At 38.6% G+C, this 72,089-nt stretch overlaps 2 long non-coding RNA genes across 2 annotated transcripts; one reads left to right on the forward strand and one right to left on the reverse strand.

Moving 5' to 3' along the window:
* Positions 1 to 18,253: 18,253 nt before the first annotated feature.
* On the reverse strand, positions 18,254 to 33,665 carry LOC310897353. The gene is made up of 5 exons (XR_014582241.1): positions 33,558 to 33,665; positions 33,338 to 33,448; positions 24,035 to 24,087; positions 22,394 to 23,925; positions 18,254 to 19,564 (listed from the first exon to the last, which is right to left on the reverse strand). It is a non-coding gene; the product is annotated as an uncharacterized lncRNA (long non-coding RNA).
* Positions 33,666 to 33,809: 144 nt separating this feature from the next.
* On the forward strand, positions 33,810 to 37,420 carry LOC310897352. The gene is made up of 3 exons (XR_014582240.1): positions 33,810 to 33,948; positions 34,310 to 35,477; positions 36,370 to 37,420. It is a non-coding gene; the product is annotated as an uncharacterized lncRNA (long non-coding RNA).
* Positions 37,421 to 72,089: the final 34,669 nt, after the last annotated feature.

Genomic DNA, 72,089 nt, shown 5'->3' on the forward strand with positions numbered 1-72,089 from the left:
CTTGAAATAGCCATATTCATTCCCCAGAGGAAAATGTATCAAAAAGAGTTGATCTGTGTGTAGTAACATCATGTTCTCAGAGCCAGGCTTTGTCAATTGTCAATCCTCCAGCAGCCCATTGCACAAAGGGATTGTGAAAGCACACTAGTGTTGAGAGCAGAAAATCCTGATCCCTCACGTGTCTCCAGGTCTTTTTTAGATTTCTCCCTTGTCCCCAGAGTGTTCTAAAAGGACTGGTAACATTTTCACTAGCACATTCACTGTGTCTGGACTGCATATACAGGTTTACAACAATGACCGATAAGGTCAGACAGACTATACGAGATGGTACACAGCACGGGTAGAGTGGAAGGAACAGACCATGTGCTTTAGAAAAATCTAAAGGAGGAGCTGAGTGAGAGGCCGAGGCCTGGCCGCGGGAGGCAGCACCCAGCCCTGCAGCCCCTCCACGATTGCCCCGAAGCTCCCCAGGGCCGTACCTCAAGCTCCCCACACTGCCCAGCCTCGGCAGGGGGCCCGCTCCCGAGGCAAAGCCCCAGTCCCCAGCACAGCAGCAACACCTGCAGGCCAAGTGCCACGCTATGTCACCCACCCCCATCCTCACCTCCTCATGCCCCACACAGAGAAACAAAACAAGCCCCAAGCCTGCCCTTAAATACTTACTGGGCCCACCTGGCCCCTCCCAACAGCCCGCAGCTGGGCTAATTTAAAGGTGTAATTGCTAACTAAGCAGCGGTGGCTGCTGCAGCTGGGCTGCCCCCAGGCTGGCTGTGGGGTGCGCTGCCTGAACGACGACAGGCCTGATGGGTTTCAGGAGGGGGTGTCTGCACGCCGCCTCCTTTGGGATTGGCTTGAAGCATTTGGACAAGCTCTCAGACATAGGGTCTGGTTTTTGTGTGACCCTGTGTGAAGATAGGAGTTGGACTTGATGATCCTTGTGGGTCCTTTCCAGCTCAGGATATTCTATGATTCTTTCTTGGAAGGAATGAAAACAAGATGGTCTGCCATTTGGAGATCTCTTAGAAAAATCTGTAATGTATACAAGAAAGAGAATAGTTAATTTCCACAGCAATTACAACATGAATTTCACTAAACAGACCACTCAACAAATTATCTTTTCAGGGAACCAGAAAACTGATACAGAGGAAAAAAAGCCTGGTTAAAATAACAGAAATCTACTGTCAGAACTTCACTGCTGAAAATGAAGTGAAACTAGAACAGCAAATCGTCAATAACCATTGATATAATTGGAAGAATTTTCATGTAAGTCATAGCAATTGCACTGCTCACACCAAATCTCATCTTCTTCAAATGTTTTTCAGAGCTGACATGTTATTAATTATTCACTTTCCAGTAGTGCACCTGGAAGTCTCAGTGTTTATCATTACACCAGGTACTAGAGAAACCCAGGGAAAACTGATTGTCTTCAACATTCAGTGTTGCAAGTAGTCATTAATCAATTCGCTTAAATATTAATTCCAAAAAATGTCCATGTTCGATTTCATCAATGGAATATCATCTCTGTCCACAAATAGTATGATAGTAATGTCATCAGTATTATGTAAAACCCATCTATTATTCTCTTAACATTTCCTTTCCAAAGTGTATCAGAAATGCCACGATTCACAAAAACTGAAAAGATATTCCTGGCGAACATCATGGAAAACTAGTCAACTTTCAGTGTCCCCAACCCACATATAGTTATACCACTAGTCTGGCTTTGGATTGGACCAGGTCCCCTCCAACCTCAACCATTCTGTGATAAGCACACAATAAACATGAAAGAGATTTCTAACACAATAACTACTTTATATACTGTTACAGTAATTCTTCTCAAAATACTTGACATTTAAATTCCAATGATGCAATGCTATATACTCTTGATATCTCACATAGAAAAAAATTCTTTTTTGTTTTATGTAGAAAAAATATATCCCCAGCCACTATCCTCATGGGTAACACCTGTGTCTATTGATGCAAGTGTAACAGCAATTAAGGTGATCTTCGAATGACAGTCCATCTTTGTATAGTGATTGGTATTCCTCATCAGGGTGGGGGAAAACTCAAATATCTGTATATATCCAAGCTTCATTTGCAGTATTTAGTATTATTATTTTGCTTGCCTTTATTTTTTAACTTTGAGATTTCACAATCAAGGCAAGTAGATCAGAAATTTTCTAGAAAGCTCTTCAGACTTTTACAGATCAGGTTAATTTTTCTAAAGAACTGTTACTGGAATGCTTTTTGATTTCATTAATCTTCTAATCTTTAAGCACTGACTGATCATCAGAACAGGGAAAAAATGTCATGAATAATATATGTGAGCAATCTTAATCCTCTTTCTACTTAAAAATGTCTATAGCCCAGATTGAGTCCAACATTTATTTAAACAACACCTTTTTCTCATTAATAAGAAGTTTGATATATCCAAAATTGCAAAAGACTGCCTCAGTAGCTTTCCTCAGCTACTTATATAACTTAAAGAATTTTGATGGTAAATGTTCACAATTCTATGAAGTATATGCCAATTCACATACATTTAAATTAAGTTTCTGTCATATTTACAATAACAATTCATTTCAATCTGTCTTGTAGAAAATGTACATAAAGGGAAATTCGCTACAGTCAAAACAAAAGTAGCAACTGTACAAACAGAAATTTCTTGCAGTATTTGACCAGATGTATTAACTAATAATTGTTATTCTTCCCATATGGGCAATATACCTGCATTTCACAGAAGTCTGCTCTCTTGTTAGTAAAGGCACTTCTTAGAAATATATTCAAAATTGTAAATTGTTTTTCTGCAGACTTTATTTTAGTTTTGAGATGCTTTTTTTTTGGGGGGGAGAGGGGGGAATTCAAGCTAGTTAGTTATTGATAATGGCATAAGAAAAAAAATCCACACAAAATTTATTTTAGTAACAAAAAGTACAATGATGATTTTCAAAGCCAAATGCAAGAAAATTAATAACTGAGATCTAGAAGCAATTAGGAAATAAATAAATAATGATTTTTAAAAAAGAATGGAAAAGAGAGTAAGAAGAATAAATAAAATGAAAACTAGAGCTATACCGACGTACACTGTGGTAAAGCTAACACCTGTCTAACTGGTCATAAATTCCTCAAGTATGTTTTTAGGCCTTTTAACACCTATGTCTGCTTGACTTTCTCTGACAGAGGACAATATGATTTCTAGGCAGACCATCTTGTTTTCATTCCTTCCAAGAAAGGATCATAGAATATCCTGAGCTGGAAAGGACCCACAAGGATCATCAAGTCCAACTCCTATCTTCACACAGGGTCACACAAAAACCAGACCCTATGTCTGAGAGCTTGTCCAAATGCTTCAAGCCAATCCCAAAGGAGGCGGCGTGCAGACACCCCCTCCTGAAACCCATCAGGCCTGTCGTCGTTCAGGCAGCGCACCCCACAGCCAGCCTGGGGGCAGCCCAGCTGCAGCAGCCACCGCTGCTTAGTTAGCAATTACACCTTTAAATTAGCCCAGCTGCGGGCCGTTGGGAGGGGCCAGGTGGGCCCAGTAAGTATTTAAGGGCAGGCTTGGGGCTTGTTTTGTTTCTCTGTGTGGGGCATGAGGAGGTGAGGATGGGGGTGGGTGACATAGCCTGGCACTTGGCCTGCAGGTGCTGCTCCTGTGCTGGGGACTGGGGCTTTGCCTCGGGAGCGGGCCCCCTGCCGAGGCTGGGCAGTGTGGGGAGCTTGAGGTACGGCCCTGGGGAGCTTAGGGGCAATCGTGGAGAGGCTGCAGGGCCAGGCACTGCCTGCCTCGGCCTCTCACTCAGCTCCTCGTTTAGATTTTTCTAAAGCATGCTGTACGTTGTTTTCATCCTTCCAAAAGTGTATATAGATAAAGAAACTTAAAGATCTCCATTTTTTAGGGCCACTACTACCAGTTGTTGCTGGTGTTAATTAGAACGTGCTGTTACTGGCCAGTATTTTTGATCAACCAAAAAGAGCTAACAGCAAGATCAGCACATGTAACAGAAGCTCTGTGAAAAGTGTGCAGTTACATAAAGAAAACAACTAGTATCTGTGTTTCTGAAATGCAATTTGTGGAAAAAGACTGATAGATGTCTGGTTCCTTTTGATTCCCTGAAAATCCTGTATAATCTTGTTGGTAATAGAAGATGAAATATACATTTATCCAATGAATATTGCTTAATATGTTACATTTGTGATGTACTGTACTTGTGCTGCATTTGGAAAATACAAAATACATGTGCAAAGATAGCATGAGAGAATGCATAGATTCATGATGAGGAGTAAGGAGGACTAAAAGAATGCCAAATTTGCAAGACATCTAGATAACAGGGGCCCCTTGGACCCCGGGAACCGGGTCGGAACTGGGTCAAACCAACCTTACAGTTTGGACTGAGACCAAGAGCTCAGAGAGCATGCACAAGAAGAAAAGGTAAAAAGTTCAACTCTGGTGAAGACATCTTCGTCCGGATGACCACCAGAGAGTACTACGCAAGTGCAGAAGGACTGATAAGATAATTAGCATATGAAGCAGGGCTAGGCGGAGCTAAGAAATGGATATGCATAGATGTGTTGTAAAACTTAATGCATATGTAATATTTTAGGAGATAAAAGAGAACATGAGTGAACAAATCAGACTAAGTTAGATTTGGGCAGGCATGCCCCTAGCTTCCAGTGCCTAATAAAAGCATCCTCATATAATCACTTTGTGGATTATGTGTCTTTGTGAATGCTAACAATCTCAAGAAAATGATTTCGAGAAGTGAGAAAGGGCAATTTGATTGCTTTCCTAGAGCAAATGACATGCTGAATTCAATAGTGGATTAGGAAGGACTAAATGCTAAGGAATATACTGTTGTTAATACCATCACACTATTAAGAAGATGGCTTAAATAGTATATTGAGTCTTTTCTTTGTCCAGCTTCTAGAGTTCAGTCTATTTTTTTCCAATTTTCCATGAAACTTTTAAGAATGCAACACAAATGTATTCCTGTCCCAAAGAGAAAGGGCAGTCTTATAACCATAAAGGCTATGAAAACTTACATGTAGTGATCAGGGGAGTATAAGGATGCAGATGAGACTTCCAGCACCATCATGCCTTCTGCGGAGTGACAGTGTGGGACAGAATATGCAGTTCATCTCTGGTTGTTTTCCATCTGAACATCAAGAAACACTTTTCTATTGTGGAGGTAACTAAACACAGGTGCATGTTGCCCACAGAGGTTGTGAAGTCTTCCTCCTTGGAGATGTTCAAAAGCTGTCTGGATATGGTCCTAGGCAATTGGCTCTAAGTGGACCTGCTTGAGAAGGAGAGTTGGACCAGACAATCTCCAGAGGTCCTTTCCCACCTCAGCCACTCTGGGTCTCTGTGAAACCATATCCTGAGCTGCATCAAAAGAAGCATGACCAGTAGGTTGAGGATGGTGACTCTCCCCTTCTACTTTGCTCTTGTGAGACCCCACCTGGAATACTGCATTCAGTTCTAGGGTCCCTAGTACGAGAAGGACATGGACATACTAGAATGAGTCCAGAGGAGGGCCATGAGAATTATGAAGTGGCTGGAGCACTTCTTCTATGAATAGAGGCTGAGGGGGTTGGGGTTGTCCAGCCTGGAGAAGAGAAGGCTCCAGGGAGACCTTATAGTGGCCTTTTAGTACCTAAAAGGGGGCCCACAGGAAAGCTGGGGAGGGACTCTTTGTCAGGAAGTGTAGTGATAGGACTAGGGAGAATGGCTTTAAACTAAAAGAGGGTAGATTTAACTTAGATATTCGGAATAAATCTTTTCTCGGAGGGTGGTGTGGCACTGGAACAGGTTGCTCAGAGAAGCTGTGGATGCCCCATCCCTGGAGGTGTTGAAGGCCAGGCTGGATGAGGCTTTGAGTAACATGGTCTAGTGGAAGGTGTACCTATCCATGACAGAGGGGAATTAGATGATCTCTAAGGCCCCTTCCAATCCATCCATTCTATAATTCCATTGTCCACATGATTGTGTGACACTTGTATTCAGCTGACACTGTACAAGGAATAGGTGTAGCCTTATATCTACTAAAGCCACTTTTCCTCCACCCAAAAATAACAATTATATCAGGAAAACATTTCCGAGTGTCACTTTCTATATGACTTTTATATATTCACCTACTGTATTTAATGTCATTTTAAATAGATAAACATGCCATGAATATTTCACAACATAAATGTAATAGGAGCCCCACTTCAGTACTGCAGCAAAGCTCCCTAGTGTTCACCTGTTTCCTGCCCCACTAAGCTCAGACACTTCCATGTGAGTTAGAGGCTGTCACATCCCTCCTACCTAAATCTTGCTTCATAGAAGCACATCAGAAGAAACTTCTGGAACCTCAAATATATAATGTTATATCAATGTGACAGTTTTTCATGTTTTCAAACTGCCAAAGAAAATATTTACCTCCATGAATAATTTCATAACAGTCTACAGTGTTTAAAGACCTGCAACAGCCGTTTACTTGTAGTATCAAAACTCTCCTAGCAGGTTTAGTCAATTATTATTCTGCCCACTGATATATCACCAGAAATACAATCTGATAGTATTTTTATAAAATGGTATTTAACAATAATAGCATGCACATGAAATCAGACTTTATTTTTATGCACATATAAATTCTACTGCACAAAAACCCTGCAGTTAACTGTTATTATGATACCTGTTAGATATCTTTTTCCTTTTATTGATGTGCACTAAGCACTTCTCAGTGATGTTTCATGGTTTGCAGAACATATCTGAACTTAGCTGAGAAATGATTTCAAAAGTAGACTTCCACTGGGAATGTCAATGAGGTAAGGACATTTTTGACATATTATCTGCATTACTGAGCTTTATTTGATTTGCAAGATTAAAAGAGATTGAGTTGAAAGAAGCAGTGAGCTGCACCTTAATGGAACAATAACCTGACATCAAAGATGTGTGTGATTTGAAAGACTGAGTGGCAGCTGCTACAAGGAGATTATAAAATCAGAATCCAGGCTTCAGTAGTGTTTTGGTGTTGAACACAAACCTGTAGTTCAGTTCAGGAATAATTTTAGCACATCAAACGTAATCTATGCTGACTACTTTTTTGCTTCCATCTTTTTCCCTAATTAGATAATCAACAGCTTACATTACTGTCTGAAATACCCAGAGAGAATTATGTTACTTTTCTACTTGTGACAGCTATATTTTTAGCCAAAGCTTAAACACAGTCTTCATCATCTAGGGGATGACTCAGTGGGGTGAGGTCAAAAAATGGCAAACTGGACACGTACTTTCACTTCCTAGAAAAGGAAAGTAGAGAAAAATCACTCGTGTCAATCCCTCATTCCTATCCAGAATTTGAGCCTACAGCTCTCTGGTTCCTGGGTAATCTATCAGCTGGGAGATTCTTTTCAAGGTAAGCATATTCTTCCTTTTCATGCCTTTTTTTTTAATACGTCTGACTAGATTTTAATGCTCAGCTGTAGAATGTGTTTGGCAGTTGTGAGTTTCTCTGACAATGAGTTACACTCCAAAACGCTTGCATGGTTGGGCTAAGGCCATGCCTTAGCACTTCAGCATTTTCTAGTAACTAGTTAACATTTGCTATCAACTGCCAGTTTCATTCTTAGGCACTTGAGTCTCCTTATATTATGTATGGATAGCCCTGGCACTGAACTTGGGCTTCTGAATTCAGCTTTGTGGCAAAATGCCTGAAAGAAATTGAAATGTTCTTTCAGACACTGAGTTCTGTCTTTTACCTTAGTGATAATGTAAGAGATAATCTGAGGATAAAAGACTGACGAAGGTTGTAAAAGCATTCTGAAGGACAAATCAGGATGCTTTCACATTTGGGCTGTGTTGTTTTTGGCAAGATAAGAGGCTTGAGGGAAGGGACTTGGCTACAGACACTCACATTCACCTTCTCTGGCTGGTAGCTTATCCAGAGGGCTGTTTCCTTTTATAAATATGTCAACTCATGTTAAGAAAAAAATACATAATACAGAAGAAGAAAAATAACCATATACGTGTCAGGATGGAGAACTGGCACTTATGCTTCAGTTGGAGCATTGGATCATCCCAAGGATATTGTCATGCAGGAACACAGGAAAACTGAAACTGCTAATTCTGTCTGTAAGAGTTATTTGCACTCTCCTTCCCTCCCCATTGTATGCCTAATTCAAGCAAGGTTTTTTAGGAGGTCTGGAACTGTGAAAGGATAATATCAATAAAACTAAAATACTTATAAATGCCATTTTTATAGAATGCTTTTCTACATCTTTAAAAATGTACGCCATCTATGCCTTTAAAAATGTGGCTGTCCAGGCCCAGAACTGGTTTTGAAAAATGGAGGTAGGTTTAGAGTGATCAGGTCAGAGGGTAACAAGGTAAAAAACTTCAAAGCTTCTGAAATACTGTCTTCAGTACAAAAAAACTGTGTACTAGTCCTATTCTCATTTCATTTTTTATTACAATTCAAATCTGTTCTATGACATCCACATAGTGAGCTGAGTCTGTCTGTGAAGATAAATTGTTTCTAAATCCAAAACCTTTTGTCTTCATCCACATTGCTGGGACACGTGTAGGTCTGTATGATCAAACGGATGTCACAAGTGACACACTGTAATAAAGATGCCAGACAAAATCGGATGTAGGTGTCATCCCATTATAACTGTTCTGTACACACATCGGGGTTTCTGAAGATGCTAACAGCACTGAATAAAGAAAATTTCTTTTTTCTTCTTCTTGTAAAGAACAATTCTAATCACCGAGCTTTGTGTAACAGCCAATTTATTAGCAGTAACAACAACAAAAAAAATCTTGTCTTATAAACAAACAAAAGAGTCCTTGAAAATATTAAAAACCCAGAAAATAAACTGTGAAGGCAATGCAATAGGAAAATGTAAATGCAATTTTAGGGAAAAAAAATAAATTTTCACTTAACTTCCATGCAAATTTTCTTCCCTGTGGCCTAGCCTAAGTATATTCCTAGATCTAGGTGGGAGCATCACACAGAGCTTAACTAATCAAACTGAGAATAGTTAATCTTGTTGACATTAATAGCTTAAAGTTACTCATTTCACTGTGAATTTGTATATCAAATGCTTCTCAGAGGAAACATCCTATAGATGAGATGATAATCACTTCCTGAGCTAAATAGGATACATCATTACAAAGGTTTGTTGCAGATTTTTGTTGTTGTTGTTTTTTAATGTGTATTATTTCTACAAATATTATGTGATCACAGTAATTAAAGACTGACAAAAGTAGACTCACCCACCATTTGGAAAATATAGTAATCACACTGTGCTTATAATGAACCGTGGCGTGTAAAATCCCAGTAGATCTGGTCAAAATGTTACATTTTTATAAAACTGAACATTCCAAAATGTATTTTAAGCCCACACCATGGACAATAGAATCGAACTTCTGTTTTACATGAAGATCCTGATTAATTGTTTCATAATGCAGCAATTGTTTAATAAACAAAATAGAATCATAGAATCATTTAGGTTGGAAAAGACCTCTAAGATCATCAAGTCCAAGTATTAACTTAGTACTGCCAAGTCTACCACTAAACCATGCCACTAAGCACCACATCTTTTCAATACCTCCAGGGATGGTGACTCAGCCAGTTCCCTGGGCAGCCTGTTCCAATGCTTCATAGCCCTTTCACTGAAGAAATTTTTCTTAATATCCAACCTAAATCTCCCCTGAAAATGAGGCTACTTCCTCTTGTTCTATCACTTGTTGCTTGGGAGAAGAGACTAACCCTCTCCTTATTGAAACCTCCTTTGAGGTAGTTATAGAGAGTGATAAGGCCTCCTTTTCTGTAGGCTAAATAACCATAGCTCCTTCATCCACTTCTCATAAGGCTTGTTCTCTAGACCCTTCACCAGCTTTGTTGACCTTCTTTGGACATGCTCTGGAACCTCGATGTCCTTCTTGTAGGGAAGAGCCCAAATCTGAACACAGTATTCGAGGTGCAGTCTCATCAGAGCTGAGTACAGGTGGACAATCACTTCCCTAGTCCTGCTGGCCACACTGTTTCTCATATCAGACAGGATGCTGTTGGCCTTCTTGGCCACCTGAGCACACTGCTGGCTCATATTCGGCTGATACCCCCACATCCCTTTCTGCCAGACAGCTTTCGAGCCACTCTTCCCCAAGCCTGTAGCACTGCATGGGGTTGTTGTGATCCAAGTATAGGACCTGGCACTTAGCCTTTGTTGAACCTCATGCAGTTGGCCTCATCCCGTCAATCTAGCCTATCCAGATCCCTCTGTAGAGCCTTCAAGAAGATCAGCACTCCCACCTAACTTGGTGTAGTCTGCAAACTTACCAAGGGTGCACTTGCTCCCCTTGTCCAGAACATTGACAAAGATATTAAAGAGAACTGGCACCAATACTGAGCCCTGGGGGACACCACTTCTGACTGGCCACCAAATGGATTTAACTCCATTTACCACAACGCTTCTGGCCCAGCCACCCAGTCAGTACTTTACCCAGGGAATTGTACTCCCATCCAAGTCTTGAGCAGCCAGTTTCTCCAGAAGAAAGCTGTGGGAAACAGTGTCAAAAGTTTTACTGAAGTCTACGCAGACAACATCCGCAGCCTTTCCCTCATCCACTAGGCAGGTCACCTTGTCATAGAAGTAAATGAAGTTACTCAAGCAGGACTGGCCTCTCAAAAAAACATGCTGACTGGGCCTGATCACCTGGTCGTCCTGTATGTGCTCTGTGACAGCATTCAAGATGATCTACTCCGCAACCTTCCCCCGCACTGAGGTCAGACTGACAGGCCTGTAGTTCCCCAGATCATCCTTCCAGCCCTTCTTGGACGTGAGCATCACATCTGCTAGCCTCCTGTCAACTGGGATCTCCCCATTTAGCCAGGGCTGCTGATGAATGATTGAAAGCACCTTGGTGAGCACGTCTGCCAGCTCCCTAAGTACCCTCGCATGGATCCCATCTGACCCCACAGACTTGTGTGCATTTCCTCTTGGATTACGGGCGTTTCATTCTGCTCCCTGTCCCTCTCTACCAGCTCAGAGGACTGGGTACCCTGAGAACAACTGGTCTTGACACTAAAGACTGAGGCAAAGAAGGCATTAAGTACCTCAGCCTTTTCCTCATCTCTTGTCACTGTGTTTCCTCCCACATCCAACATAGGACAGGGATTCTCCTTAGTCCTCTTATTTTTTTTAACTAATGTGTTTATAGAAGCATTTTCTTGAACAGCATTGTCTTGAACAGCAATTGCCAGATGAAGCTTCAGTTAGGCTTTGGCCCTTCCAATTTTCTCCTTGCATAGCCTTGTCTTTGTAATTCTCCTGTTCAGCCAGGCCAGTGTTCTTCCCTGCCAGCTCAATTTTTGGCACAAAGGGATAGCCTGCTCCTGCACCTTTAAGATTCCCTTCCTGAAGAGTGTCCAGCCTTCCTGGACTCCTTTGCTCTTCACGACTGAGTCCCAAGGGACTCTGCCAAACAGTCTCCTAAACAGGCCACAGTCTGCCCTCTGGAAGTCTAAGGTGGCAGTTCTGTTAAACCCTCTCCTTACTTTTCCAAGAATTGACAAGGCTATTATTTTGTAGATGACATCAAACATTCACATCACCCACAAATCCATCTCTCTTTGCAAGCAGTTGTGTAGTATCAAAATAAATATTTCAGTTTGAGTCAAGAACAATATTACTTTGAAGATTTCTCTTTTTGAAAAATATCTGCCTACATAAATAAATAAAGTAAATTTTGAAATCCAATAAATTTCTCTATTTGTTTTTTACAAAATCATATTTTTATAACAAAAAAATGCAGTGAAATATTTCAGTCAAAATTACAAATGGGATAGGAGCCTTACATGTTGCAATTACTGCATATGTAGTACCTAATGAAGCTGTAAAAAAGGATAGTGAATCCTACAACTGTTATTGCTGACCTAACATTTTCACTACCAAGACTCCTGACCTTGCTCCAAATGTTCAACATGTTCCATCTGGTACACACAGAGATAATATCACTGTCATCTCAAGCATTAGATCAATTGTTGTTCCCACATGGCTGTGATCTACAGAGTCTCGTATTTTATCATTACAAGCAATATTATACAGAATATTATCAGCTGCCTAACAGAACATTTTTTATATTATATAATACATCATCAAACCTCTCCACCTATGCCTTGATTTAATACATCTTCACTGACATAGTTTATCTTCACACTAACCATTATTTAAAACAGTTTTCTAAAGCAGTTATTAAAGTAGTTAAAGCAGTATTGCTGTGCTACATTACCAGTTCCCTGAGTCACTTAACATTGCATCCATTCCCTCAGATTTCTGTTACCTGTGAATTTCAAAGTCTTTCAGATAAATATAAATTCATGATAAATTCATCTAACTCTCATAACTCATTTTTTTAGAATTCAAATAACTCTCTGCTCACCTATGATGTTATAATGCTACCTCAAACATTCAAATCTATGTCAGAAGTAAACTTTTTAACATGAGGAGCAGAATGGTCATGGTCTTCTTTTACTCCCTGTTAGCAAAAATTGCTAGTTTTGACTAAGTAGAATGGATACATCCTTATGACTAAAGCCATAATATGCTTCTCTTTCCCAAACCCAAAAGTGGTTATTGGGTTATATATTGTCTGCTAAGTACTAGCAGAACATTGCAGTTTGGCCATGAGAGCTTGCTTTGTTTGTCTGGGAAGGATTGGACACATTTTCAGGTCTAGAGGTTTGGGTTTGACAACAATTCACTTACAATGATGTAGATAAATAGAAAACATTTTATAAATTGCACATAGTTTATCCACATGCTTATGCAAATAAAGATAAGTTTGAAAAAAATGTTTTGCTCTTCTAACCTTGAAAAGTCTCAATCACATATCAATATAACTAGACCTGAAAATAATTCAGAGACACATTCTACTCTAGGAAGAAAAGGATATGCAGAAATGCATGCAGATGCACTCTGTATTACTATGTAAGACAAAACTATATGTATGATTAAACAGGATTTCAGATATTTTTGCATAATTTATGTTATTAAAAATAACTTTGTTATTTATGTATAGATATGCATAAATCAACTTGCATTAAAAAAATGTGTTTTAATCTAGAGTTAATGCTGTAACAATTTAAATATTATAACACTGCACCAATTAATTTAACAGGCAATGGATTTCAAATTAATATAACTTTCTTGTATTTCTTTTATTCTGTTAATATTTAAGTAACTGCATAACCATATTAAAACTAGGCTGATATGAATAAACTAAAACAGACCAAGGAGTAAAACTGAAACTGGCATGGAATGGACAAACAAATAGAAAGAATAAATTCTTCCATAAATTTCTTCTTAAATGAAACAATTTAACTAGATAAATAATAGGCTTCCATCTTATAAATAGATACACACATTTAATCAAAAATCCAAAACAGAACACCATACCAGGTTCTATGAAGAAAATAAATTCTATCCCAGCCTAAACCATGACAATAGTAAAAATAAACATATTACTTCTGAGAATACCAAGGCTTGGTATACAGATTTTGATACCACCATCTCACAAATTCTATCCAAACCTGCTCTCTTTTCCTGTCATCTCAGATCTACTTGCCATGATATATATCTGGAATCATACATGTAAGTTTCTTTAATCAGCTTGAGTTTTCACAGCTGTATATTATACTTGTTTTCTTACAAATGAAGGTGAAAGGCAATTACCATATTAATTTCTCTGGTTAACATACTGTAGCGGGTTTACGTGGCAAAGCTTTGGTAGTAGGGGGGCCATAAGGGTGGCTTCTGTGAGAAGAATCCAGAAGTTGCTCCATGTTAGATAAAAGGCCCGCCAGTGGCCAGAGCCAGGCCAATAAGCAATGCTGTTTGTGCCTCTGTGAGAGCATATTTAACAGAGAAAAAAGAAAAAAAGAAAAAAAAAAAACTGTAGCACAACAGCAGCTGAGAGAGAGGAGTGAGAAAATGTGAGAGAAGCAGCTCTGCAGACCCCAAGGTCAGTGCAGCAGGAGGGCAGGAGGTGCTCCAGGCAGGCAGCAGCAGTTCCCCTGCGGCCTGTGGAGAGGCCCCTGGTGGAGCAGGCTGTCCCCCTGCAGCCCACGGGTCCCACACGGAGCAGATCTCCACGCTGCAGCCCGTGGAGGAGCCCCCGGTGGAGCAGGTGGATGTGGCCTGGAGGAGGCTGCGGCCCATGGAGAGCCCCCGCAGGAGCAGGCCCCGGGCCGGAGCTGCAGCCCGTGGAGAGGAGCCCACGCAGGAGCAGGGGGTCTGGGGGGAGCTGCCGCCCGTGGGGGACCCGTGCTGGAGCAGTTTGCTCCTGGGGGATGGATGGACCCCGTGGTACAGAGGCATGTGGGAGCAGTTCTTGAGGAGCTCCTTGGGGATCCCACGTGGAGCAGGGGCAGAGAGTGACCGTGAAGGAGCGGTGGAGACAAAGTGTTAGGGACTGACTGCAGCCCCCATTCCCTTGTGCCACTCAGGGGGAGGAGGTGGAAGAGTGGATGGGGGGAAGGTGTTTTTGGTTTCTTTCCTTTGTTTCTCACTTCTCTAGCTTGTTAGTAATAGGCAATAAATTTTACAAATCCCCCTACTCTGAGTCTGTTTTGCCCATCATGATAATTGTTGAGTGATCTCCCTGTCCTTATCTCAACCCTTGAGCCTTTTGCCTTGTATTTTCTCCCTCTTTCCCTTTGAGGAGGGGGAATGAAAGAGCAGGAGTGGTGGAGCTCAGCTGCTCACCCAAGTAAAAGCACCACACATAACTCAAGAAACATCACCACTAAACAAAGAGGTTGTGTAAAGAGAAACATAGTGACTGAAGAAGTAGGAAAAATGGAAAAACTGGGATAATTTTCCTCTAGAAGAGACAAGCAGAAATATGACAGAATGAAAGCAAATGCAATGAATAGTTCAGTGATATTATATGGGCTTTTGCTAAGTACCTTTTTTTCATGACAGAAGAACACAAGGGAATTGTATAAAAATGAAAGGCTGAAAAATCAATCTGGTAACAGAAAAACCTTTTCACCCAAGAGCAATTAAATTATGGAGCCTCCTGCTGCAAGTTATTGCTGTTACTAATAGAACAGTCAGGTTCCAGAAATGGATCAAACCCGTAAAAATATAATAATGATGTGGGCTATAGTAGAACAAAAGTATAACCGGAAATTTTGCTAGAGACGTTCTCGTACACCAAAGCACAAAGTGTTTTCCATCAAAATGATCCAACTTTCTGTAGCTATAGTTACAAGTTAAATTTCAGGTGTAGAATCTTCTCAAAGATCACAGGTTCCTTCTCAACTTTTAACCCCCATATTTGAACATTCCACTATCATCAGCATAGAGTGTCAACAGCTCAACCTTTTTAAACCAGAATGTTTGTGGGGATAGAAGGAAGCATTAGACTACTAGGAAATAATATATTCTTTTCAATAAAAAACACTGTCTTCTTCTGTTTTCCTTCATCTTTTCTTTAAACAGGTGGAACAGGATAATAGACCTCCATTCTGCATCTGTCTGGCAAATCCTGTGTCTGCAGCTCTCAGTGTCTGGCAAACGTTCTGCTTCCTCTGTCTGGATATAAATACAGACAAAAGTTTCTGTAAGGATCCTGGGGTTTTCCTACGTTTTTAAACAGTTGTAAAGCTGCATTTTTGCAACATATCCACTGTGCTGATATACCTGATCCAGTTAATGCCAAAAACCACAGTGTGAAAACACAGTAAAAGCCCTGTCATATCAATGCATAAAACTTAATGTCCTGTTTCTATTTGTGGTTTAAATACTATTCATGTTTTGTGATTGAAAGGAAGTGTGCAGTGAAAGAAATTCACAAGAAAATGAAAACCCTTACCTAGAAGAGGAAGAACTTAATAATGGTGTAAAATCCTTTCTGTACATAGGATTTATTAATATTTTGCTGCTGGTGGCATTCATCTCTCTTCTTTAGACAGCTCATTAAACAGCTGCTAAAGTGTTTAATAAATTAATTTATGATAATAAATTAACAGCTTACCCAAGATCAGAACCATTTTGACCATGCAATTATCTACAGTTCCCCAGGGCTCCCATAGTACCGTAACCTTATAGCTGGTAAACCAGGCAATACATAAAGGATTTTTACTGATAATTACATTAGGTATATTGCATTTTTTTCCTCTTTAAATATGATGCTACAAGGTTATGGACTTCACAGAATGGTTTCTAGAACAATATTGACTTAACTGTAAGTCATTAATAATATAATTAGTATGATCTCTAAAGGATGCCAACCTGAAGTTATCCTATGTTTTCAGACTGCAAACATGAATTAAATATATGGCAAACCAACCTTACTGAGAAAATTCCAGATATAATAGCAAGTTTAAGAGAAACTACTCTGAAATCTGCACAACTAGAAGAAAATATAAAATGTCAGTATGCATTTAAGAAGACAAAAACATCTTAGACAATCTTATAAATGTCTAAAGATATGTTCCACTCAAGTTTGCAAGGTGGCTCAAAAACCAAAAATGCCTGGAGTCCTTTGAGCAGCCACTTTGCATACACCTGCAATTCGTCCTGTTGCACTACAGACAAGCCCTAACTAAGACCCAGAAAATTTATTTTCATCTCTTTCATATTTGAACACAACCTTTATCCAAAATGTATTTTGGGAAGAAAGATCCTCTGGGCTATATTTTGTATATATTATTTTGTATTGGGTTCTTATTGGATCTTCCCAATGTCAGTTAGGTGTTGTGAGTTGGTTGTACATAACTTCAGCAGTTTAACAACTCCAATTTGGCCTGTGACTAACTTTTCCAGAAGCAGCAGAGGAATTCCTGTAAATTATCCCTCTAGAGAGTTTGACTGAAGGAAAACCTACATACTCTTGTAACTGCACGGAGCAGTTGTGAATGAGGCGAGGTGTGGATGTCATTTACTTTGTAGCAAGACACTGTCTCCCATACTATTCACACGTCCATGTTAACACAGTCTGGATGGATGGACAACCAGATAGATTCTGTTTAACATCTTTATAGGTGATCTGGAACAGGCAATGGAGTGTGGTCTCACCAGGTTTTCAGATGGCATTAAATTTGGGGGAACAATAGATAACCCTGCGGGCACGCAGCTGCCCAAGCTACACAGGCTGGAGGAGTGGGCCAGCAGGTACCTGGTGAAATTCAACAAGGAAAAACAAGTCCTGCAGCTGGGGAGGAGAGACCCCCCCTAGAGCAATATGGACTTTGGATGGCCTTCTTGGCTGGGGAGGAGCTGTGCAGAAATGCCCTGGGATAGTGATACACCATGCTGGGCATGAGCCAGCAGCACACCTGGGCTGCAAGGAAGGTCAACAGCATCTGGGGCCGTATGAACAGAGGACACCTATGTTAATTGCCTATGTTAATGGTAAACTATGCATCTCTCATGTGGAAAAGAAAAAGCCTACTTATTTCAATTAAATGCTTTCACAGCTTTCAAGTACGATCTGAAAGCAGAGCTAAAATTTACTTGCCTATCCTTATTTCAGTTATTAAGTACATATCCACAGAATGGAGTTTGAGGATGCAGATTCTTTTGAAAAACCTGATGTATACATTTCTGAGTTTCCTTACCTTTTTTTTTTTTTTTTTTCCTCTTGTATCTGCATTCTAACAAGCTTCCATCCCTTCATCTGTTTCTGACCCAATTCTCATTCAGGTGATTCACATCACATGTCAAAAGAATATGACTTACATGCTTAGATGTAAGGCACTGAAAGGAGACACTCAAATTATTTTTTCTTCATGAGTGCCACCATAGTATTTGTCATACAATGTTCTCAAATGACTTCAGCCTTCAAGATTATAGATCACATTTAAAGATGAAGAGATTAATTAAAACTCCCATAAACTGTCTAAATATAGCATAAATAAATCCTGTTCCTGGGTACTCAGCAGACATATTCCAAACACAATCTGAAAAGCTCCTCTCATCAAGCTTCTTTTATTATGCTGTAATGAAACCTGTTATTCATGTATTCATGCATATCATCTTCAAATTTAGATTCATTTTCTCCACTAATAAAACACCAACATATAAACTAGATCCTGATTTCTCAAGGACCACCCTCTAATGCAAAAGTTGGCGACCTTTTGAGGGAAGCATTTTTTTCTCATTTTTCTTTCTCAACTTAGACATGAAAAAGGTCAAAGAGAAAACTCAGTGAGGACCAGAAGACACTGACCCTCAGAACCCACAGATGCCTTATAGACAGTGTATCAGCCTTTCTGACGGGCCCAGGTAGCAGGAAATGTGATCACAATAGGAGTGAGCTGCTGCTGCCTTTCAGTGCTACATCATCCTAGATGCTGTGTCTTTTTCAGCCCTTTTATCTAGCATCCACCACTGGCCTTTATATGGTTTTGCTCTTTGATAAGTTGCTGATCCCTGATCCGTTATAAATGGTTGCATTTTGTGACAAGTTAGATGCACTCTATTCTCAGCTGATAATCTCAGTTTCCATCTTTTCCATGGAATGAATCAACACTTTCTACCACTACAATTTAAAAGGTATCTCCTCTCCAGGATTTTGTATAAATCAGACGTATCTCATAAAGAAGCAGAAACACATGCTAACAACCAAATCCAGATCACAGGTATATAGATACAAATACAACCTTCAATTAATAAGGAATTGCTTGCAAGGATATGGACCTTGGCCATTCTTTCCACTCAGGAAATGCTGAAAGAGTGAAACAGCATGAAAACTTTATAATACCACATTAGCAATTTCCCATTACATACTATTAGGAACTGTCATATTACCCTTGAGTCCAGCACAATCACGGATCTCCATTAACTTAGCGGAGGGGCTTTCTTCTCTCCCTGACATAACCACTAAACTACACAATACCACTCTTTCCTTCTGTCAGAATATGGCTCCATCAGATAAACCATCTGGCCTGAAATACTTTCCTTTCCTGTTCAAAATCCATTCCATATTCCACCCAGAAGAGTTTTTGAACACAAAAGGGCTATTCAGGCCTAGCTATTTATCTGGAAGAGCAGACGTCTATCAACCGCAGATAGACTCACAGCTGTGATGGTGTTCTGCAGAGAGTAATTTCCTACCCACAAGAGAAACTGTTTAATAAAAAGAAGAACCTATTCTCTGATACAGAAGGAAGGCTATATCACACAAGCACGAGGGTGTACTGTAAGTATGATTTCTCTTGCTATTTGTAAATCAGTGCCAGCTAATCTCAGTCAGTTGGGGTCAGATTAGCTTAAACAATTGTACATAATATTCACATCTTATTTCAGGGAAGGAAGTAGGTGAACAGTCACAGAGACTTCATCCTCCAAATTACTGATATAGACATTAGCTATAACTTACAGTACCACAGTATTAGTATATCATTTTAAGCAAGGTAAAGCTCTGTGTTGCAAATGAAGAATGCTGGACCTCAGTTCAATAGGCAACCTTTGCATTAAAATTGCCAGGTGCACAAATCTCCATGTTTTCTCCATAACAGCAAGAGAATCCTCTTCTTTCTTTCTTTTATACTAAATGTAATTCAATCATCTAGAAAAAAAATAAAAATAAAAAAAATAAAAGTGAAAGAGTGCTGATAAAAGGCACATGAGTACAGAATCTCCAATAATTGCAGAAATTGCATTGCATATGACTTTATGAAAATTCTACTTTGGAACCATATATGAAATCCCAGATGACAGAAGACAAACTCATATTTGTAAGTATGGTAACTAAACAGCACAATTATTTCCCTATTATTTTAGTCTGTATCAAGGAGAAGATCGGACAGTTTTTACTTTTATCTCAAGTCATTTTCACTTTCCAGTCTTTCTTGAAGCAAATAATCAAGCACTTTTCAATAAATGTTATTTATTTTAGCTCATATGAGAGGGAATTTGAATCACATAAGGGAATCACACAACAGTATGAATGCAGCATTGTAGAGTGCTATCATGTTGCTATTTACATACGTATATACAGTACATCACTTATCAATTATTGTTTCTCTTTGAAGAATGTTGCCAGTAGAGAACCCCATGCTAGGTAATTCAACATCTAGCTGCCACTGGGCTCAGTGAGAAGCTAGAGAAGAGGAGCTGTAAAGTCAAGAATCCACATAACATCACTAGCTGAAAAATTAAACTGAGGATTAAGTAAAGCCACAGGCATACTCTGGAGCTTGCTGAGATCAGAAGTGCAGGTAACAAGCCTTCTGAGTCCTGGTCTTCCTAGCCACTGGTTGACTTTCATTAGCTGCAGTAGAAGCTGAGAGTGCCAAGTACACAGAGCAAGTGCAAGTGGCCTCCAGTAACCCTATAGCCCTTCAGCCACACTGCTGCTCTTGGTTTGATTAGAAACTATTGAAAGATTACCAGTTACAGGTTACTGAATTTGGTTCTGGCTTCTTTACTGAAATAATCCCCTGTAACAATAAAGCAACACGATTGTGGACAGGAACCAGTCACTGTCAGAGTCCCTGTGTTTGCCTATAGATAATATGTTTGTGAAACGCAGAAAGGGGCTTATCCATTGCTGTTGGCTTAGGGACACAATATGGCAGTGTAAATACAAGCTGGGTAGGAAAATGTTCAATATTGCTTTGTGGTTTCAGTCATTAGTTCCAATCCATTTATGTTCATGGGATGTTCTCTTTCCATAAAATGTTCAGGACCTCCCTCCCACCACTCACCCACGCCTTCACCCACCCCACATTTTTCTTTCTAGTACATACACTATTAGTAAGACAACATATACTGAAAAAGTGTAGAGACAATCTCTAAGCGATTTATGGTGGCCCAGAAATAAGAGATGCTTGTTTTTAGAGCATCTTATAAATGTTATATACAATATAAGACTTTTTTATATATCATTTGGAGCATATGAGCTCAGATTTGTTGCTCTTTTCCTTAAGACAAGGCGTACACCTTTTCATGTGTTTTAATTTCATTATAGATTTTTTTTCTCTTTCCAAGAAACAAATGTTCTCCATCTCAACTTTTATTCTCCTTTAGGAAAACAGTGAATTCTTTACTTCTACCTTTTATTTTTCCTCTGCCTGTTATGCTGTGTGTTTTTTTTTTTTCTTGCAACACAAAGATTCCCTCCTGAGCTTCCAGGTTTCTTGTCTTTCAGACACCATCTTCTGCTACTACAGTGTTTATTTTTTACAGTAAAATATAAGATGGTGGCTTTCACATTACCATTCCCACTTTGATAATCCAAGCACTACAGTTAGATTCGTGGATCAATGTCTGACTTTTCCCTGCTGATGTTTGAGTCTTTGTAATCCTGATTTTGTTGTGGAATTCAGAGGATTTTTTTTCAATTACTCTGGATTTTTTTAAGGTTTGGGACTTGTGGGGAGAGGGTTCATTAATTCATGGAATCAGTTGGTAACCTACTCCCAGCACTGTTTCAGGCCATATGCTTTTATGTATCTCGCCTTACACTCCCTTTGTCAGTTTAAGACTGGACTACAAAGCTCTCACTCCTACTTGTGGCAGAGTGGCAGCACTATTAGCTTTAATGAGACTGCTCATGCAAATAATCATTTGCTACTGATGTTAGGAAGTCGCTAGGAAGTAAGTGGGTTCAAATGCACATGCTCAGTCTGCAAAATCAATGGGGGAAGGATGAAAGGCATCTGCCAGCATTCTGGGTGCTCAGCAAAGTAATCTGAAGCTGAATCTCAACATGATTTTGATGTCTATATATACTACAGAACACTCCAATGTGTATGACTTGCATCAAGCTGACAATCTCCCTGCCTGAGGAATCTCTGAATAGTGTAATAAGATAAATATCTTGTGTTGCTATTTACCATTGAAATAGCATATATCTTTTATATGCTTCAAATCCCTGGAATGAGAGGTAATAAAATCATTAGGATGAGCCTCTGGGCAACTTCCAGAAGTGGAGTATGTTATACATGACAACAGGAGTAAAAGGCTAAAATGAGAGTTGCTGTAACTCATGCAGCAAGAAAGCAGAGGTTTCTAGTGCAGCAGGGAAGCTGGAGGGAGCACTTAAGGTATAGCAAGCTTCTCTATATGAGTAATGCTGAAATAGCTGCATGGTATTCAGTGATGCATATATTGAGCTGCCAGCATAAACTATGGTGGAATCGACCTTTTCAATCTATATATCATTTTCAAGGCACAGAGAAATAATAATTATGTCAAGCATTAATCTGCAGTCTGAGCATTTTATTAAATGTAAAGCTGTTGAATTAAAATAATAATCAATGCAAGATTGTCTTTTTTTTTTTTTTTAGAAGTATTATTGAAAAGCTTTCCACTGTAGGGCATCCTGGAAGTCATTTCCTGAAGGAAACCTTAAAACTGGTAGGGGTCATGACTATCGTAAGTGCCTACTCACCTGGGAGCAGACCAAATCACCATGGTGCTATTGACAGCATCCTCTGTGGCTGCATGCAGGCCAGCACAGCCCCAGCTGCTTCCAACACTCTCCATTGTAGGTTCAGCATCTCATACTTTCCATTAAAAGCTGCTATTTTTAGGTAGGAGATCAAATGCTCTTTGCACTTGTTTTAAGGAAAAACATTCAATACAGACGATCTGAAAACAGAGCTGAAACTCTAATACGCTGTAAGCCTTCCATCACTTGTACAAGCTTAAATAGCACAGCTATTGGAAAGGACATTGTATCTTTTGTTGTTCCTCCCCCCCCCACTCCTCCCCTCCTCCTTCCCCCAACTGCAGACAAAAATTTGGAAAATAAACAGCTTATGCAGGTGACAATATGATTTATAAATACAAGGGGCAAGGGAAAAGCATTCAGAAAAACAATATACAGATTTTTCCAGTGGGTACACAGTTCAAAAAGTGCCTGTGCCATATGGAACATTGATGATTTATAACCTGGGGACTTCAAGCTTGCTAAATGTATAAAACTATTCCCAGAATATTTATTAAAAAGAACAGTTCCCTTGCAGAATAGCATTCAGTATACTAATTTCCATGTTTAAACTGAGGAATACAGAGAAAAAAAAAAAGTAAATCCATAACTTAAAGGACCAATCATTGCTTATTTGTTCTTAGCAATGTGCTTTAACACTGCAATTTATCCTTATTTATTTATTTTCTTTGCAGTCTAGCTTGCAAGCCCAGAAGATGTCAAGTAGTATTAGCAATGAATCGAAGGTCACGGGCTGCCGCTGGCTACCGTGGCGTGAAGCTGACACTCAGTCAGCTGGGTGCAGTGTGCTGCCTTGCTGATGTATGGAAGCTCCTACAGTGCGGAATGAAGAGCCAACAGCACCGGACACAGCTGCATTGCACACAAAATGTGCAATAAAGACACGGAGAAAATATGATTCAGTACACATGAAACGTGGACTTTGTAGGATTAAAGTCAAGGAGAATAAGTTCTCTGAAACTGGGTCTGTAGTGGCCCTGACCCGTTTCCCTCTTGTACTCAGACATGTAATTTGAGCATGGCCCCTGCCATCCCTTACAAGGGGAGAGCTGATCTCCAAGGCAGACATTATAGACTAAGACTGCTTGTCAAATGAAAGATGGCTTCTCAGATACTACCAATACTATCGTCCTCAACACCGTTAAAAATTTGCTGGAGTGCTATTGATACAGCAGCCATTAACATTCTTTGCAATGACATTACTGTTACTGTGCTAGTCATTTTGTACTTATTATGCCTACTAATAATTAAGTTATGAAACACTTCTTGAATGACTGTGAAAAGCTGGGGAAGGAAAAAAAATGGACGGGGAGAATGAGTGAAGTTAGGTCCAAATTAAGAACTGCATGAGCTCTAGTAACATCACGAGTGTCTGATTCTTGCATTTCAGGAACTGATGTTGGTGAATCTTGGTCTTTCTGTGGGGCACCATTCAGTGTAATTCAGTGCAGAAAGATTTATAGGACTGCAACCTAAATAACAGAAAAAAATGAGTGCACCAATCTTCCAACTGTAAAAGCAGATATACATTTCAATTTGAATTTCAAACATAGTCTTTCTTAAGATTTAAAATTAGTTTACCTTACTTGGTTTTCTTTCCTATATTCTTTCTGATCACAGCTGAAGCAGAAGACCTAAAATACAAAAAGAAAAGCGTAATTAAATATGGCTGAAACCAGGAAATACCACCGATTCCAGTTCTCTGCCTTATTTCAAATATGTGAGAGATTCTAATTTTTTTGTTAGGTCCAGATGAGCAGTCAAACAAAATCCTTTGTAATATAAATTAAGGACATCATATTTAGATATCAAACTTCTCAGTTGTTATTTGGAGATTAAAAAAAAAAATCATTTAGATATCACTGTAACAAGCATGTTTCACAAAGTATTTGGGATTGCTGATTTCTCTATAAAGCCCCAAGGTTCAGAGTGAATCTTCTGTAAATCATATCTCAACTACTTCTTTTTAAATTTGCTACCAAGAAGACTGAGAGAGGGATACAGCCTCAAGATCTTATCTTTGAAACTTTAATATTCTATCTTACACTTTCACTAAGTGGTTTAATTGATTCTCTTTCCTGAATGATTGATGTACAGGATTTTACATGCTGTTGAATGCCACCTGTTCTATAATCATTTTAATTATTGAATTGCGTTGTTGTATCAGCACATAACACCTTCACCTTAGTTTAAAATGACAGGTCTATTTATACCTCTGTATGATCTTCTGTTGCATTACAATCTCAGCTGTCATAATATAAATCCAGAGGCCCCAGTTTAGGAACTGAGGCAAGGCTTCTCTGTTTCTTTATTTAAACTGCAAGGTGTGAAGCAGGAAATAGGAGAACTCAGGGACGTTTTGTTTTCTGAGGTAACGCAGCTGAAAGTGGGACTGGATGAAATTCGCTTGTTTGGTGGCAGTTAAAAAGTATTCATAGTAAAATGGGGGGCTGGCTACAGAGGAGACTGTTTTGTTTTGTTTTCTTTAAATGTGGGATCAAAGAAAGCCACAAACCTGGGGGAATCATTTCATACATTTCACTCCACAATATAAACTCATTTCTTAGATCACACCACACAGCTGTGCAGTGAGTGTAGGTGCTTTTGGCTACAGCTGCGATAAAACCTTTGAAGAAAATCCCTTCTGTAAGCACATCAGTTGAGGAATACAGAAGACAGAATGTATATCCCACACCATTAGTCTCGGTGATTCTTCTTTTGCATGATACTGTTTCATGTTTATCTACAAAAGCCTTCATAAATATATTTTTTAAGGAGTCACTTATGGTCAGTCTAATAATGACTAGAATGCATAAAATTAGTATTGCTCAGGACATACAGTGAAACCTTTATCAATAAATCACAACATGAATATTTCATTTTTTAGACAAATTAACAAATTTAGCAAGGAATCTTTCCATTTTCAATGTCATATCTTTGAGACTCAGCTGTTCATCTATTAAGGTGAATCCCCCTTCACGCTAACTTGAATATGATGGGCAAGTCTATTTAATATTGAAAAATCTCAATAAGAATGTGAAAAGGGCTGAAGCATATTCCTTAGTGGTGCCTGAACATTAGTTTAATAAAAGTATTACAGGAATGAATGAATAAATGAATACTCTGTTCTCTGTATTCTTACAATGCCTTTAACCACTTGGGTTGGACTGAAGTCAGACAGAAGTAAGGAATGCCCTGAATTCTCTACTTACATTGAGATGGAAAAGCTTCCTGGAAATTGAAAGGAAAATCCCCAGCTGAGTTGCATATATTGTTGTTTCATATGACACCAGAACGAGCTGCAACTTCTTGATTTGCTCTTTTACTGTAACATAGATTCACAACACCAGCCTTCATTTTATCTCTGAATCTAAAATAATATATGCAGCTTTTATGTTGTGACATTAAAATAGGCTTTCCTGTGACTGCTGCCACTTTATAGCAAAATTTTATTTCCAGATGTAAAACTCTGGAAGTGACCTAAATCTATAACATAAATCTACAAGTAAGACACAAGACAGCTAAGCTAAAACAAAAAGCAACTGAACAATAGAATGAAAGAGAATATTCACTTTATGTCCTTGTCTTCCTTGAGACCTAAACTCAAATCCAGGCTTGGATCATAAAATAAAATGAGTTTGATCTTCTCATTTTGGCATCTGTTTGTGGAAACCAGAGTACTTCAATGGAGTTAACAGTCCCTGGTCAAGAGAAACATGAAGCTGAAAGGCCCCAAGTGTTCAAAGCAAGCAGATGGAGGGTGATCTGGGATAAATTGCATTCAGTCATTCTTCTCCTTGGGACCATATCTGACACATGCCAGCACAACTCATCTTTATTTCAGAGATGGCGTAATAGACCAAATAATTCTCAGGATGATAATTGGCTTTAAAATTATTAGCAGAACAGACCTAGCATTGACCATGAAATGGCAGCAGCTCCTCAAGAATATCTGAGAAATGAACACATACTCTTTAGTAGCAATTTCTCTTTGGCATTTTTAAGGACTGAAAATTCTAGTTGTTCCTCATTTGGAAAATGTCTTAAAACATTATGGAATGAATCTAATTAAACAGACTGACTTTTGTGATTTGTGGTTTTTTGAGAAGAATAGGTTAATTTCATATTACACAACAGAGTACATTTAAATTTAATTTATGAAATTTTCTGTAATGTTGGCTTCATTTGGGAATCAAGAAAATAGATATTGCACTAAGGAAAGCAGAGAAGCTGTTCTTACCTTTTGTCTTTCCAGTGCTTCTAATCAATTTGCTGGAAACAGGGAATATTGACAGGTGCATTTGCAAAGCTCATCATCTTTCAAATCAAGATTTTTAGTCTCTTCAAGAGGTAGAATGGAACATGAAAGACCCCAGTCTCACTTAATTCAGCAAATCTCTTCTGCCTTCAGTGCCACAGAGCAACACATTAACTTTGCTGAATCACTTCACTTGGTGATAACAGATAAAGAAGTGTGGTCTTGGGAAAGGAAGAAATAACCCAAACTCCACTTTCCTGTTACCATAACTGATTTTCCTCTAATATTTGTTTCATATACTAAAGTGTATGATCTAATCCCACAGTACCATCCATCTACTGGTCTTTTCCTTAAAAACATTTAGGGAAGTATGCATCCATTTTTAAATAGAAAGCTGGGGAACCAACTAGTTATGCTTCCTATTCATGTCAAGTAGGGTTTTGAAGTTAAATTAAAAATCCTTGTGTTTTGAAAATACAGCTGCGAGATTACTTTCTATAACATAGCCCAGTGGTACCTTCAGTGAATAAAGGGTGTGCCAAGTAATTTAATGAAATGCACAATACTTTAAATAGGATAGTAGCAATAGGTCTGAACTTTAAATTAAGCCTTTGAAAATACAATTAAGAGAACCGGGAATCAGAAATAATTCACAAAACAGTATTTTAAACATTGCATATAAAACAATTGAAGCTAGAATAGTATCAGCTTAAAAAGCACGCATTGTCCACTAACTTGCACAAGGTTTGTACTTCTTTCTATTTTTTTTTCCTTGCACCTTACAGGAGACTTGGAACAGAAAGAGAACAGGATCTGATTCAATTTTCACAGAGTAAAAGAAAACTAAAAGGTACAAAAACTGGAAGTACTTAATGTACTGGAAACATCCTATTGTTAAAGATTTGCCTAGAGAAATAGCTCTTTGTCCATTCTCTCTTACAAAAGCTATAGGTGCTAGTAATATTTTCTTTGCCATTGCTGATAACTCTGAAGCGATGAGCACTTTCAACTATAACTGTATTTCCCATCCATCATTATTTTTCAAGCATTCCAGTTCAGTCAACCATTGACAACTGCTTATTTTTCCCCCAAGATGTGTTGTATCAACAGCTCAGTAAAGTCATCAAATGTTTTGCATGTTTTTAAAGGAAAAACAGTCCAAAAATGAGCATTTAATACTTTCCTTTGCTAATAAAAATAGAAAAGCTGGCTTTACAAAATGGAAGAATTATCATGAACTGTGATCTCTGCTCAATGTTTACCATTAGCTAGTAACAAACAGGTTTTCTTTTCAGCTATAACTCTTATTTGTGCAGGATAGATGAAGTAACTTTAAGCATAGCATTAAAATATTTCACTGATGAAATGGGGCTTTCCATCACAGTGTTCCGTCACAGTCCAACAGGTGTTCATTAGAATTAGCCAATGCTGGACATACACTGACTTTGAATAATTAATTTTCACTTCTAGATACTTAAGATTTCATCCTATCTGTGAGGGACATACTGATGAAGAAAACTTTATATCATATTATATGAATTAGACATCACTAATACTCAACCGTGAGGGACTGCAAGAAATGTTCCGCAGTACAAAGGATATTCTAAAATCAACAAGATTAATCAAAGAGAAATGGCATTTTCAGAGGAGAATGTGAGTGGAATGCTTCTGAATTCCCTGTCTAATGTCAGGAGGATTTTGAGATGTGGCCCAGAAATCAAACCATCTGAAGGGAGTTCTCAGTGAAACACATGGCTTCACATTATAGAGTTCAAGAATAGAAGGGAGCAAATACTGTGGTGGCTCTGGCATACTGTATTTAATAGGCCATTCAGAGTCTGACAGTTACTTCTCTGTGAGTCTTGTAAGTTGTGTTTGACTTTCAGAAGGACTTCCAGCCTTCATTTGAAGACTACAGTACAATAAGAATTCAAGCACTTCCTTTGTTCCAATGGTTAATCAATCTCACTTTTAAGAATATTGTCTCATTTTAATTTTAACTTGTCTGTCTGCAGCTCCCAGCCATTGGTTCAGTGTTCTGTATTTTTCCCCTGAAGATACTTATACATTCCAATGAAATTATCTCTCAGAGATGTGCAGTCTCTGTAGGGCATTTTACAGTTCTTTTCTGTACCACCATTCTAACATCCTTTTAAAAATGTTGATACCAGAGCAGTGCGTGGTACTCCTGTACCAGGCTCACCACTACTGTGTATAAGAATTAAAATCACTTTCCTGCTCCCATTTATTGCCCCCCAGACCCATTTATGAATCAAAAGACCTGCCAGCTCCCTGCTGTATAACACCAGCATATGTTTAGTTGCTTGCCCACTGTAAACCCAGATTGTCTTCCAACACTGCTTTTCAAGATATAGTACCCCATTCTGCATATATTCCTGATTTCCTTATTTCCTCTCCAGCTAAAAGATACTTTGTTTGGCAGTGTATGTCATAGAGCAGAACATTACTTTTATGAGTGAGGACATTATTACTATTACTTGGAGGTAGTAGACTTAACTAATGGCAGTTACCATTTACAGACTGATATCCTGGACATCACATGGACATCTGTGATCGCATTGCTATTAGAACATTAGGAGATAGAAATATTACAAAGACCCAAAGACAAAGCAGTGATATAAAGACAGAGAAGAAAATATATATTCATGCATACACATACACAAACACACCAACAATGATATATTTTAATATTCATTATTATTTATTGATCTATGAATTTTAATTTTACTGTTTGGATAAGCTTAAATTAAAATTTCTTTTTTCATACATCTCAAAGTTCATCACACCTTCTACACTATACAGATGCTTACGTTTCACTGTAATTTTGTTTTCTATACAAAAAATAGATTAAAATTATATTATCTGTATAGCTGCTAGAGGTTCTGAATTCAAAATTCCATTTGCTCCCACTTATGCAGGCCTATGCATTTCTACAGCTTATCTTGGTGCTTTTGATAGTTCAATTCCTTCAAAGGTGAATTATTGCAAAGACATCACTGGCAAGGAGAGCTTTTTTGAACCTTCAGCCTGTGATACACTAACAGCACTTACAGCCTCTTAGTATTAGAAAAATGTTGAAGTAAAATAAATACCTTTTTTTTTTTTAAGCAATAAATTGGGAGGAGTGGAAATATTGTTACTTTTCTGTACTATTTGTTTGGCCTAAGAGTTTATTTACATTCCCTGGAATGGCTTTACCTCAGAGTAGGACAACTATATCAGATGATTTAGGACAACAGGCAGACATGAATTTAAACTGCAGTTTCAAGGCCCTTTTCTGTTGTGCTATATATTGTCCTGGGTATAACATTCACAATCCACAAATTTTGAGGTGAATCATTGAACCATAGAATGGTTTCAGTGGGGAGGGACCTTTAAAGATCATCTAGTCCAACCCCCCCTGCCACGGTCAGGGACATATCTTTCACTAGAGCAGGTTGCTCAAAGTCCCATCCAACCTAGCCTTGAGCACCTCCAGGGACAGGGAACCCACAACTTTTCTGGGCAACCCGTGCCAGTGTCCCACCACCCTCAACATAATAAAAAGTTCTTCCTTATTTCCAATCTAAATCTACCCTCTTTCAGTTTAAAATTGTTGCCCCTTGTCCTGTCACTACAGGCTCTGGTAAAAATTCTTTCTCCATCTTTCTTATAAGTGCCCTTTACATATTGAAAGGATGCAGTAAGGTCTCCCTGGAGGCTTCTTTTCTCCAGGCTGAAGAACCTCTACTCTCTCAGCCTTTCTTCATAGGAGAGCTGTTCCAGCCTTCTGACAATTTTTGTGGCCCTCCTCTGGACAAGTTCTAACAGGTCCATGTCCTTCTTGTGCTGGGGGCTACAAACCTGAATGCAGTACTCCAAGTGCAATTTCATGAGAATACGGTGGAGGGGCGATAATCACCTCTTTTGACCAGCTGGCCATGCTTCTTTGTATGCAGCTCTGGATATGATTGGCTTTCTGGGCTGCAAGAACACATTTAAGATCCCTTCCAACCCAAACCATTCTATGATTTCCAGTTCATATCCAATTTTTCACCCATCAATACCTTCAAGTCCTACTCCCTAGGGCTGCTCTCAATCCATTCATCACTTGGTCTGTATCGATCGGTGACTGCCCTCACTGAGATGCAGGACCTTGCACTTGGCCTTGTTCAAACTCATGATGTTCATATGTGCCCACTTATCAAGCCAGTCAAGGTCCCCCTGGATGGTCTTCCTTCCCTCTAATGTATCAACTGCATCACTCAGCTTGGTGTCATCCACAGACTTGATGAAGTTGCACTCAATGACACAGTCTAAGTCATTAATAAAGATATTAAACAGTACTGGTCCCAATACAGACACTTGAGGCACACCACTCATCACGTTTCTCCATTTGGACATTGAGCCATTGACTGTGACTCTTTGGATGTGACTATTCAGCCAATTCCTCATCCATCTAATGGTCCACCTTTCAAATCAATCTCTCCAATTTACAGGCAAGAATATTGTGGGGCACTGTATCAAAGGCTTTACAGAAGTCCAGGTAGATGACATCAGTTCTCTTTCCTCATCTACAGATGCAGTCACTCCACCAAAGAAGGCCACTAGATTAGTCAGGCACAATTTGTTCTTGGTGAAGCCATGTTGGCTGTCTCTAATCACCTCTCTGTCTTTCCTATCCTTCAACATAACTTCCAGGAGGATCTGCTCTATGATCTTACTGGGCACTGAGGTGAGGCTGACTGGTCTGTAACTCTCAGGGTCCTCCTTATTACTGTTTTAAAAATGGGTGTGATATTTTTTCCAGTCACTGGGGACTTTGCCTGACTGCTATGACATTTCAAATACCCTGTGGAGTAGGAACTACATCTGCCAGTTCCCTCAGGACCCTGGGTTGCATCTGGTCAGATGCCATGGACTTGCATATGTTCAGGTTCATCAGGTGGTTTCAAACCTGTTATTCTCTTCTTGCAGAGATCTTGACAAAGTAGAGTGCTGGGCAATCACCAGTCAAATGCAATTAAACAAGAGCAGGGGACATATTCTGTTCTGGGACAGGGCAACCCTGGATATATGTATAGACTGGGGAGTAAGAGACTGGAGAGCAGAAATCTGGGGGTTCTGGCTGATGGCAGGTTGAATATGAGTTAACAGTGTGCCCTGACAGCCAAAAGGGCCAACCATGTCCTACATCCAGAGACACAGAAAAAGGAAAATAAGTCAAAAATAATGAGTATCACTACAAGGTAACAACAGAAAACATCCCTACTAATTTGACAGAGGAAAATTCCTTGTGGACTCCAAATCTGCCAAGCCTGATAGAGCCATTTCATAATTCTCATATCCTGCTTCAGAGAAAGAAAGAAAGATTTAATTGGTTTTTTTTTTTGACTGTTTGTTTGTTTTGTAAGAAAGCCAACCGACCTTCTTAATCAGACCAGCATATTGTTATATTGAATGAATACATAAAGTTGTGATTTTTGGCACAGCTGGAAGAACCTGACAAGTAAGTAAACATCACTGTGAATGCTAAGTCTATGTCTTACATGTCAGGGACGCAGACATTGGCTTTGCTTGTACTAAAATCAAAAGCAGAGGTTTTGATGAGTACAGCATATATCCAACCCCAAAGCCACTGCAGCAGTGTGAAGACTTAATGTTGCACAGCTCCAGGTGCTCAGGGAGCTCTGCAATACCTCCTCTCAACAGCACAGACCCACCCTCAGGTCATCACTGTTCTTTAACCTAGGAAAGTGCTGTCATTGTTTAAAGTTTACAATCTGAAATACATGCTAAAAATTGAGTATAAAAATGTAAAACTCAGGACACAGCTAGATGTACCTAACACAATATATCAGAATTTCTGTATAAATAAATACAACCCATTGCAAGCTAATTCTCTCCTCTCACATTCTTTATGGTCAGTTATTTACCTCCACAGCTAATGCCCAACAGATCTTTCCCTTCAGGAAAACTGGAGCTGTCTGAAAAGCAGAAAACATTTGGCAGAAATAACCATAATGAAGATAAGTGTTAACACAACATGCTAAACTCAGTCCGGGACACAGGCTTTCAAACTGTTATTTCCAGCTTGCAGTTGAGAAACTGTTTCAGACAACATAAAAAGCTGTATCTAACACTTTCTGACAGTGCCATATTGGCTGGGACTTGCACAAAAAGGAGGTGTACATGAAAAGGCAAGGATGATTTAACCTTCATTGCTACAAAAACTACTGAGCTATCAAAATAATCAGAAAATTAAAAACCAAAGTACTGAGAGAAACCAGCCAGCTTATCTTCCAGCAGCTTCAGCTGGAAGATCAATGGGATCTTGACAGGATTGGTATCATCAGCCCTTTACAGCTATTCAGATGTTTGTTTAAAGTGAATTAAAGAAAGCCAAGCTTTAAGAGAGAAAACAGAAATAGTGATAATAGAACAACTCAATCAAGTGAACAAAACCCTGTTATAGCCCACAGAGAGTCCAGAACAGAAAGGTGTGCACTTACCATTGATCAGGACAAATGCAAGCCAGAGAATAAAGGTTAAATAAAGCAATAAGAAGGGTACCAAAAGCCACTGAAAATGACATGAAAAAGGACAAGCTGTAAACTGGCACAGACCTTTAAAAGAGCGCTGTCCGAACTTTGTCTAGCTGATGTGTATATTGATAGCAAGCAGAGAGCTAATCTGCATGTAACAGAGGGGAATTCAGCCTTCCTCCTTCCTTTCTGCTGGAAAAAAAAAAAAAACAGTATTGATTTAAAATTGGTGTTACATGACATGAAAAAAAAAAACACAGCAAAAAGATCTTTCAAATTCAGTATCTCAAGGCCTGAATACCAGTCTGTGCCTCTATCAATTATTTTCACAGTGTTTTACTTCCACAGCCTGCAGCAGGGGCAAAACCTGCCTCTAGGGGTAGGTACCAAGAGATCTGGATAATTGGGTTGCAAGAGTTTGCAGGTGCTGTCCCTCACTTTGCACAATTAATTCCTCATCATGGATATTTTATTTGTTTCAGTTGTGCAGGCATACTCACAGCTTTAACTCTGAAACATGCAATCAGAATGAGCAGTGTGAGGAGTTATATAGTGTACTGCTATGCACCAGTTACAAAACTAAGATGAGCTGGTGAAAAATAAATAATATAGTTGTTCACAGGTTCTGATCGACCTTATTCCTCAGCAGGGCATTTGTGAGCTGGAGGAAGATTTCAGTGCCTAAGACAAAGGTGTTAAAAATAGAATAGAGAAAGCTACAGACAAGGGGAGCCTAGCTGGTGGAGTATGCTTAGTGGCATACAAAGAAAGAAGCCTTTAAGCTAATGCAGATGCCTTACTGCTAACTCTCAGTTTTTGTTTTATTCATAATGGCATCATTTTTTTTTTTTGGGGGGGGGGGGGTTGGAATTTTCTGAAAAGAAAGGAAAAAACAGAAAGTTGCTTGGGAAGTACCATTCCTCAAAAGCGAAGTCTTTCATAAGAACTGGCTACTGCAATGGGTGTCTGTCAGATTTTGACCAGGGTCCTATCAGACATCTGTCTGACCTCATGCTATTTTCTTACTATGGTAACTCTTCCCTGTGTTTTCAGATCTCCAGAAGTTGAATATCTTGGAAGTTGGCAGCACGAAAAGCTAACTTGTCCCACCACCAAGTTCCAGCTCTTTCAGCTGAGGCTCAAATTTTCCTCCCTACACGTGAAATGGAGTATCATTTTCAAAGCTAATTTTTACATAATCTAGAGTCCATCAACAGAATAGTTAAGAAAGTTCTTCCTTTTTTTTTTTTTTTTTTTCAAAAAAGAAACATGTGGAGGCTTTAGGAGACAGAGAGAAAAATATTTTGGCTTATTTTCTCACTCTTCTAAATTTTTGCAGGAAGAATGTCCCAAGTTTGCTCCCCCTCCTAGCTTTCCCTTTATTTTGCTGCATGGAATGTAGTTATACTTAATTCTGTGTAATCAAATTTTATATGGGAAGTCATATCATTATATAACAGATATTTAAGATACCTTTTCATATAAATATGCTAAATGCTCTGGAATCACCATATTCATAGCAGCTTTAGTCACAGCTGGTAATATTAATTGCTCTAATTTCTGCTTCCATTTCTCTCTCTCATCTTTTATTTTGTGCTTACTCCTTTTTGGAGATAAAATTTTGCATTCAAAGTAATGTAACATTTCAAAAGGAAAGAGCAGTTGAAAACATGGTTAAGACCTTCAGCTTACTTACTACACCAACATCAGAATCAAGCTGTACTCCAGAGAAGTTTGGTGAATGTATTTGCACCTGCAGATTATGACCTTTTACAGTTTGCACACCCTAGAAGAGAAAACAGATGCATTAAATAAGCCTCTGAAAAGGAAAATTCCTTTGGACATTGCTCAACTATGACCACTTGAAAAAAACATTTTTTGTGTTGCTTTGGCTGTAAGAGATAATTTATAAGCTGCATCCTAGGAGAAGAGCCGTCACTTCTGTCTCTTGCATTGCCACAAACACATGAATCTGTTGGGACACAGGAACACCGTTGTGAGCAGAAGGCAGACAGCATCAACAGTGGAAATATATCATACATAAAAGTGAAATGCACACAAAAGAGCTATAAATCAGAAAACAAATTAGTAACAAAAACAGGCAGTTTGTCAATATCCATCATCACAGGAGCTGGGGAGGCATTAGACCTGCAATGTGTTGCTCTGATTCAGCAAACCTGCAAGTCCCTGATGGCTCTCATTTGATGGTCAGCACATATAGGTACGATAGTTCTCCAACATGCAAATGAACTCTGAGGAGACTGTTCCTGTGCATGGAGTTAGTACCCTGCATTTTTTTTCCTTTAGTGGAAAGGAAACTTGAGGCATTTATAAATGGCCTCATTCCATCTATCTGATGTAACTAATGCCCCAGCTTTTTATTACCTGAATTTCCAGGTGATAAAATTTATTGCTCTCTGAGGCTAGACAAAGAAACTGATGTGAGCGTATTCATGTACATATGCAGATGTATGTGAGGAGAGGAAAAAAGACAGTATAGCATAAGAAAAAGGGCCACTAGATTTCATAATCTTTTTTTTTTTCTTTTCCTCAGAAGCACATCATTTGAAATGATTTGCCTAATTCTTATATATTTACATAGCAATGAATTTTATTATTCTATATAGGAAATCACAGGGTGGAAATGAAAATAACAATCCCTTGTTACAAATATAATTAACTGATGAACAATAGCTAAGGAGAAAAAAAAAAGAAAAAAAGAAATGCTTGGAACAGCAGGGTATCAGCTACTTGGTAGTAAACAAGTGATTATTTTATTCTATAACATCCTGGACCATGAAGAAAGCTGGTCTCCAATGCTACAGTTAACTTCATCATTTTCTGTCTATAAAATCCAATAGCAAAAATGACTACTGATGCATTTTATAAATTGAACATTACAAAGGAAGTTATTTGAAATGCAAGAGATGAGTATGTTCTCACTTCATCTCAAGTTTTGAGAGAAATGACATTGCTAAAAACAGGCCAAAAGACTAGCTATCTCTAATATTTTAAGAAGAAAATGTTAAATCTATTAATATATTAAAATATGGTTCATTTGGGGATCTATTTTTTTTCTGAAGTAGCATTTATATATATCTTTTTTTTTTCAGAATGAAGAACACAGACTTTCTTATGTGTTTATGTATACACAGACATGTATATGTGGGAAAAAAACTTTTCTTCATTGTTTACTCAAGACACAACACTGTGACCAAACACTGGAATTACTCCAAAGGTGTGAGACAATTCAGACAGTTCCTGTATACGTAAAATTAAAAGATATTTACATTAGTCTTCTATCCAAATATTAAAAGGGTTTTTTTGTCAAGCAGATATGGGCATATCTTCACATATAAAAATATTCTGAAGGGTCCAAGACTTTCAAAAATAATTTCATTTACCGGGGCTGTTCACTGTGGTTTTAACTGCTTAACTACAATAATGAAAAAGATAATGCAATTTTTGTGGGCTTGTTTGTGTGTGTTGTCACCAACCTATTACCCACCCCCTTGACATGAACAAAGGAGAAAATGAGAAAATGTTGCTGCGGTATTGTACAGATCTAGCCATCACATCTTCTCAAAAAAAGAGGTAGAACTAGAAAAGCAAAGAGAAGGTGGCAAGAATGAACAAAGTTACTGAACAGTTCCTGGATGAGGAGGAAGAAAACTCATCAGAGGTTCAGCTGCATAAGCAACATTTGTGGGGAGGGGTGGGTTATGCTACAGGCCTATGAAGTCATGATTGTCACAAAAGAGATAACAGTGAGTAAATATTCCATGAAATAAGCACTCATTAATTTACAGGCACTAATAACTTTAACAAAAAATGCAAACCTAAACGATGAACTCATTGCTACAATCTGATGAAAGAGTGTTATGTGTTGAAAGACAGTTTGGCAGAAGAAATATGCATCAGTTATTATTAACCACAGAATTATGAATACAACAGATTAACAGGAGTTGGAAAGGCTCATGGGAAGAAGCTTCACTAAATACTTGCCCTCTTCAGAAACCCTTTACCTACATCTGTGCTGCCAGCTTCACTCTCATGGGAGACACTAATCTCAGCAGACTTTCAGTGTAATCCAGTACAGCCAAATACACATCCTAACTGTATGGCTTTAGACTTTATTTGGAGAATTTTGACAGTGTATTTTAGGCATACAGGCCATTTTATTTTATTTTATTTTATATTATTTTATTTTATAGCAGTGCATGCCAAAAGGAAAACCTGATATTCCCATACCAATATTTGGGGATTGTTCTGTATGATCTGTGGCTGCCTTCTGCTATTACCTGCAGTGGTTGTTCACTGGTGGGAATATCCTCTGAAGCCATCTACTGTTCATTTTAAGAACACCCAAAACCCAGAATATCTGAGTTTGAGTCAGTATTTACAAATCAGACCTTGTTTTCTGTTAAAAAGTTTCCCACAAGATTTCTTCACCAGATGGTGGAAAAGTTTCACATTATTAATGCCATCCAATTCTATTAGAAATAGTGGATTTGTTATCTAGGACAAAGAGAAAATTTATAATCTCCATCTGTATAAAGTGTTTGATCCTGAAAAATTTTTTACATAAGCAATGAAAACAGGTAAGTCTACTCAAAAGTTATTGCAGAATCTGAGCATGGTATAACAGACATCTACTTCTAAAGCCATTAAAAGTTTTTCCTTCTTTATTTTCAAACCCCAAAAATGTAGACATATAATGGAACTTAACAATTTAGGCCGCATTGAATACAAAATCATACCACCATTTACAAAATAGATTTCTTTTCCGTATCGTTCAGAACTATCCCTAAGAAATCTGCTTGTTTTGTAACTGTGGGAAATGTCACAAACACAAAATACTGGTCTTTGTCATCCAAGAGATATTGATATTAATATTTAAACTGTCTGAGGCAAGGCATTTTCATCTATATTTCATTTCACATTTAGATTCAGAGTCTCCTGTTTTACAGAACCCATCTGCATCTCTATCAGTCTTTTTAAAATGTTCAGTGGGCAGAATCCTCCTCTCTGATTTATACCTTGATCAAGCTGAGTAGAACAAATGCATGCATTTTGGAGAGCAGCTGCATATACTGAGTCTCTGACAGATGCTGAGGTTTCCAGTTCCTATCAATTGTACTATTGTATCCATTTTGTTTTTTGTATAGCATCAACTTGAGAACATGGGCTAACTGAGGCACAGAAAAAATAAAAGCTGTAAAGAACAGGGTCTGAAGTAAAAAAAAATAAAAATCTTCCAATGCTACAGAAAAGAACATTTAATACACTATGGATGTAAATTTGTATTTTTAAAAGATAGAGAAAAAAAGAAAAAAAAAACTTTTTTTTTTCTGGTATTTTGGAGCCAATAAAAACAAATAAAATGTTTGAAACCTACCATCCCAAATGCTCTGTCCCTCAGGCACATAAGTAAGTACCTCACACTTGCTCAGTTTATAGGTGAGCCTAGTTCATTCTACTTCCAGAAAATCTAAAGGTAACATATTCAAGCTACCCACCTAAATAGACGTTTAAATCTCTACCTAGACACCTAAGCAACTGTGTTTTAGAATGCATAAAATAACTACGGCTACACTAAAACTTAATAGATGCCATTACCATCATTAACTATTTTACAGATTTTTTACAGATGCTTTATGAGACAGACTCTGCAAGTGTGTTTATGCTGCAGATTCAGCAACCAGCTACCTTCTTAAAGCCCTGATTTGCATTTTGTCCTGGCCAGATAGCAAAGACCGCACGTTTTTCAGTTTTTCTACTGAATAGTCCTCAACTGCTAGCCATGAGGAGACATAAAATAAGGTCAATTTGGTGTCAAACCAAGCAAGTGCAGAAGAGAAGGTGGCATTATTTATTTGAAGTACAGGTGTTTCCTCTGGTTTTACTTCAGTTTTCCTTCCTGCTCTGTTTACACCAAGCATCCTGAATTTCTCTGTATTTCTTGCTTTCCACAACATAACAATGTCTGAGACCATTTAAAGTCACTGCAATGTTAATGCTAGTGACAAGACCAGCACCATTAAAGAGGGACTGCATTTTTACTGTTCAGTCCCCACTGAAGCATCCCAACTGCCCACTTACCAAATCACAACCATGTCAATGGATAAGCTGATGGCTGCCTGGAGCTCCCTGTGAGTAGCCCACATAGGTGGATGCCTATGCCAGTAGTCTTCAGAGGTAAACAGAAATGAGACCAACTACCTTTGAGCAACATTGTATATACCAGCTCGCACATAATTTATCAAAACAGGATTTCTCCACCATTATTCTGAAAGGAGATCACCCTCCCACTGGAGTGATATGGCAGGGGTGTCTAGGAGATATTAACTTCTTGTCATGGTTTTGGCTGGGGCAGAGTTAATTGTCTTCGTAGAGGCTCACACAGTGCTGTGCTTTGGATTTGTGATGAAAATAGGGGTGATACCAGAGGGATGTTTCAGTCACTGCAGAGCAGTGCCCGCACAGAGCCAAGGCCTCTCCTGCTCCTGGTGCTGCCCGGCCAGCGAGGGGCTGGGGGTGCCCCAGGAGCTGGGAGGGGACACGGCCAGGACAGCTGGCCCAGGCTGCCCAAAGGGATGTCCCACACCCTGTGGTGCCGTGCTCAGCGACAGCAGCTGAGGGAAAGGAGGAGGCAGGGGAGACGTTGGGGTGGTGGCATTTGTCTCCCCAAGGAGCCATGTCGCGGGGTGAGCCCTGCTCTCCTGGAGGTGGTTGAACCCCTGCCTGCTGATGGGAAGCAGCGAGTGGATTCCTTGTTCTGCTGTGCTCGTGTGTGGCTTTTGCCATGCCTAGCGAGCTGTCTTGGTCTTGATCCATGAGGTCTGGCACTTTTACCCCTCCAGTTCTCTCCCCCATCCCAGCTGGGGGCAGTGGGCAAGCGGCTGTGTGGGGCTGAGCTACCTGACGGGGTTAAACCACAACACTTCTCATGCTGTAGATGCTGACTGCACAGAGATGACATACTCACAGTGTAAAGTCTTTGGGGAACAAGTATCTTTCTGGTTATGTCTGCATACTAACTTTTCAGTTCATGGGTAGAGCATCTAGAAATACTCATAATAAAAATAATCACTAATAAAACAATAGCAGTGCACTAAAATATGTAACCATAACTCTGCTCGGGATTTTTACTTTATTCCTACTGTATTGATATATTTGTCTGTAAGTACTGGAGTGCAGTAACACAATGTATTTAAATCACGCTTATTATGGCATACCTATTCAACTTAAGCATCTTGGGAAATCTCTCTTTGGACCTTTCAACACTAAATTGATTTCAATGAAAAATAATTCCTTTACTCTTTCAGAAAATAAATGTTTTAGAGTGAAATAACATTTCAATATTTCAACCTCTGCAAATTAGAACCTTGTATATTGTATAGCATATGATTGTTCCTGATAGTATTACGGTATAGATGGCTTCTGCTAACCATGAACTCATGGGCCATACAACAGCTGACAAAGGCTCTTGAAGAACAGCTATGGGTTTGGACTGTGAATTTGCCAACTTAGGGCTTAAATAAGTGGGCAGCACCCCTCTAACAGAACATGTTATATTTTCCACGGCACAGTTTTGAATGTATATGAGGGTTAGGATAGACTTAGCCTGAGCGGAGCTCTGCTCTACAAATACTGCAGCTTGGTGGGGCACTTAATTCACGAAGTACTACACAAGGTAAATGAGGGCTTCCAAAGCTTATTTCTACAAGTACAAATAAGCATGAGAGCTTGTTTTTCTTTGATGTGAGAATATTGATTAGATTCACAGAAAATGTCAAGGAATCAACTTCACAAAACTGTTATGCAGAATGCTCTGGGGAACTTCAGTTTCACAATGAGTCTGAAGTAACACAGACAGCAATGGGGAAAAAGAATTTCCCTACTAGAGTTCTCAAGTTACATCATATTCTCCCAACATCTTTACATATATACTTGTTAAATAGAAGAAATCATGTGATGAATGCAGAGAGGTATTTTCTCCAGTATTTAAAAAGAAATCAATGATGAATTGCAGTGGAAAAAGAAAAGGGTGATGTATACCTGGGGAAAATAAATGTTCCTCCCGTGCATTCACATTATGAACCATGCTTTTCTGCATGTGTCACAGCAAAATTATAAAATTGCAATTTTTCTGCTGTAGCTAAGGTAGGTGAGCCAGGAGTTAAATAAGCAGAAAAGGTTTTAAGAAATATATGGTGTACTTTCCAACATTTAAAAGCACTTCCTGGCACAGCTCTGAGAAGTAATTTAGAGACTGTTTGTTGCCCAAGGGAAGAGGACAGTTCAGGGGAACTTTATATAAGTTTAATATAAGTAACTAATTTTTCAAGGCCTCAGAAAGGTTAGCAGTGTTTCAGCTAAGCAGCCTGCAGCCACAAAAGCAGCAACCCACAACTGCCTTCCTACAGCACAATGTTACATATAGGTTGGCCTCCGACTTCAACTGATTTTGTCTTTATTCAAGTTTGTGTACTTCATCATCATCACTTCTTATGAGCATCTGTTAATTCTTCCTCATCCCACTTACCAGAACCTTAAACATCCTGAACCCTCTTTTACTATGTTCATCCCGGGTAACGCATCTTCTTTCTGCTTGTTACTCTGGAAACTTGCAGCATCTAGGTGTGTGTATGGCAGAGGATCCCAGCGGCAACAACGGTAGCAAAGCAGGCAGTGACCACCAGTCCCATGCATGTTGAGTGTACCTAATTCCTCACACACCAGCTTTTCCCTTAGGTCACTGGGGCCATACAGAAATCATTCATATTGACAGCCCACAGACATGGCCAGGGCATCTGTTCCTGAAGTGACTATATGCTTGGAAATATTTAGGCATAGTCATGCCTAAATCATGAGTTCCTTTGGAAAGGTAAGGAGCACTTATATTTTCCAATGAAAGTAGAAGCTGTGAGCAAACTAGAAAAAGCTACACTGCAGTATAGAGGTTTGTCCTACTAATTTTCCTTGGTCTCCCCAAACAAACCAGTTCTAGTAACAGAAATCCCTCATAATGGATCCATGGATCTAAAGGTCACAGTTTGCAGTTCTGTAGCAATTTATATGCCATAACATCATCAAAACAAGGAAAAGGATCATGGTATAGACAAATTCTTTTTAAAAATTTCTAGCACACAGGTTTTTGATATTTTTATGGGTTCATTATGTGATACAATATTTGACATAATGGATAGGCAAGAAAACTAACACAATAATTTTTCGTAATGTATGATGTTTTCTGTTGACCTTATTTGCCCATTATTTTTCTCCAGACTGCTCCAAAATGCCACAGCATATCAGCTTACCCAGACGGGACAACAACTATTTTTAATGCATAAGAAAATAATGTCCAAAAAACTTTACTGATCTGGGGGGAAGGGGTGAGAGAGATGAGTGGTGACGCACGGCAATGCATTAGGTTGAAGTCACACTGATGTTTACCCCAAGCATTAAGTTGTCTGTGTTCTGAGGAATTTAACATTACATCCTGACCTAACCTTTCTGCCACATGTTTGACATCATCCAAAAGGGTCATGATCAACAATTTTGTCAATAATTTCCTCTTGACACAGACTCTTAGCCAACGTCTGAGAAAATTAAACAAAAAAACAAAACAAACAAAAAAACCTGCAAGAGCTGTCTAGCAAGGGGAACATCATCCATACTGCTAGGGTAGGCAGGCAGGCATGAAAGTCCTATGCAATTCTCTTCACGTTCTGTGTTATCTTAGAGTTTAGAGTGCAACATACAGCCATTTGCACAGCAATGTGTCTCCCTCGCAGAGGGGTAAACAAACACCTTCAGGTGAGTCCTCATAGGTTGGGAAAAGCTCTTTTTCACAGGCTTCTCTAAGACCTGCTATTTCAAAAAAGTCTGAAGTTCCTTTAGAAGTATATGAGTATTTCTACAAGCATCATCTTGCAAAATTTTCTCAATTGCACAGTCTCTGTTGTTCCTCGACTGTAAATGCAAATAAGGTCTTCTCTATGGAAATACATCTCTCCTTTTCTTTCTCAACAGCTTCTTAACACTGAAATTCTCATGGGTTTGAATCATACCTAGAAATCATGAGAGATGGTGAATTTGAAGGATAGAAATGTTGTTAACAGGCAAAAGCTTTGGTCTAAAAATATCAATCAATGGTCAAGCAGCATGAACTTTCCTTTATACCATGAGCAAATAAGTATGATCAAATACTGATCTGGAACAAGAAGCATTATTTGAATAACGAATAACAAGTTAACAACACACAGAATTCTGTTTTACCCTCTCCTTTTTTCCCCATCTTTGCAATATAAAAATACTTACAACTTTGTGTTAAACATCATACTGATCCTGATAAAGTTTTTTTTTTCTTTTTTTTTTTTTTAATCTTGTGTGTGTGTGTGTGTGTGTGTCCTTACGCTTATGTGGATGTGAGAATTACATTCCATTGCAGGATGTCACTAAGGAAAATCTTGAAGACTAACATCTTCTCTGAACCCAGTTTTAAAAAATTAAATGGGTGTTGGAGAATCATCAGGGAACATAAATGAGGGACATACACTCAGCTGCTACAGAATCTTAATATGAGCAGATATCCCACTCATCCCCCCTTCCTCACTCCCACCCCCGCCCCATCATACCCCATAGCTTTACCACGTACAACATATCCAATAGAACACCATCCTTCCTAATAGCATTGTTAATGTATATATTGATAACAACTATAGGGATTATTTTTTCTACAGTATTCTTGGCAGAAACATATATTTTTCTTTCATGTGACTCATAGGTGCAATGTTGCTGCAACTTAGTTTTAGTAGTAGCAAGTACCAGAAGGTAAAGACTTTGCTTCTGTTTTTAACAACAAAATCCCTATCAAAACCAAAAGAAAAGAAAAATTTTAAATCATCTCCTCAATTATTTAGCGTAGTCTTAATACAAAGAGGTCTTAGATTGCAAAAGATACAATATTTTCTAGTAGCTGATAAGTCTCACTGCTTGTATGTCAGTAAACAAAGCAGTGGGTAAAGCAGCAACTGTGTATTCAAGCTCCTGAATGAAATCCTACAATTTCCTACATCTCTGTAGTGTAGGAGTCCCTTATTCAAAAGAAGTTTTTGGACCCTTATATCCTCTTGTAATCCTCTGCAAGAGAACCATATAGATCAGGGGCATCTACAGAGGTGCAGGATTGTACAATTTAAAGACTGTTGGGTCAAAGGTTTCTGCTTTGAGGAGAAACTCAGGAGAGTCCCAGATAGTGCCTGGGGACAGGTAGCAAGGTCCCAGACATGGCGAGGTGGTGACACATGTCCCAAGAGCAGCACTATAGCTCAGGCAGGGCTTGGGGACTCTGCTGCAATAGGGTTCTGGGGCTGTAGGCAAGAGCAGGGGTCCCATGTGAGGAGGCAGGGCCATTAAAGCCTATTAGTGCACTCAGGGCCCTGTCAGTGCCAGATAGCTAGAGGAAAGGTGCTAGTCCTGCAGTAAATGCATACAGACTTGTAGTCATTGCAGTTGAATAACGCAAAATGCAACTTAAAAATACATCTGGGCTGGCAAGACTTCATTTTCACTACTAGCCTATCCCAGTTACGCCAGAAGTTTCTGTGAGCTGAGTCACCTGAAGCATTAGTGAAGTGGCTTGAATGAATGGACTCAGAGAGAGGCTAAACATTAAAGGAAAGCAAATAAACAATCTGAAGAAGATGACAAGTGAGCTCACTTTCTAACAGCTCTGTGGTACTTCTTTTCATTTGGGACACATTCACAAACAACAAACAATTTATTAATGTCCTTCACTAAACTTAAAATGCTGTTGGATAATTTAAATAGAGAATCAATTCAGTTAATTCACAGAGAGAGAGCATTTGAGAAATAGATCTAATGACTTGACAACTTTGATAGAGAATTCCTCTGAGAGCCAGAATTCTTCTCATCTTAGGCACTGTTTTCAGATGCAAAACCATTTCTTTAATCCCAGAAGACTCCTATCAAACACAGACTGCAACTTATATTTACTATTGAAGTTACCTTACTTTACTATTGTAGAGTAACTTCATCCGAAATAATTTCTAATAGATGAACAGCATAAACCAAAATCAGGAGTGCAGTCACTAAAAGTAAACACAACTATGAAGACAACTTATGTAAGAATGAATATCTGTGACAATCACAGGTTAAAGTTAAGTAACAAACAAAAGGTTAAACTATGAGCCTTATTAATGGAAATGTATGGATCAATACAACATTCTACATAAATAAGCAAAACTATCTGTGTCTGAGAAGAAAGGTTGGTCCGGTCTCACACTCTGGGAAAGCTGGTTACCCCCTGCCCCACGCAAGCAGAGTGTCCTCAACTTCATTGCCTCAACCCACAAAAAATGTGTAGGAAGCAGAGAGCAAACAGCACCATCTGCCCTCTACTTACCTTCTTCTCCAGAGAGCTGGGACTGAGCAGTTCAGTCCCATGCCAGGGACTCACTGCTTCACTGTGAGTGCTACTGGTTTATATTCAGGTGGTAGAAACTAGGCAAATCACAATCTGCCTGCCACTTCCTGACCTGCAGAACCATGCAGATTTCGACAAGGGAAAGAGGACCTCTCCTGATACAAGATATTCATCCTCAGTTTCAAAACACATTATGATACAAAAATTATTTAAATGCTTAATGAGGTTCTACTCAGACAGCAAAGTCATATCAAAACTCTCCATTGTCCCTTGATGTACCTCATTAAATTTTAGAAATACATTTGAAAAACTTAAGTCATCCAAGACTATTTCCACTTACAATGAAACTTCACAACCTTCTCAAAATGAGATTCTGTTTGAAGCTGTCTCTCTCTATAAAAAACACAGATGTTTAACCTTACAAAGATGATTTTTATTCCCCTGTAAGCTCCCAAAAATGTGTATTCAAGCTGTTGGGATGTCCTAAATGTCTTTTACAGCAATATTTCATATAGAGAAAAAATTGCATGAAGTTCGTTTCATACGTGTACATATTTAAAGTTTATTTTTAAGAAACATTAAGTGCATACAAGTCCATAAAGTAGTCACATTCACTGACATATGTTCAAGATGTGGGAATAAAGTCCTGAAAAATAATATATCTGAAATTCCTGGCAGTCACAGAATCACAGAGTGGAATAACTTCTCTGGGCAGTCTGGCCCAGTATTTTACCACCCTTCTGGTTATAAAAATAAATTAATTAATTAATTATTTAATTAATAAAAACAACAACAACTTCACATCTAATCAGAATTTCCCATGTTGTAACTTGTCTTCTGCTGCTCCACCTGTCCCTCGGCATTTTCAAGGGGGAGTCTGGCTCAGTCTTCTCTATCATCAGGTTAGGGTGGTTGTAGAAAACAACAAGGTCCTACCTGAGCCTTCTCTGAGCAAACACTGCTCTCCTAGCCTGAACTTCTTTACGGAAAGGGTTGTTAGGCATTGGAATTGGGCTGCCCAGGGAAGTGGTTGAGTCACCATCCCTGGAGGTCTTTAAAAGACGTTTAGATGTAGAGCTTAGTGATATGGTTTAGTGGAGGACTTGTTAGTGTTAGGGCAGAGGCTGGAGTAGGTGATCTTGGAGGTCTCTTCCAACCTAGATGATTCTGTGATTCTGTCTTTGTCCACTGCATGTTCCAGCCTCCAGCCAGAACCTGCTACCTCAGTGGAAGGTTTCTCCTCAGCCAGGGAGAGTTGTCTCCCAAGACAACAGCAAGCCCACCAGGATGCTTCCCAACCACCGTGTAGTAACTCTGGATGCTGTTGTCACCACATGCTCCTGCTGTCCATGTCTTCCTGTAGTTAATGTACTAGCTAGTTAACATATTTAACATATTAATTAATGTATAATATAGTTAAGTAGTTAATGATCTTACAGGAGATTGTAAGGGTAATTTCTGAAACACTCTAAGCAAAATGGCAGTACTTTTTTACTTCTCCATGTTATAGATTTTAAGTAAGAAACAAGTGCAATATGCATTATAATTAGTTTGCATTTCTTCATATGCAAAAAGGAAAGGTAAAATATTTTTTCTCCTTACGTTTTAGGATCATGTTTTAACTGAAACATAAATATACTTACTTAAAGGAGGAAAGGCATTTTTCCAGCTCTATTTTGCTTAATAAAATAAATTTACAAGTATACAAATAGATTATACAAATAGCTTACAGATATTTTTAAAGAAATATATAAATCTGATATAGGCAAATTTGAAAGAATATGTTGAAAGAAAAAAAATGTCTGTATTACTCTGTACTGGAAAAGAACATATAGTGAAGATGAAAGTAAGTTTCAGGGAAAAAGGTTTCAAAACCTTGATTATAATTTGTATATATACTTTCAAGGAGAGGAGATTCCTTTATTGCTGCTTCTTAGAATCCCTTCATGCTTGTGATGTTTTACCAGATCTTCAACATAGGTGCAATTAAGTACTTTAATTTGAAGAATACAGTGAAATTGAGAAAAAAAAAAAAAAAAACACTGTATGAACAATGGACACAAAGGCTTCTCCATACCCACCTGTGCCAGCTGGTTTCTTCATGTATAGAAATGGGACAGGTCAGTCTAAATCAGTCAGCCTTGACACAGGCAGCAGATATTGCCCACTTTCTCACATCCCCAGACACACACTGGTCCCAATTCCCAGTGTTATTCTAAAATAATTAAAGCAATGTACATCCACACTGCCCTTTTTCCTTATTACTGTGGTACAATGGTACTTCATAAACTTACTTCTGTATGTCTTATTCAAGGAAACAGATAGCCAGGGTGCAAGCATGTCTCTCAGTGTAGGATCAATGTGTATGCTATCAAATTCATTGTCTCAGTGTATTAATAAGAACAGTTTGACAGAGAAACTCAGGAAGGGAGAAACTACCAAATCCTTCAAAGAATGAATCTGAAACATCTTCCTATATTGGTTTTTAGTCTCTTTTTTATTACTTGTGAGCTGACATTTTGTGAAGCACATTCTAATGGGTCATCAGACTGGACATAGAGCAGAACTGTTTAACTGTTTGCCAGACTTTATAACCTTCAAAGGATATCTGTCCAGTTCTTTAAAGTTCTCTGTAGATAATAGAGGCTTTAATTTGTGGGTAATACATTTCTGCTGCCTTTGATTAATTATTGCACATGTTTTTCTGGGCAAGGTTATATTGTATTATTGTTTGTTTCTACTAGCGGTCTGCGTGACAGTGATTATATAAACATGAAAAGGAATGCAACCTGAACAGATTCTGTTCTAAGCAGTGAAAAATCAAATGGGAAATAACACAGAGACCAGAGGAATTTAAAACTGAAGGAATCTTTTTGGTAATGAGCTGCATTTCGATTACACCAATTACAATGCATCTCAGTTTTTGTTTAGTCATATGAAATCCTGTATTAATTTACCACAATGCCATTAAAACTGAGTACCAACTCTACCACCAGACATGGAATGATCTAAAATACAAGAGACATAGCATTCATAGAAAAAAACAATACCTTTGGATCTCTTTAGATACCTCGACTCATTACTGACAAAAACATATAAACTCTGAGTACATAATACTTTGTATGAATAGAACACGTTATTGTGTATTCTAAGCCTTGTCTTCTTATTAGGTGGCATGTGTACATGGAAAAAGGTATACAGGCAGCTATCAGAGAAATCTGTACACCTGTGAAATGTCATATTTGATTCCCTTTCTACCTGCACTGAGTGTTAGTCATATCCTACGAGATGTCTAAGAGTGAACTCCATAACAAGGTTCCCTCCCTGATAAATAAATATATGCCTGAGCTTACCTAGGTAAGTATCACTCATACCTTGAAAGACTACTAATTTGGGAAAAAGAGGTATATAAAGTTATCAAGGCTCAGATGTATATTGGCTTCTGTAAAATGTATTCTCAGTGGATTGCACTCCCAGAGATCAATCCACATGTCATTTACGATTGTTCTTCCTTGTGCTTGATAACAGATTGTGCAGAGGGACAAGTTAAATCTGTAAGGTCAGAGTATTCTTAATACATGTTTCATAAAGACTTAACACAGAACAAGTTCGCTAACAATATGCTCTTCTTCCTGAAAAACTCAGATAACTCACTGTTCCAATATTGAATCTGGCATACAGAAATAGGTAGAATTTAAAATATTGTAATATACATAAATCTTTCAACAAAGTTGCACTGTCAAGAACACTGTCAGATCTTAGGTCTGTTAGATAGCAAGACCTCATTTTTTTTTTCTTTTTTTCTTTTTCTTTTTAATATACTTTAAAATGTGGTAAGGTTTACTACTGCCTTCCCCTTGAATTTTGGGCATCTTACTGTAAAGCAGCCATTTTCATGTAAAAGCAGTAGATATGATCTGTATATTTGAAAGGATGAAACTAAGTTAGGATGCAGAAGTGTAAAGATCCTGTTATAATTTAAGAGACATTACCATGACTCAAAGTGAATTTTGATGCCAGGAACTCTGAGGTTACAACAGAGAACACAATTTGCTGGCTCCTTTTCTGGGTCAATTATCAGGCTCCCTGTACATTTATGTATATAAACAGAAAGCAGGGAAAGTTCCTATCTACCTTCTTTTCCTATCCATCTATTTTCATAGAAAGAAAAGAGACATACAGGCTGTACAGCAGATGTATCATATTCAGTATGTGCCTCTTAAGCTGGCAGGTGAAAGACTAGGCTGTTGGCAAGGCCTTGCCCTGAAGTGAAGCTAGCTTAACAGGATGTGGAAAACTACAGGATATGATATGAGAAATTGATATATGTGCCAGATATCAACATAAGAACCTGATGAAAGCTCCAGGTAGTGGAAGGGACAGACGGGTTTGGCAGATCATTAATGGGGAATTATGTTAGAAATGATTGAGCAGAGTGAGGGGGAATACCGAGGCCTTCCAGGAAGCAGGTTCTTGCAAGCCCAGCAGTGCCTACATGACCATATCAACAACACCTTGTAAGACCCAAATTGCCTTCCTTACAGCATCTGAAGTATTGAATTTGGGTACAAATGTATCAAATCTGGGATCTATGTGGAAATTGTACCTAATTACAGCTTGCCAGACCATTTGTTTGGCAGTAAATTGGTGTAGAGAAAGGCAGGTACAAGAACAGGAAAAAGGAGGGTCAAGTAACAGGGAAAGGAAAACCAAGGGGTGCAAATGCTTTGACTGGGGTTGACAACAAGTCCTCATCATAGTCTTGTGCTTGTTCACTATCAGCAGACAAGAACAATAAACCAGATGTTTTTCTGACCACCTCCCAGGAGTCAAATCTGTTTCCGTGGTCAGGGGTCCCAAGGATAGGATGTTTTCCGTGTCTCAGAGAACGCCTGGTCAGACAGATCAAGCATCCTGGTGTCACCATGTTGACACCCATACCAGGCTGACAGAATTGGCAATGACCTACCACTTCATGACAGTCCTCAGCCCTCAGCTATGCCTCTTAGCTACTGCATCATAGCTTATTCACTTACTGTGTTTATTCATGACCTTGAGGAACCAGTTTACACTATGTTACTGGACTGTATTAAGACCAAGGAAGCAGGTTCGCCCCTCAGGAGGTGTTGCTGAACACTGGAGATGGCAAAGCTCCCTCCGTTCTCAACATGTCCAAGGGCTTTTAGAGAACACAAAATCATTCTAGGAGACTGAAGACTTTAACCTCCAGGCCAGATAAGGACCACGGCATTTTAATTATGTCATTTGGATGACTTGCCACAACCTGGTGAGACATTGTAAAATTAGATATTTCTGTCTACACTATGTGTTTGCTCATGAAAGCATAGTAACGGTAAATGAGATCAGTAATCTTTAAGTATTTACAGACAGCTCTGCAGTTTCAGTTTTTCTCTTTTAACATTTTAGATAATTGATATGCAGTGCTTTACTAAAGATAGTAAAGATTTGTTGAGTTTTATGAAGAATGACAGACTTTTGAGTTTCCTCAAACGTTTTAAACGAGGGATGAGTATAAAAGTGTAGACCTTGTTAGAGAGAATTTTGGTGGAAAACTCTCTCAATCAAAAGAGTGGCTTGATAATGCAGCTGAGGCAGTAAGTTATCCCAGAATGAACAGTTCCTCATCCAGTTAACCTAGTATCAGAGTGGAACTTCACCTGAACAAAAAGTAAGTAAATACCTTACTGGCTGGAGAAGCTGTTACTCCAGAGGTTTTCTTTTGCTACGGCTTTTGCAAGAACAAGCCAGTGAAGATGATCAGCACAACAGCCTGTTGTAAAGCTCAATTGCTATTTGATAAGGTCAAGGTAAAGCCATTTTCCTTCCTTTCAAAATATAAAGGTCTGGTAAGAGTAGCTTGTTAGCCAGAATGACACTATCTAATTATGAAGACTGTAGCATCTCTGGGCAGAAACTTTTGAAAATCCTGGCTTACAATATAAAAAATAAAAATACCAGCAAATTTTTATGAAGTTTTGCAAAAGTTCAAAAGAATGATTCTTCATATGAATGCAGTGCCTCAATGAATAAAGTCTTTTTATGTCTGAAAGCCCAGTGCTGCATGTTTTTCCCTTCCTTTTCATCCAAAAAAAAAAAATCAAACTGGCAATACTTCCTATGAAATGAAATAATATTTGGCTTGCTAATATTGACAACCTGAAGGCATAAAACTGAGCAGCATGACATAATTGAAATTAAATGGTAGGTCCTACTGGTCACAGTGAGACAATCTTCAGCCTCTCTTCAGCTGAACTGAAGTAGTACACAACATCTGTTATATTTACCAACCCTAGGATCCAATTAAACCTCAAGCAACAGATCTCCTTTAGAAAGTATTTTCGACTGAAATTTACCTTATACAATGTCAGGCTATAAAAGGTTTTATACTTTCCTAATTACCACCAACAAACTGACAATAATACCCTCAACATTTAAACTGCAATTCAGCTGAATTTATCTAGGGATTTGTGCTCTGTTCTTTCTCTTATGGTGTCCCATGATTGCAGCAGTGCTCTTCTGAATTGGCTGCAATTTGCAGAGAATAAATGTCTTTTTGTGACATGTAAGACACTAATTCTACAGTGATTTCTCATACATGAGATAAAATTGAGAGAGGAGCTAAACATGCTATTCTTGTTCCTATACTTCTGAATGGGAATGAATGAGATTCCACCATCAAATCACAGGCATAGAAGTGGGGAAAGGAAAGGAACCCAAGACATGAATCAACTACATTAATGGAGGCCAACTCAAGTGAAAACTTTCTGTGACAGTAGTTTGCTTACAATTCTTAAAGACAGACAATGATAAGATATTTTCTAGATAGACTGAGCATTTACCATCCAGATAGCAATGGTTTCCTGGTATTCAGTTTAAATATTCCTTGATCCAAATTGAGTTAATGTCATCTTGCCCTTGCCCAGAGAACAACTGCTCGCTATCTTTTTATAACAGCCTTTAAACACAAGATCATTTCATGACTCAGCCTCCACTTATCTAGACTGAGCAAATACTGTTATTTCAAGCTTTCCTGATAGATCATATCTTTTAAATCTCTGTACTGTCTTTGGGCTCTTTCCTAGACTGTGATGTATTTTGTTCACATCGTATTTTAAGACTGTTAACCCAACAGTGGAAAAAGCATTCTTCTCGAGGCCTTACCAATCCTGACCAAGATACTCATGGTCTTTCATACAATATTCCTAGTTATACTTGCCAAAGTAACTAAGATTTACATATTTTTCAATAACATCTTAAAGTTAACAGTAACTAGTCCAAGACAATGCCCATTCTTAGATCCTCTTTCCCTTTTTAGGATGTTTTTCAACAGGATCTGACTGACATCTCACAAAGGACACATTTTCCAACTCACTTGTTGACTTGAATTACCAGCCTTTCAGCTTAGAGCAGGAGTACTCCGGAGATTCTTGAACCAACAAAGGGACCATGGTCTTCTGAGAGTACTTAAACCTTAATTGTTTTCTACCCGCTGTGGCATGAAAAACTAAATTGTATAGGAGCATTGTACTCCCATACATGAAACAACATCCAGGAATACTGCTAGATGCTGGGACACAATTGCCAGTATTGTTAAACAGCAATGCCAACTCCTTGGCATGGTCCGAGGAAGAATTTGGTCCCATCCTATCTGTGGTTCTCCAATTCAGTTCCTGTGCATGGTTTGGGACAGGTCAGACACCTATTATTAGTTTTGTTGGAGATGTACTGCTCTAGAGTAATGAAGTTACTACTACAAGCATAGACTTTGGTGTCTAGGAAATCAATGTCCAGAGTACATTGGATTCACTGTAATAGACACAGCAAATATTTACTGGAATTTATTAAGTCATTCTTAATGCACAGAAAAGATTTGCAGGCAAAATATAAACAAGTTCATTCAAGTGAAAAGCATAGTTAGGATGTGATGACAGACACAAAGAGAGAAGCTCAACAGCTCACCTTATTACCTCTCTGATACATTGCCTTAACTTTGGAATTATCTCCATGTTTCTTTCAGCTAGACAAGGTAATCGAGCAGACTGAACAATCATCACAGCTTGAGAGATGCACCTTATTCAATAAGTGGGAAAGAAGGTTTGAGACGGAAAGTATGACTGAGCCCATGACGCTGACTTGCACATACTTTGTGAGAGACCCTTTGCTCCCCTATATTGCCTTAGCCAGTCATTTCCCATTTGTGCATTTGATTTATTCTTGATGAAGTATAGACATTTCTACTTGTCTTTTGTCAAGGTGTAATTGAAATTTGAACCAGCCCATGAAAGAGGTGGTAATCCTCCCAGTTTGCTGTCAGACATAACATATATTGTACCTTCTTTCTAACATCCAAGTCATTAGCAAAAAAATGGAACAGAATTGGCCAAGGGCAAATCCAGCTGTGCACCTGCTTGATGGTAATTTCTCCTAAGGTGCTTTTCCTTTGGGATGGGGAGAGTCATGAAAAGAGTTGTTTGGCAGGACAATAGTGATATCTTTCACAAAGCCAAAGGACTACAGAAACTGTTGCTCTAATGTGATTTAATTTAAAAGCAGATAACAACAGATCACGCTATTATATCAAGAAAATATGAAAGAAGGGTACTGTAGAAGATTGTGTTTTTTAATGTTCTGAGGTCCTATACAAAGACTGATATTTTTTTCCCCATAGGAATAGATTTAGATTTCAGATGCATAAACTTTACCTAGAAAAGTCAGTCAGGACCTACTCCACTTTAGCACAGATTTGTAAAGACAGTTAAGGGCATAAATATAGTGATTTGGCAGAAAGTCATTTGCAGAGTCCATTTTGTTGTGTGTGTGTGTTTGTTTGTTTGTTTGATTGACTTCTTTTTCAGGGTGAACTTTATGGGAATTGTAGAAAACTCCATTTGTCTCTGAGGATTTTGTGCTGAAATTTTGAAAATCTTACTGAGTAACCAGCTTTCTACATTTGGCTTTTGTACCCTGTCACTTGTAACTGCATGAGGGAATGGTATCTATAATTAGTTTACTGGAAGGGGTTACAAAGTGTAAATACTAACAAAAAAATAAAGTCTCAAAATGAAATGATAATAATAGTAATAGTTGTAGTAGCAGCAGCAGCAATGATAATAACATAGCAGATGAATGTTTTACCATTCAAGCATTAAAATTACAGTGGGCTAAATGCTGAAATATATAATGGAACAGAAAAAAAAAAAAAAAGAAAAAAAAAAGAAACACTAGTGCCTAATTCTCTTATGGTATATATTGATTAAATAAAAGTAGAGCTGGAGCAGCAGAGAATGGAGCCAAATTTTACTCACATACAATTCCCAGTCTAAAAATTCTCATGCATGGGCCGATATTATTCTCAGATCTAATCTTATTTAACAACATACCTAATCTTTAGAGGCTTAAGTAGAGTTGGCATAGAAATTTTTCAATGAATATATTGTTATTGTTATAAGTACAGCAAGTCTTTTTGTTCAGAATTCCTTTTTCCTCATACAGGTACAAGGACTTTCAGTTTGCAAATATCCATTCCTGAAGATCACTAAAAATTCTGTTGTGCCAGGACCAAGCGTAGTCAGAAGTGGAGTTCTGTTTTTTCCACTTGTCAAGATCAAAATTTTAATAAGAAAACAAAAATATGAAACATTTTCTCAGGTGTAAGCCCCACTCAAAATCTCCAAATATATACATAATGTCATTAGTGCAGACTATTCCTGTGCTTAAAAATATCCGTATCTTCAGAGATCTTCTGAAGTGAAGAACTAAGAGTCTATTTTTCACATTAGTTCACGTCTTGCAGCAAAGAACCAAGTAAACTTTCCATATACAAAGAGACAAGGTACATCCTTTCTGTTGATGACACTTTGACATCTTAAATACTTTTGAAGAAAGGATTCCTTTAGTCCTTAAAATAAAATAGAATTACTGTGGGATTTAAACTTAAAGATTGATTCTTTCCTTTCCTCAGTTCAGCTATCACACAGCTCCTTACTGGAGCATTTATTATTTGGACAGTAGATCCTTGTGCCATTTTGTGTACTCATTAAAGCTTAAAAGTACAGGGTAGCACTTAACAATTAGTAGTGACTACCCACTACAACCTTTTTTTCCCCCTTTCTTATCCTTTTTGTTGCTGTTGTTAGCTTGTGAGCTAGATGTCCTAAAGTTTCCTGCAACTATTTCTTGACATTAAAGCTTCGTATACAGTGTTTTATATACAGGTTATGAAAAATACAGTGTTTTTCAAAATTAGCACTTGGATAATCAGCTGGTGGAAAACAATACCTCTAAAATGTAAGATGAAAGTAGCAGTATATCACTTTTTTTTCTCTCTATTTAAAAACATGCTAAGAATATACTTAGGGAAGTTCTAGGGAACTCAGACATGATTTTCTTCTGGTGACCCTGGCCATGACTCCTCAATTAATTACAAACATACTGGGGAAACCTGGACTACTTAAGGAATTAGTATACAATTTTGGACAAGAAAGTAAAGAAACAACAATTACATATTTGCTGCCTGACCTAAACAAAGAGAAGGAGCTGCTCTATAGATATATTTTAACAAGGTAAGAAGTAGTGTTTTTAATTTGCAAGTACTTGGTTTTAACAGCATTTAAAACATTTCACATTTCTAAGGAATGCATTTGTTTATAACATGCATTGTTCTGAAAATTACATTCTTTCCTCTACAGTAGCAAACCTTCATTTTTTTCATAGGTACAAAGGCCAGAATTTAAAAAAAAATAAAATAAAAAGCTTCCCATTATCCTTTAAATTCTCAGGCTAGATGGCCTACTAAGCTTTTTTGGAAAGCCTAGCCTAAAAAAGATGTCACAGTAGTATATAGATTTCTCCCTTCTTCTCCAATAAGCTCTCCTACTTTCCTAATTGACTTCACTCAATTACCTCTTGTACTCTGCAAAATGTTACAATCCATCACATTTATAGTGTGATCCTCTTAGGCAGATGACTCAGCCCTGATGTTCTTCAGCTTGCATATATCACAAATACAAACTGCAATGAGCAGAAAGTATTATTTGCATAATAGAGCTGGAAAATGACTCAGAGGTGAGTCTTAGGGAATTTACATGCTTTACTTTTAATAATGTTTACCACCAGTTTAATAGCAGAGGTCAAATAATAAGAAAAGATAGGATTACCTGTACTACAATTTACACTTTGTGCTGTGTCCTTTTTACCAGTAGTTTTGAAAGGTGTGTCAGATCCTAAGTTGCATTCGCTTTTCCCTGTTTTATCCCGGCTTAGGTTATTTCCTTCAGTTTTTGTAAACTCAAGGAAGACAAATGAGTTAAAATTGGAAACTTAATTATTTGCTGTCCCTTTCATGTGAGAAAAAACGTTACTAAAGTGATTTTGTTGATTGGTAAATCCTTCCCTACATTATAGCATTTTTTCCTTGTTTACCCATTGTTATTTTACTAACTCTAAATCTTAGCTTGTTGAATATGCTCTGATTGTCGATTGGTGTGTTTTTTTTTCTTTTCATGTGCAAATTGTCTACACTGGCTAAGTGAAGCAATAGTCTTGAATTCCTATCCATGCTGAAGGAAACAACAAAGTCATGTTTTCCATCTGCAAACAAATCTCCTTTTTGTAAATAATAACAGGTCAAAGCCAAAACCACATGCAATAAATTTTCCGCATGCTGCCATTGACTCTAGTGAGTTTACAAAGGTGAGAAAGTGCTGGTGCACTAAATAAGGGTCTTCACATTCTTACCATATGGATATTTACTACACACTGAAACCAATGTATTTCCTTGGACCAAAATACCAGGCTCCTACACCAGACCACCAAGGAGCTACAGAGTGACCTGGCTGGCCATGACAGATAAAAGTCACTTCTCAACACAGTTTCTATTAACCACGAGCTGTGAAAAGTTAAAAACTGAAATCACACATGATGTTTATAAGCCAAGGCTGTGATTAAATACCACCATTTCTACATTGACACTTTAATCTTAGTCAGCTGTGGATAGGTGAGAAGACACCATTTGAGATGAACAGTATTTTGCACTACAGGTAAAATTATTGCCATTTCAACTGTATTATCCTTTTAATGAGATGGAATAATTACAATTTAGAAAGCTATGGGTTTTTGCACACTTAGGTTTCGGCAACAGAGACAGGATCTCCTAGGAGTACTACAGGTCTGATACCTTGAAGGTGTACCTTGTTATGCTTTGCATTTGGACCCGTGTTCACTCAGATGGCTGGAAAGTGGCTTTGCGGAGAAGGACCGGGAGTCCTCATAGACACCAAGATGAACAAGAGTCAGTAGTGAGTCATGGCAGCAAAGAAGGCCGACGGTATTCTAGGCTAAATTAGGAGAAGTGTGGTCAGCAGGTTGAGGGACGTGATCCTTACCCTCTGTTTGGTAATCCAGGTGGCCTCACACCTGGAGTACTATGTCAAGTTCTGGGATCCCCAGTGCATGAGAAATATGGACATAACGGAGAAAGTCCATGTATTGGGTTTATGTCAAAAGATTTTGGTAGTGGGGGCTGCAGGAGTGGCCTCTGTGAGAAGAATCTAGAAGCTGCCTCATGTTAGATAAGGGCCTGTTTCAGCCGGCTTCACAGGGACCCGCCCCTGCCCAGAGCCAAGCCAGTAAGCGACATTATTTGCGCCTCTGTAAGAGCAGGTTTCAGAAAGAAAAACTGCGGCAATAGCAGCTGAGAGAGCAATGAGTGAGAACCAGCCCTGCAGATCCCAAAGTCAATGAAGAAAGAAGGGCAGGAGGTGCTCCAGATGCTGGTGTAGAAGTTCCCCTGTGGCCTGTGGAGCAGGCCCCCCGTGGAGCAGGTGGATGTGGCCTGGAGGAGGCTGCGGCCCATGGAGAGCCCCCACAGGAGCAGGCCCCGGGCCGGAGCTGCAGCCCGTGGAGAGGAGCCCACGCAGGAGCAGGGGGTCTGGGGGAGAGCTGCCGCCCATGGGGGACCTGTGCTGGAGCAGTTTGCTCCAGAAGGAAGGCCACTGTGGTATGGACCCATGTTGGAGCAGTTCTTGAAGAGCTGCTGCCTGTGGGCAGCCCCCGCAGGCTCAGTTCGGGAAGGACGGCATCCCGTGGGAGGGACCCCACGTGGAACAGGGGCAGAGAGTGACCGTGAAGGAGCGGCAGAGATGAGTGTTAAGGACTGACCGCAGCCCCCGTTCCCCTCTTCCCCTGTGCTGTTCGGGGGGGATGACGTAGAAGAGGGTGTATTGGAGGAAGGGGTTTTTTGTTTGTTTGTTTGTTTCTCACTTCTCTATTTTGTTAGTAATAGGCAATAAATTTCATTAGTCTCCCTATGCTGAGTCCATTTGCCCGTGATGATAATTGTTGAGTGATCTCCCTGTCCTTATCTCAACCCTTTAGCCCTTTTCATTCTTATTTTCTCCCCCTTTCCCTTTGAGGATGGAGAATGAGAGAGTGGTTATGATGAAGCTCAGCTGCCAAGCTGGTTAAAACCACCACAGTCCATCAAAAGGACCAGAGGGGACCAGAGCATTTCTATCATGAAAAGCTGAGAGAGTTTGGACTGTTCAGTCTGGAGAAGAGAAGGCTCGGGGAAATTTTATCAAGGTTTACAAATACCTGAAGGGAGGTCGAATAGAGGACAGAGCGAGTCTCTTTTCAGTGGTGCTTAGTGAGAAGACAACAGGCAATGGACACAAACTGAAACATAGGATATTCCCTCTGAACATGAAGAAATCCTTCTTTACTGTGAGGGTGATAAAGCACTGGAAAGATTGCCCAGAACGTTTGTGGAATCTCCTTCCCTGGACATATTCAAAACCTGCCTGGACATGGTCCTGGGCATCTGGCTCCAGGTGGCCCTGCTTGAGCAAAGGATTTGGACCAGATGATATCCAGAGATCCCTTCCAACACTGAATTCTGTGATTCTGTGAAATCCATAAAGAGGCACTACAGAGAATAGGCAGGGAGACACCCTCTAACATCCAAAATTCATGGATGGAGAGTCAGTAAAATGGGGACTTCCGGAGAGTGGTGAGGCTTACTTCCACCCTAAACACCATCTGTTGGCTGCCACTGCCAGAAGCTACTGTCTATTGGATTGATCCAATAGGATATTTCTTGTGTTCTCAAGAAGTTCTGTGTAATTTTTTTAAATTAAAAAGTTAATTCTGCTCTACTTAATTTATAATTAAACATTATGAGAGAGAGAACGAATGACAGTCTATATCTCTCATGTATATATGTGCTCATTTTATACATAAATATATAAGCATGCGCTTATTTATATATACAGTAACGTATTATTCCTGTTTGTTTCTCAAGGAATAGATTTTTCTAGCAGAGGGTTAAGGTTTTAATTTTTTATTATTGATTTTCCCATCATTCATCAAAATTCATTAATATTGCAATGTCTAGCCACTGTGGTGTAGGAACATCATTATAGAATTAATGCTCTTACTACAGAACTGATTGTCTTAACCACACTCCCAGAAGACTGCCTTATTTCAATAAAAAGGAATTCTCCGTTCCTCACAGATGTTTCTACTAACCCTTTCAAAGAACCCTCTGCTGATACACAGAATTCATTGGTGTACTTTTGGGGGATATGCCACCCTCTTCTCAGTTATTGTATTGTCTTAGAAATCACTGTCAAAAATGAGAAGGCAATAAAATTTAATTAAACATTTAGGGTTTTGCCTAGCGTTAGTCACTCCACATTCCCTCAATAGACTTTTCACTGCCTATGCAATAATGACATCTCTAAATTGGAGATTGAATTGAGAATGCTTTATTAAATCTACTTCAGCTATTGGAAGATTATTATGATTATCATTTCTAATGTAAAAGCACCTCAGAGCCCTAAGCATGTACATGTCACTGTACTAGATGCTGTACTAGCAGAGAACAAAAAGATGGTTCCTGCTCTTAAAAGATATTCATTCTATTGCTGAACAACAATAAAATTCATTCTTCTTTCAGTCATTTTGAATTCTTGCCCTATGTCTCTAAATATATTTTCTAAACATTAAAGAATTCAAGGTGTCTATGAAATGCTCATTCAGCTGTTTACTGTTTATGATGGGTAACAAGTTATTAGGGTCACATGTGAATACTTCTACTCTGTTTTGAGGATTTAAACTTCTTAAAGAAACAGAAGGAATTGGAAATGCACCTGTTTACAAACAGATACATTTGTTTAGAATGGATATAGCTATTGATAATGCTGGAAAGATGTTATTTTCCTAACATACAAAAAGAAAAATATGTTTTCACAAGTATTTCTGAACTAGAAATAAATAGACACATCAACAAAGTGAACACATGAAAAAGCACAGCAACAATGAAATATTGCGTGGCTACATCATCATCAACTTTTGCAACTGCTCAGAGAATCATCATTTTCCATCCTGGACATCTTTTAATCCAAACTCCTTCTGAAATTGAAATACCTTAAGCAATGTAATGGTGTCCATAGCCCAGGGGAAGCACTAGAATTACACTGACACTCTAATGGCACTATGTATAGTGCCATTGAATTTCTTTCTTTAGGCTGGTTGTTCTGAGTTCAACTTGTATAACTTATAAATGGGAAATGGGCTTTTTTATTGTCAAGAATGCTTTAAAAATCACCAGACTGAGCTGTACTCTGCATACAAAATAGATTTTTAAAAACAGTCATATTGTTCAAATCACAATAAAATGTTAGCATAATTCTATATTAGACCAACATGTGCTACTGTCTCATGAAGAGACGAGAGATTTTACAACTTTTAATTTTATGAGGTTGACTGATGAGGTAAGGCTTTTGTGTCACTGTTTGATCTGCTAAACCCAATAGATCTACAAAACAAATTTTAAAACAATTTCACAAGGCAGAAAATTCAAAACTGATCGAGTACTCTTCCTCCTTATTGCAACCAATAGGAGACCAACATTTTGACTGGAATTGGCACCCTAGCTTTGAATTTGCTAGATTTCACCGGTAAGCACCAGTAAGTCTGCCCTGCCAGAGACAGAAACTCCTTTCCATAGCACTGGATATTTCCATGTATCTGGAGAGCTTCTCAGAGATCCAGAGACTTACCTGCTATTATACTGTGGGAAGAACTCTCGGCTGAGTGCCAAAACTGAAATTAAGCATCGGTTAGGGTGGAGACTAGATTAGGACATGTAGCAGGCTGAATTTCAAGTGAATAAACACAGGGACCTAGTGTCATTTTAGAAGCCCTGTAGTGTCATCTTCTGGCAGCCATACCAGAAAGTCAAAAACTTGTGGCATATCTGCAAGCCTGATGAAAGTGAATCAATCTCCATCAGTAGCTTTAGAATTAAAATACTTAATGTTGAATCTTGAAATGTCTTAAAGATCAAGAAGGAGCTACTGCTAGCAGACAATACCCTTAATTTGGCTATAGCTAGGGTTGGGATTAGGATTAGTATCAGGGAAGCAGAGGCTGAAGAATCTTATTAATTATTTGTCCATGCAACATCTCTGAGGTAGATAAATATAAAATGACAGAAAAGGAGAATAGCTTGTTCTAATCCCAGGCAGGATCACTAGGTCTCTCAGTTAAACTGACAGCTGTCGTTAGCATTTATAGACAGAAAGATTTATAGACAGAAAGGCTATAATTCAGGTTCTCGCAAGCTCCTTGGACAGAAGATTGGTCTTGGCTGTATAAAGAGCTTATGATATATTCTGCTGTGGGTTCTTCTTGCAGTTAGGGTTTTTCTTACTACCTGGAAGTCTATTATAAATATTTCTTTGAAGATGTCTTCTATTTGGGCACCTTTAACTGGTGTAAAAGAAAGGGGACTTGCAAACAGGATTACATAAAACTGAGGAGTACAAATTAATTATCTTCTATACATGAAAAAAAACCTGTGACTAATAGTAATGGTCTCTGTCCTGGTGCTCACTGCTCACCCAATGGCTATCTGCTGGCCAGCTGTCATCTGCCAGCTGGGGCAGTGTCAGTTTTAGTGACTTCCTGGAGCAGGATGATCGCAGTGTCAGTTTTAGTTACTGCATGGAGCAGGGTGATCCTTGATCTTGCTAAAGGCCATTCTCCTACTCTGTATTTTCTCTCAGAATTTTTTATCCTTTCTTCAGGCCAGTATTTTCTTCCTGAACAACTGCTATTATTTAAATAAGTGATTTCACTTCTGACTTGGTTTTTACTTTTCTTACCTTGCAGAACTGACAAACTCTCTCAAAGTTTGGGGATTTTCTGGCATTAAATTGAGCCAACTGCATTTCTCAAAACTGGACCTGGGTCATACAAAGCCAAGCTTTGCAAGTCTGGAGCTGAAGGTCTGAAGAGCTGGTCTCATTCCTATCTCCTGAAAGGTTCACCTGACCAAAGCAGAGCAGAGGAAAAGTGGCTAAACTCTCTGTCCTGTCTTCCTGTGTGTCTCTTAATTTCAAAGATACAGTATGAGTTACAGTTGGGATTAAGACAGGAAGAAGCAACCCAATTTTACATGAAGTTAACAAGGAGCTGCAGCTTTCATTATCACCTTAGTCTGCATGCAGTAGAGCACACAGGATGCCAAACTATGCAAGATGCAAAACTGGGAATAAAGTACAGACAGGTGAGACTGCTGAGTCAGTGCAAGTTAATAAATGTTCAAAACAAAGTGAAATCATGGACTGTTGAGGAAAAATGAATAAATAAATAAATAAATTTAAGATTAAAAAAAAATTTAAAAAGGACTTCTAGAAGAAGGATAGAGCAGGAGGGGGGCAACGAGGCTATCTAGCAAAGGATCAGACTATTTTCCAGGAGTAAAGGAGGCTAACAACTCCCCACATGACAGATAGCTGCCTAACTGGAAGAAATTCATTGTATGACTGCTTTGGACATAGCAGACATATCTATGCCTAGCTTATACCAACCCATCATTGTATTAACAATACAAAAGTTGTCGTAGACTCAAATTCTGAAATTTTACACTCAATAAAAGATACCCAAATAGAAGTGACCTAAGGATACAACGGGCGTAGTCCTATTAACTATGAGAAATGCTGGTGCCAGAAAGAGTATTCAGTAACTCTGCCTTCTCTGTACCCTTCATCACAAGAGCACCCACCCTATTCAGCAGGCCCACATTTCCTCTAGTCTTCGTCTTGCTACTGATGTATTTGAAGAAGCCCTTCTTGCCGTCCTTTGCCAGATCTAATTCCCAATGTGCCTTAGCCTGCCTCATCACATCCCTGCATATTCTGACAACGTTCCTTTATTCCTCCCAAGTGATCTGTCCCTTTTTCCATATTCCGTATACTTCCTTCTTCTGTTTTGAGTTTTGCCAGGAGCTGCTTGCTTAGTTATGCAGGTCTCCTGACCACTTTGCTTGACTTCTTACTCATAGGGCTGTACTGATCTTGAGCTTGGAGAAAGTGATGCTTGAATATTAACAAGCTCTCTTTCTGGAGACCTAATCCATGGGATTCCTCCAAGAAGGTCCCTGAAGAGGCCTAAGTTTTCTCTCCTGAAGTCCAGGGTTGCAATCCTACTTATTGCCCTGTTTCCTCCACGCAGGATCCTGAACTCCACCATCTCATGGTCACTGCAGCCAGTCTCTACATCTCCAGCCAGACCTTCTTTGTCTGTTAATACAAGGTCCAGTAGCACACCTCTCTTTGTTGGCTCCTCCATCACCTGTGTCTGAAAGTTATTTTGAATGATCTCCAGAAACCTCCTGGACTGTTTGTGCCAAGCTGTTTTGTCTTTCCAGCAGATGTTAGGGTTCTTGAAGTCCCCTATAAGAACCAGGTCTTGTGATTCTGAGGCTACTTCCAGCTCTCTGTAGATGATCTCAACAACTTCCTGTTCCTGATCAGGTGTCCTATAGTAAACACCCACAACAGTGTCAGCCACATTAGCCTCCTCTTTTGTCTTTATCCATAAGCTCTCAACTCACTCATCCTCCACCCCACGTCAGAGTTCCATACGTCCCAGTTGTTCTCTCACGTAAAGAGCAACTCCACCACTTTGTCATCCTGGCCTGTCTTTCCTAAAAAGCATGTAGCCATCCATGACAGCATTCCAGTCATGCGAGCTATCCCACCACGTTTCTGTAATTGCAATGAGATCAAAGCCCTATGACCACACACAGATCTGTAATTCTTCCTGTTTTCTTCCCATGCTGCACACATTGGTATACAGGCACTTCAGAGGTTCTCAAGCATGCCAATATCCCAGGAGGGGTGCAAGAGGACACCCCATAGTCATGTCTTGTAGACACTTCCTTAACTGCATGCACTTGATGGAGGTATCCCACTTGAGCCTTGTTTTGCTGCCTAGGTAGTCTCTATAACTCTCCCCTTCCCCCATCTTTCCTAATTTATAGGATAATAGTTTCTATTTTTTTTCCTAATCTAATGACAATAGTGACTTTGCATTATTGTTAAAAATACAGTGAGGATTGGGTCAGAATTACAGAAAGACATTGCTTTATTACTGCATCCTTCAAAGCTCCCTTGTATCAGATATAATGATTAATACCAGAAATGACCACTGGAGAACAAGTTTCAGAGTTTTCAGTTTTGGTTAAGCAAAACTGTGTGTTAGGAGCTACAATTACTGCTGACTTAAGCCCTTCAACCAAGGCAGAGAGTGGTAGTTTACTTTGAGTTCTCTGGTTTAATATTAAGCCCTGATTTAATTTTCAGATAGGCTCAGGGTCAGAGGCAGCAGGAACATGCTGATTCTGCAGGACTTCCTCAGATGTCATAAGAAGTGATTGAGGAAGAAGATGGTGCCTTCTGAGATCATTTTCCTCTTGATCTTGGCAGTGATGTGAAATGATAACAGATGTCAGAGCAAGAAAGTAGCTCCTATATTATTTTCTTCCCTGTATAGAATCTCTATATAACTGGTAAACCTAGGGTAAAGGATGACTCAGGGTGAGTGATATTCCCGAGGTGGTTTCCCTTACTAAATTTATAGCTAGGGTTAGGATTAGAAAGGAGAGAGAATGAAGTGCATACTTTATTACTGCATCTTTCAAGGCTCAGGAATGTAAAACAAGATATAGTGCTACCAAAAAAAAAAAAAAAAAAAAAGGCAATTCCAAGTTCAGTCGCCACCAAAGAGTGGAGTACCTTAAGCAAAGCATAACTGATAAGATTACAATTGCAGATGAAATATTGGGAAGAGGAATATGTCTGTTGGTGAATGGTTAATGTTTCAGCTATATGGAGGCACTCCTCCTACACAGCATCCTGAAATCTTGCATCCTCATATCATGGGGGAAGAATACATCATATTTTTACTGAAGTCTGTTTTGGTATCTCTAGGTTTCTGCTTAATTTTGTTTTGGGGCTGAAGGCAGATGTATCCCTACTAAAACCTCTGAGACGAGGTTCTTTCACTGTTCTTTCCCCTGTAGTTGTGTTTTTCTCTAATAGAGAAGAAATAGGAATAGAGGTTAAGCTTAGCAGTACATATGTCATGAATTAGCATCACCTTACAATAATGACTGAGAAATTTTGTTTATCTTGGTTCCTTCCTGGCTTCTGGGACTAAAACCAGAAGCAATTTAACTTATATTTTGGCTTAAACTGTCTTGGAGGCTATGCTGTATGTTTTTAAGCATAGGAAATCTGGGGAAGAGATGAAGTGCAGATTCCTGGCAGATTTCCTGAATGAATAGCTAATATTATTTTTCTAGTCCAACGAGAAGCTTCTTATATTTTGGCATACATAGTTATGGTTCTGGTTAGGACACCAGATATGGTAACCTAGGACATCAGTTTCTTTAATGTCTTGTTCTCAGATGCAGACTGTTGCTAAAAATGTACAGTTTATAAGGCTTCTGAGAGCTAGGATGAGACACCATGCCAGATGTATAGGATCACTTAGGTCTTTTGGATATTTTTAAACTCTAGCACTGGCAGGGTAGATGAGAGAGTGAATGAGCCTTCCTGAGAATGACCTATGATAAAAATCTGTTAGAAAATTGTCCTCTAGTCCTATAAGCTTATAAACTCAAACTATCCTTGTGTTTGTTCCCTTTTAATACGAAAACCCAGTCTTTTTGATTGATACTGAAAAGTTTGATCACCTATTTTGAGAAAAGTTGTTGTTTGGTTGATGGGTGGGTGGGTCCGTGGTGTTTTTTTGAGTGGAGTAGGTAGAGATGAACCCTACTGTACTCCACTATTTGAGTTCTGGTTAACTTTCTGAAAGCAAAGCACAGAGAGTGGATTTTCCTGAGGTGTCCTCCAATGCCTGGATCATAAATTAACAGCTTATGTTTTGTTTTTCATCAAATAAGGATCTGCCCATATTTGGGCAGCACATATACTTGTGAAGCACAAACTTAAGATACTGACTCTGCTGTGATTTACAGATTACAACATGGCAGTCAGTCTCAGGGGGTTAGTTGATCCAGAATTAAGCCTCTTTTCACATTGAAAGTTTTGTTGTTGTTTTGTTTTATCCTTATAAGCAAGACAAAGCTATTACTATATGAGCAGAGTTGTGCTCCTGGGAGCAGGGCCTGAAGTCATGAAAGTAAATTCATGTTTCTCTATCCTTGAGGACTCACTGATTCTTTTTGTCCCACTGTGCCAAAAGAAATAACTTAATCTACTCTATTTTAGAACCTAGAAATTAATTTATAATTATGGCTAAGATTAGGGACTAGACAAGCCAAGGACTTAGACTTATCTGGGATCCTGTAAAGCTCATGACTGAGGTTTATTCCTCAGTGACTTGGAAATTCTTAATACAAACATGTATTGAAAAGTCACAAGACCTTATTCTTGTGGGTGATAATAATCTGGAATGACAATTTCAGAAACAAAATGGTCCTTCTTAATTTTCTTGTTCTCAATGATGATTAGGGCTCAGACCTGTGGTTGATGGGAATTTGGAAAACAAACAAACAAACAAACAAACAAAAACCAGGTTTGTAAATTCAAAAGGACTCTGGGTGAGAAAGAAAGCAGTTTATGGGCAGGGAGAACAGTTTGTATTTTAATCTAGTCCATACGGGAGCTTCTAGTTGCATTTATAATTAGGATTTCGGAGGACAGGGACTGAACAAGTCTGCTACTGAGACTTCTACAAAATCCACCATTAGATGGAGGAAGGCTCGTTCCAGAAGACAAAATCTTTATTTTCTGCTGCGCAGAGACTTGGTTCTCTTCTTAACTATTTATCAATAAATAAGTCTTGAGTAAGAGTTTGGTTAAAGAAAGACAGCAGGAATGACAGAACTACATAGTTTTCTGGTTGATAAAAGCCCTATTAGTCTAAATTGAGAGATTGTGCAGAAAAGGAGAAAAGCAAATCTCTGGGTTCTGTTTATCTGTTTTGTGACCTTCAGAGAAGTCTCTGAGCCACTAACCTAGTCTTAGGTTTGATATTACAAGTATGGTTTGTAAAAGCAGAATATGAAAAAGATTAAATTAGCACTGGATGGTAACGTAAAGTGAGGGGTGATTTTCATTTTGTTCTGATATAAATACAGTTTATTAATTTTTATGACTAGGGTTTGGGACATCAAAGCAAAAGAGGAATACTGATATGGAAATTTTGAAGGGCTGTTAGTTCAGAATAAGAATTTATTTCAGAAGGAAATAATAATTTGCATATTATTGTGTCTGGGGTAGAAGGTTTTGGCTACAGTTAGGACTGGATTAGGGAAGGTAGGATAAGGAAATTCACAAAAAGTCAGTTTAGTGTTTGAGGCTTCAGAGCTCCCTGGACTACTTTAAGAATTGGTTTTAAGGTCAAAGTGGTCTTTTCTCAACAGAAGACTCCTTCAAGTGTGGACATAAAACTAGAGCTGAGAGGGCCCAAAGAGGTCCATTTTCTCTTGGAGTTTAACAAATCTACTTGTTTAGGATGGCTACTGGTGATGACAGAAAAGAGTGGCTTATTGTTCTCTGAGTAGCGTCCAGCTCAGTATTAAGTTTTAGAATCATAGAATCATAGAACAGTTTGGGTTGGAAGAGACCTTAAAGATCATATAGTTCCCTGCCACGGGCAGGAACACTAGGGCAGACTGCTCAAAGCCCCATCCAACCTAGCCTGAAACACTTCCAGGGATGGGGCATCCATAATTTCTCTGGGCACTTTTGGACTAACCATTTTATTTAAGATTAGGAATGCACATAGCAGGACTAAAGTTTTGGTTTGCATTTTTTTTATCTTGCAGGAATCCAGAGGATTCAGTTACATGTTCATGCCTATATTGTTGTATGAGATCATGATCTTTTGAGTACCTGTTAGATTTAGGACAAAGTTGAATACACTTCTGACCATAGAGTTAAAACTTTCCTAACCTTCTTTCTGAACATTATGTATTTATTAAATTCTGGTGTTTATGTGGTTTCCAATATTTTTCAGTTTTCAAGGAGAAAAGTGTACAAATTCCTTAACTTCAAGCTCTTGAAAAGGTGATCTTTTCAAGGTGAATTAGTGGCACTGAAAGATGAGATCAGATGAATAGTTTAGGAGATTTTAGGAACCTAGTGACATTTTTGCTTTAAAAAAAAAAATTAATTGCAGAAAAAGAAAATTTAGACATACAATACCTACTGAGTATACCTACCCACAAGAGATTTTTTTAATGATCTCTTTCTCCTCTATGTTTATATATATTTTATTGTATTAGCAATACTACATGGCACTTGTTCCTTAAAACAAGCAGCATCTTCAAATTAAAATAAATAAATAAATAAATAAAAATGAAAGAGACGATTTGAAATCAATTCCAGCTGCAAACAATCCCTATTTATTACTGGCATGGTTACATCGAACTCTTCAAATTGGCTCTTTAACACCATTCTTCCACATAAAAACTAAGTGTGCAGTACATTTTGGATAATGATGCATCAACATTTGTGACTTTTTTATCTTGGAAAATTAAGCCTACTTCTCAAGAGCAACGCTATGAAGAAGTATATTTTAAAACTGCAGTGCTATTTTAAACTTGTTTGAAACATGTACTGCTGCAGAATTTGAATCCTGAAAATGAGTTCAACAGAATGTCCAAATACCAATGTCTTAATCCTAAGCATTTTTAACACATAAATCATTGGCACTTCTCTGAATTTTTATGTCATCATTCAGGAAGTAATCATGAGACTCAGTTTTATCAATCTTACATGAATTCTGCCTGACGGAGAACTGTCATTTATAATATTTTTTTTTTCTTGTTGTAGATTGTCCAGGTAGAATGTGTCCCTGCCTATGTTTTTTAACAGGTCCTAGGTACATTCAGACTAGACAGTTTTGCTTTTTGTTGGTCTCACCTCTTAAGCATTGTAAGAAAAAGAATCAAAGCTATAAAAAGCAAAAAGGCATTAAAAAATCCACAGGGAGCCTGAGATTCAGAAATGTGTGTATGTGGCTGTTGTTGTTTAAATCACTGTAAATGCCAATGGAATGAAGCATGTACATGAAGTGGTAAAGGCAAATGCTACTGTTTAATAGGTAGATTCAAGTTTATATGTAAAATTATATAAAGATTTCAAAATGAATTATCCGCCTCTGCTATATGTTTCTCTTCTCACTGTCATCTGCATAGATTCATTGCTGCAGTAAGACATCATCCTAGATCTCACAGTACTGAAATATGATATCTTTTAGCATAAGAGAATCATAAATCCTGCAAAGAAGGATGCATAAATCCTATTAACTAGAAAGGCCCAAAAGATTGCAAAGTACCCAGGTAATACTTATTTGCTCACAACCTAATAGAACCAGCATTCTTTTGCTGTGTTCCCCCCTCACTTTATAGAAGTCCAAAAGTCAGAGTGGCTCCCTCTGTGAAGATCAGTCTCTTGTTTAGGAAGACTGTCTGAAAGTAATAAGTTCATATAAACACTCGTATGTCGCTTCTCCTGCAGGTTTCCAACATCTCGCAGCTCTGAAGGTGAATAAAACATAACTCCTGCTGTCATATTTCAACTGTAGCATAACTAGCATAAATAAACATTCCCCCAAGTAGCAGCAATCATGGCAGTATGCTTTATATTTAAGTCTTCAATTTTGGGAAATGAAGCAGTAATCCAACAGTCCTATCAAGCAGACTGCAGCATCCATGAGAGCACTACAATGTCTTTGAAGCAGAAATGATCTTGAATCAGAATGTAAGATCAAAGTTCTTGGCTTGAGCCCTGCCCTTACTAGATATATCTGAGCTCGCATTTGGAAAATACAAGTCTTCACAGTTCCTTGGAAGTAGCTCTTTATTTGGCCAGATTTCAGAGGTACTACTTCTGATTTGTAAAGTTAAGTTCAGTTCATATTCCTGTATTATTTTGTTTTATGAAGTTATTCAGTAAACCTAAAATCCAAAAGAAAAATACATGTTGTTGCCTTTGCCTCTTTTATTTCCTGACCAGTGGTTTTGGTCTAAATTTGAGATACCTCTAACTTGTTCTTTAGCTCTGTCAGATGGTCTCCAACAAGGACACAAAATACCTTCGTGGTCCTTTCCTTGCATCTGATTCCATTAATTGATTCCATTAATATTTTCTATCCAAATATTCAACTACATATCCAGCACCCCAGTATTTCCACCATTTCTTCCCATTTTCTTCTTAGACTTCTTTTATTCACTTTTGATTAGATCCACAGTTCATGGCAGTATGTGTAAATACAGATTTGGCTAGTTTGAGGATAGCCATAAACATATACATTTTTGTCCCTCCCTCTTTATCTTTCAAGTATACATAACACAGTAGTCAGAAGGGATTCATCTTGGCCTACTTATCCAATATAGGAGGAATACTCAGACTATTCCTCTTGGGCATTCATACATTTCAGCCTCAGTGATGACCTACTAATCATCATTTCACTGTCATTAAACTCAAAGTCTGACACAGATACACAGATTTAAAAAAAAAAAAAAAAAGCTGAATCAGTATTCGCTTCACTTCTTTCTGCTGAGGGCATACTTTCTTTTTCTCATTCCTTTCATGTAAAGTATTCTAACTTGGGTTCTTTACAGCACCAGCTGAGATTTCAGGACACTCCTGAATTTCCTTCATCTTCTGGCATCTTATAAATCACCAATTATTTTACTTTGATGGATGACTGCCACATTTTCCTTTTTTTTTTTTAATAAATATGAAGTGATTTATTAGCATTAGCAGAAAAAGAATTGACAGTAGCACCTAGGTAAATGATCTCAAGACTGTCACTATTTAAGTTTGACTTCCTTGCTTTCTGAACTGCTACTCTTCCTTTCCCAATTTTGACTATACTATAAGGAGTGCTGGAAGCATAATCCACTGTTAAAGTTGCTCAATATTTTCCATTATACAGCCCTGTTTTAACATGCTCAGACCTTTGACTGAACCATTCTGTTTAGACTGGCATTCAGTTCAGACTCGTTCTGACTGAGCTAGTCTCAAG

Source organism: Anser anser (genome assembly GCF_964211835.1).
Source record: "Anser anser genome assembly, chromosome: 3".
NCBI classification, from domain to species: domain Eukaryota; kingdom Metazoa; phylum Chordata; class Aves; order Anseriformes; family Anatidae; genus Anser; species Anser anser.